Source organism: Ipomoea triloba, chromosome 15 (assembly GCF_003576645.1).
Source record: "Ipomoea triloba cultivar NCNSP0323 chromosome 15, ASM357664v1".
Classification (NCBI taxonomy): Eukaryota; Viridiplantae; Streptophyta; class Magnoliopsida; order Solanales; family Convolvulaceae; genus Ipomoea; species Ipomoea triloba.
Genome location: NC_044930.1, coordinates 6,495,987 through 6,568,075, shown reverse-complemented (window position 1 = coordinate 6,568,075; position 72,089 = coordinate 6,495,987). Strand labels below are relative to the sequence as shown.

Below are 72,089 nucleotides of genomic sequence, written 5' to 3'. Positions count from 1 at the left end.
TTCCAAATATAGCACCTCGCGAGCAGTTGGGCGCATGTTAGGGTTAACAGACAGAAGACTGGAAATCAACTGCTTCGCGGAGGAAGAAATGTTTTTCCAGGTTTTCTCATCAAAGCTGAATTCTCCCTGCAACGTAACCACGCACATCAAATTATATAACAAATTAAAGCTAGGAATATCTTATCTTAAATTAAATGAAGAAGAAAATACTTACACTTATGATCATTTGTTGCTTTTGTCGATTATTATGAGAGAAGAAAGGCGGATATCTGTAATGTTAACTTGTGTTAGATCAGAGACTATTCCTACCCTAGCTATATATGATAAAAAGGAGAGTGATATGAACATATATATATATACCCTGAAAGCATGATATAGAGGATAACACCGAGTGACCATATATCACTCTTGGCCGTGATTTTGTCCCGGGAAAGAGCCTCCGGCGAGACGTAATCAATGGAACCGAACAGTCCGACGACGGGATCGGTGAAATCCTCGACGGAGCTCAGCCCGAAATCCATGATCTTCAAGGGAGAACTTTCATCACTGCTCAAGAACAAGCAGTTCTCCGGCTTCAAATCCCTGTGAATAATGTTGGCGTTGTGTAAAGCCTCTAGCCCTTTCGCTATCTGCCCCACCACCTTTGCCGCTCTTGCCTCATTATACCTTTTCAAAAATCATTTCACATTTTCACTACTACTATATGCATCACATCATATTAAAGAGTTCTGAGTCAGACTTTTTTCCAGTATAAAACAAATACTATAAATCTAAATTTCTCTTATAATAATAAGTAATTATAGAGTTATGAACTTAAAAATTGTGCAACGCATATATATATATATATATATATATATATATATATATATATATATATATATGTATATATATATTATATATACCTCTCCTGAGCCACAATCCGATCGAAGAGTTCGCCGCCGGAGCAGAGCTCGAGTATGAGGTGGACGCCGGCGGCGTCCTCGCAGACGTCGTACAAGTGGATGACGTTGGGATGCGGTGACACGTCCTCCACGATCTTCCGCATCACCAGCAGCTCGTTGGTGAGCAACGACTCCGATACCAAGACGTGTTTGGACGACGCGTGCAGGCCGGAGAGCTTCCTCTCCGGCGGCCTGCACGGCCCGAACCGCCGCAGAGTCTTGATCGCCACCTGCTCCCCCTCGCCGTCGCCGCTCCTGCGGATTCCCCGGCGCACCACGGAGAAGCCGCCGCGGCCGAGGACATCTTTCACCTCGTACTCCTCCGTCAAGGTTGCTCTACTCTCATGTCCCATGAGATCCAGCTCAGCTAACTACCTTTCTCTTTCTCTGTTGGGGCTTTGCTAAGGTTTTGTTTTTTTATTTTGAAGGTCAACAATGGAGAAGGTGACAGGTTTATTTGCTAGTTCAAAATATAGTTTAAAATGAAGGGAATATATATGTTAGGTGTTTGAAAAGGGTAGGATGAGGTGGGTTTACACGGATTTACGTCAGCCTAATTAAGAAAATGTTGTTAGTTTAATTAATTAAGTCTACTTTGTTTAGCATAAACCGATCCGATGATTGATTAATGTATGTGTATGTGTATGCGCAGATGACAACAAGAGAATAATTGGTATTAGGAAGGAGATGAAGAGGAAGAGACAAATCATTAATTATGACTTAGTCAACTTAGCTTTGTGATTAGACTGCCAAAATGGAGCCATGGAGTTGAGCTTCATGCCATCATATGTTTGGGCCTCCTTGGACTCCTTTACACATTATTTGAAGGAAATTAAATTGTTCTTGAATTATTTTATTGGGTCTCCAAGTTCTAATAACCTTGAACCAACCCCTTTTGGATATCGGGCTTTGTTAATTAGGCCTTCAGGAACTTTCATTGGACCTCTAGGTTGTAACTTGCAATCAAGAAATGACCTTAAGAAACAATATATTACAACTCCTTTTCAAGATATTTATATTAATGGAGAGGTGTCCTTAAGTCCTTTATAAAAGTTTGCAAGGTTCCACTGTCTACCATTTTTGTTTGGTTCTAACTTACATCATCGGACTAATCTTAAGTTCGGGATCTTAAGTTCCGGAAACTTACGTCATCAGACTAATCTAAAGCTCCAGAACTACTAGTTATGTTTGATCCTAAGCTCCAGAACTACTAGTTATAACTTATGCCGCCGAACTAATTCTAAGCTCCAATTTTATTTTACGCCACCAGAATATTTCTAAGTTCCAATTTTTGTTTGATCCTAAGCTCCAGAACTACTAGTTCTAACTTGAGCCGTTGGACTAATCTTAAGCTCCGATTTTTGTTTGATATATTAGATTTCTCATTTTACATCAGACTAATCTTAAGCTCTAATTTTTGTTTGATATATTAGATTTCTCATTTTACATCAGACTAATCCGAAGCTCAAAAACTACCAGTTCCATTTTGTGTGTGAGTGTGTTGCAAAGTTCATTGGTATTGACTGACAGATTCATCACTTTAAGAAGTCGAATGACAATCTTTGCATTCCCATTCTTCTGGCTAAGATTGCAGAGTTAGGTTTTGTATACATAAATGTGACTGGTTTTATCGGAAACATCTTCTTGTTGCCATCTCTTGTACCTAACTATATCCACCATTCCTGTTTTACAATTTCACAAAATACAGCACAATATTATCAACACACATTTTTGCCACAAAATACAAAACACATTATTCAGCTTCAAAGTTACAACAAATCCAGGATTAAGCAGAGTCATCATGCATGTAAAGGCCAGTTTTTTGGCTAGTAATATACAGTCTACACGGTAAAACGATAGAGGAGCCGGGTAATGAAGACTAGGGTAAACTTGGTTTGAACCATACGGGTACAGAGAATGAAAACACCGAGAGATCGTCCTGAGCAAGCCATTGTATCTTCTGAGTCTCGAGATTGTAAACGCCCATATCGTAGCCGGTAGGGGTGTTGTGCGACACGCCTGAGTAGTCATCGGTGAAGTATATGCAATTACTTTCGCATTCCGGGTGTTCGTTGGTGCATATTGAGAAGGAGTAGTTGGTGCCTACAAAGATCGACCAGTTGCCCAACGATTCTACTACTTCGTACCATTTCCCGTTGCCTAGGTCCAGCTTGTAAACATCGAAGCGCCTCGTCCTCATGTAAGGACGGAAAGGAGTACCGGTGTTTCTTGTATCGGACATGAATCTGCAAAGAACATATACCTGCCCATCTATTTCGACGAGATATGCAGAAATGAAGTTTGTCTTCGGGACCTCGTCCACCAATGGCGTGAAAATTATGTTCTGCAAAACGCTGCCTTGGCAATCACAAATCACAATCTCGCCCAAACTGCTCACGATATACACTATCCCTCGAAAACAAATCGCATCATCAACATAACCCGGGCAGCATTCCAACGGAGTCCAAGTATGACTACCCCCCTTTAGTATCGCCATCTTCTCATTGTCAGAATAGATAGCCAGAACTACAAAATCCAAACACAACGGGCTCGACGACAAGGCTGCTTTGTACACAAAACTATTGCGAAATCTCTTCGCACCACAATCCATGTTCTTCAAATTCGGGCATTTTCGCAGGGGTGGGAGCATCAGTTGTGCCCTCGATAACGGATTCAGTAACCCCAATTGAAAATCAGAGTCAAGAGTGACAACCCAACCAAAAGGGGATCCCCAGCAGCGCTTATTATTAAGCTCTGGCAAGTAAAGATAAAAGCTCCTATGTTTATACGGATAACACACCCCGCGTAACTCTGAGTTAATCTTCTGAGATAGCATCAGCCATGGAAGAAATGAGGGTGAAGAATACCCTTTTTCAACAACAACCCTCCTCCATGGCCGACATACCATACCAAACCTCACATAATCTAAAGCAAAATGAAGCCTATCCGCAATTAACCCCAAAAGTTCAACAGGCAAATTCGACCAATCCGCTAGTATCTGAGAAACAAATTAAAAAAATAAAAATAAAAAATCACTGCCCACATTCTAGAGTCAAGAAAATTTCAGTTTTTTCCCCTTTCTTTTCTATTAATTCAAGAATTGAATGAAAGCTTACCATGTTACCCAAATGTCAATCGCGAAAAAGCTCAAGAATTCCTCAGCAAGAAGGCAAATCGAGAGTACCAACTGGGACTAATGGATTTGGGAACAAAGAAGGAGAAAATAACAAGGTAAATCATCAGCGTAGCAACTAGGAGTTAAAGATCTGTGAAAAAAAAACGAAATATTGAAGAACAAAGTGGCAACGAAATGAATTGAATTAGAGAGGTTTGGAATTTCACCTTATCGAAGCCACCGCTTGCTAAAGTTTGAAGCTTCAAGAATGAGGAGCGGTGGAGAGTAGAGGGGTTTGGGATTTTCAGAATCGCAGCAGTAGATATCAGAGGATGAGAATTTCGCTTGACCCCCCTCATATTTATAGCCGAAACACTTTAACCCACCCATTTACAGATCTTGAAAAACAATTCTCCCTATCAAAAAAAATTAAAAGGATATATTTAATATATTGATTATGTGATATATTTTTATTTTTATTTTAATAATTTTTAACTTTTGTGTAGAAAATAAGACAAATTATCTGTTGAGACCATCTTACCTGAAATAGTACAAGGTAAGTTTTTGTGCTCATCATTAAACTCAATATCATTTACCTATTAAATATTTACTAAAACTAATTAAAATATTAGTTGAAGTACTCATATTTTATCCGTCATATTTATTCCCTTAAAAGTATATATTATTTTAGGAAATTTCACAGTATAAAAAAAGGTATCATGTTTACAATTATAAATAAAAATTGAGTAGTGATATTGCAAAATAAACTATCAAACTTGAAGGGGAATATCCCTTGAGTATCGTGATGTATGGTCGGTAATTCAAGGTCCAGTAAATCGGTATTTTACTCGGCTTACACCGATCGGACATAAACTCTTCCCGACCGTATTCAATAACCGACTTTCTGAAGGACTCCAGTCTCGATAAACCCCTCCCCAAAGTATGAGCTCGACCTGGTCTCAATGCCTTAGTCTTAAATGCAACCATTTCCCTAAGAGTATAAAGTAATCTCGCGACACGTGTACGGTTATAACTCAGAATAAAACGCATTAGTGCATGTCCTCCACGTGCCCAGCATGCCAAGCACGTGGAAGCTGCTCCCCCACCTACTATATGAATACCCGCATTTAATGCGGTTAGAGGACTTTTGACCGGTTATCCTGGATTATCCTTAAGAGTTCTGATCTCTCATCATTAGTATGCTCCCCAAGCACTTGAGAACAGTTTGTGGGTCCGACAAACCTCGAACGTATCGTATTGTGATTGGTATCTATACCTGAATTAACACTATCAAAACTCTTACAAGATAACTCCCCTATGATGATAAATTCTCTTTCCTCTGCTAGAAAATTAAAATTAAAAAAAAAAACCATTTTAAGGTGAGTTGAATGCTTACATAGATAGCTTGCGCAGCACATGCCGCGTTTTTCTCTTATCATGACACGTATTAAACATAATGCACTGGTTATCTAGGCGGTGCTGACACGTGCTTCAAACCTAAGGTCTATTTTGATAGGACATATAATGATCTGGGTGGAAATCATCATCATCATATATATATATATATATATATATATATATATATATATATATATATATATATATATATATATAAATATTAACAAGGTCGATTCGCTCGAGTTAACTCGGTTAACTCTGCCGAGTTGGGCGAGTTAACTCGGCCAAATTCGATCGAGTCAGCCGCTAAGTCGGCCGAGTTAGGCGCTAGGCGGCCGCCTAGTCAACCGACCACCTAGGCGGATGCCTAGGGAGCAATTCGCCTCGGTCAAGAAGCGCCTAGCGCCTAGACGGGGAATTTTTGCAACAGTGATAATACATGTGACTGCACAGTTTTTTAGAGGAAAAAAACGTGTCGGTGTAAGATGTGTTTGGCCCAAAAACTGCACTTAGCGAGCACGTGTCTTGCACGCGCCTGCTGGGTGCGTCACCACTACTCAATAATTTTTTTTGTCTAACAATTTTTTCCCTCATTAATGTAATGTAAAAGGATATATTTAATATATTGATTATGTGATATATTTTTATTTTTATTTTAATAAGTGAATTTTAAAGTTTTAAATGGTGTTTTGAGTAATAAATTAATAAATTTTATTATATTTATAAAAATTGATATTTTTCGAGATCTTTTTATTATTTTATTATTTTATTTCATTTTATTTTATTTTAATTTTTTTAACTTTTGTGTACGAAACAAGACAAATTATCTGCTGAGACCATCTTAGTGAAACGATACTCGGTAAGTTTTTGTGTTTATAAACTCAATATCATTTATCTATTAAATATTTACTAAAACTAATTAAAATATTAGTTAAAGTATTCATAGTTTATTTGTCATATTTATTCCCATATATTATTTTAGAAATTTCACGGCATTATAAAAAGTATCATCCAATTATAAATAAATATTGGGTAGTGATGTTACAAAATAAGCTATCGAACTCTTACAAGATAATTCTCCTCTCATGATAAATTCTCTTACCTTTGATACCCCCCCCCCCCGCCCGTTTAAGGTGAGTTTAATGCTTACATAGACGGCCTGAGCAACACATGCTACATTTTCCTCCTATCATGGCACATATTACTATATTAGACATGCACTAGTTTCTAGGCAGCGCTGACACGTGCTTCAAACCTAAGGTCTATTTTGATGATCTGGGTGAAAATCAAACAAAGAAGTTTATTTTTATCGTTCACTGGAGTGTCATATCTAAACACAATAGTATGGATAGCGGTGGAAGCTAGGGAGATAACAATCAACACAAATAAATATTCAAAATAACAAAGAAGGACTTGGGATGAGGATATATAAGACATGAATCAAATGTCATGCATAAAGATTAAGGAGAGACAAACTCAATGTTGGGTTCTAAGATTACCAATCGCTAATTTGGGGGCTAACATGTCACTTTTGTGATTTATGCAAGACATACTTGAATGAGACCATTTATTAATTTACTATTTTATTTTATTTTTAAAATTTTTTAACTTTTGTGTAGAAAACAAGACAAATTTATCTATTGAGACCATATTACGTGAAATGGTATCAGACAAATTTTTGTGTTCATTTTTAAACTCAATATCATTTATCTATTAAATATTTACTAAAACTAATTAAAATATTAATTAAAGTATTCATATTTTATTTGTCATTTTTTTTTATTTGTCATATTGATTCCCTTAAAACTATATATTATTTTAGGAAATTCCGCAGGATCAAAAAAGGTATCATGCTTACAATTATAAATAAAAATTGGGTAGTAATGCTGCAAAATAGGCTATTGAACTCTTGCAAGATAACTCTCATCTCATGATAAATTATCTTTCCTCTGATAAAAAAACGAATCCCCCTTTTAAGGTGAGTTTAATGCTTGCATAGACACCCTATGCAACACATGCCGTGCTTTCCTCTTTCATGGCACGTATTAAACATGCAATGGGTTATCTAGGCGGTGCTGACACGTGGTTCAAACCCAAGGTGTATTTTGATAGGACAGATAATGATCTGGGTGGAAAACAAATAAAGAAATTTATTTTTATCGTTCATTGGGATGCCGTTTAGACATGATCCTAAAAAGTATCTAGACACAAGAGTAGGGATACCGGTGGAAGCTAGGGAGATAACAATCAACACAAATAAATATTCAAAATAACAAAGAAAGACTTGGGATGAAGATATATAACACATGATTCAAATGCCATGCACAAAGATTAAGGGGTGACAAATTCAGTGTTGGGTTCTAAAAATTGCCAACCACCAATTCAGGGGTTAACATGTTACTTTTGTGATTGAGTCATTTCCATTTTTGGTTCTACTGTTATTGGGGCACTGCCAATTTTAGTCCACTTCATTAACTTTTGCCACAATTTGGCCAGTCTTATTTAGTCCTTGCCACTTTTAGTCCACCGTTAAAATTTTCGTTAAATGATCATCCAAAACAGGGGTAATTTTGGTCTTTTCATGCTTTGGTCATCTCCTTAACCATTTGCAGTTGTTTTCCTTACACATTTTCATCCAATGAAGAGGTCCAGCGAAAGCCATGTGAGCCACATTACAAAGCCATGGTTTTCGCCGGACCTCTTCATTGGATGAAAATGTGTAAGGAAAACCATTGCAAATGGTGAAGGATATGATTAAAGCATGAAAAGACCAAAATACTCCTGTTTTGGACGGTTATTTGACAAAAATGTTAACGGTGGACTAAAAGTGACAAGGACTAAATAAGACTGGCCGCAATGTGACAAAAGTTAATGAAGTGGACTAAAATTGGCAATGCCCCAATAACAATAGGACCAAAAATGAAAATGATTTATGTAAGACTGTTTTGTGATTTATGTAAGACCGAATTGAATGACGTAGTCTTCCATTAAAATTTGCCTATTTCTCTGGTTGTAATGTTTTTTTTGAAAACCAACCAAGCAGCAATATATTATATCAAAGAAGCAATAGAGTCGGGTGGGATAGAATCCCAAAACAAAGAGTTAGCCTGAGCAAGGGCCAACGTAGCAAGCGAGTGAGCGGCTAGATTCGCAGACCTAGGAACCGTCCTCACCGAACAATGTTCAAAAGTTGAGATAATTGCCTTTGAGGCACTAACAGAGAATGCAACATAAGAATAAAGAGATGTATGATCCGTTGAGAGCAGACGTTGCAGGCTGACGCAATCCGTGTAAAAGACGACCGACACCAACCCCCGATCCTTAATCTAAGAAAGCACCTCCTTACATGCGACTGATTCAGCCATTAATGGGGAGAAACAGTCCTGTAATGGAGCATTGAAGGCCGCCACAAAATCACCTCCAGGAGAAAACAACACTGCGCCCACCGTGGCCTTCCTTGTCGACGGTAGAAACCCGACGTCAAAAAAGCAATAGTGATGAGGTTCGGCCTGGTGTGCTGATGCAGTAGACAAGGCGGCACCTCCGTGTACAGCAGCTGCATGGTCGACCAGCTGATGCATGTGCACCTGCTGCCACGCTTGAATCGCTGAAGCTGCCGCCCTCCAAGTACTCCGCGGCGAAGGCATGCACCGATCCCAAACCGCCATGTTGCGGGCCCTCCAAATGAAATTTATAACCGCCACAGCTGCAATGAGCTGCTCAGCCGTTAGACCAGACATGATATTAGTGAACCAGACGCCAAAGTTGTCATCCAACAAGTTAGATATTGGAATAGAAGACACATGCCAAACCACCTTTGAGAAATCACACAAAATAAATGTGTGCATTAAGCTCTCATGTTCAAGACCACACATTGGACATGTTGGGTCTACATCTACTCTCTTTAAAATCAAGTTTGGGGTGATGGGTAGGACATCAGTGAGGGCTCTCCAAAGGAGAGATTTCCATTTGGGAGGTACTTTAATTTTCCACAAAGATAACCACTTATTAAAAGGTCCCGGGGCAGCATCACATCCGCCCCTAATGTGTCTATATCCTTCTTTGACAGTGTAACATCCTCTGGGGTCCCCGGCCCAAAACCACGAATCCTCATACTCTGGGCTTACGTGGACACTCAGAATGCGGTCAACATCAGTGGAGTCAAACAAATCCCGTAGAATATCCTGATCCCACATGTTAGTAGTAGGATCAATTAATCCTGAAACCAACGAACCATTAAGAGCTTGGGGCATCCCAGTCTGAATGAGAGGCCCAGGATCATCCGGTAGCCAAGGGTGACCCCAAATTAGTGTGGAATTCGCATTCCCTATCCTTCTCCTTGCTCTAGAACAAACTAACTCATGGGCCGCCATTATACTTCGCCAACAAAAGCTGGGGCAACCTCCAATAGTAGCATCAAAGAAAGAGGTCCTGGGGAAATAGCTGGCCTTGTACAAACGAGAAACTAGGCTGTGCGGATTAGACAGGAATCGCCAAGCTTGTTTGCCTAACATTGCCAGGTTAAAAGCCTTAAGGTCCTTAAAACCCAAACCACCAAATTTCTTAGGAACGCATAGTCGGTCCCAAGCCTTCCAATGAATCCCCTTATCTCCTCTAGAGCCCCACCAGTACCGATTCATGGCTCTCTCAATAGACATACAAACAGAATCAGGAAGTAAAAAGACACTCATTGAAAAGGTGGGCATTGACTGAGCCACACTCTTCAAGAGAACCTCCTTACCAGTCCGTGATATTAACCTCTTGTTCCATGAACCAATCCTGTGTCTGATCTTATCCTCAATGTACGTGAAGACCGCCCTCTTGTTCCTCCCAATAAAGGAAGGCAAACCTAGGTATTTTCTAAAATTAGGCGCCTGAGACACACCTAATATCGCTGCCACCATCTCCCTTTCCGCCGGTGCTGTGTTCCTACTAAAGCACACACTTGGTTGTAATGTTTTAGTTGCGCAGCATTTCATTTATCCATGCTATCTTGTTTATGTTTTTTTAATTTTTAAATTTTTCAATTAGCAAACGCATTCTTAAAGCATGTTTATCGGTGAGATTTTTTTCTGTTGAGGCAATTCATTTTTTATTTTTATTTTTGTTGAGGCAATTCATTTACAGCACGTTTGGTTCACGGAATGAATTTGGAAGGAATAGGAATTCTATTCCATAGGGAAAGGGTAAAATAATAAATAAAAAAAAGTTTAAATAAGGGTAAAATAGTAAATAAGAAAATTTGTCTATTCCTGAGAACTCAGGAATAGGTTAATACCAAGGGGGGTCTGGTAATAGCTATTACCCTTGCAAGGGTAATAGCTCATTCCTAGGAACATTGTTCCTGGGAATAGAAAGCATTACCAAACAAAGGAATAGGCCTATTACCGAGAATACTATGCCATTCCAAGCCTATTCCGCGAACCAAACATGCCGTTAATGTGAGGGAGAAAAACAATAGAAAATAAAAAATAAACCCAAACTAATAATACATATAACTGCACGGTTTTTGAGAGAATAAAAAGGTGTCGATGTAAGTTGTGTTTGGCCCACAAACTGTACTTAGCGAGTGCTTGCATGTCTTGCACGTGCCTGCTAGGCGCGTCTTTACTTCTCAATAATTCTTTTTTCTAGGAATTTTTTTCCTCCTTTCTCTTTCCATCTAGCCCGGACAAAAAAGAAATTAAAAATTAAAAAAATTCAATTAGGGTTTAATTTTTGTGGTTGCTCTTAATTAGAGCACATCCTACAAAGAGTTTTCCCGCGAGCCCCTGTACTGCACATGCTCTCGCTAGGTAACGCTAATGCACACAACGCGCACTAAATTTGCACCTGCTTTCAATTATTTGTTATGTTTTTTTTTATGTTTGTATATAACAAGAACTATTAGAGATTTTAAAAAAAATTCTATAAAAGTTTAAACAAACTAAATGTACGTGTTAATTTTTCAGGTAATTTAATTGTTATGTTTCTAGGGTAACACCAAACATGGTAATTAATTTCTCCAGTAGAGTTATTTCCATCAAATATATTCCTTGAAAACATTTTCTCATAAAATTAATTGATGAAAAAGTACCAAACACACTCTTAACTATAAAACAAGTTATAAATAATTATGTATATATGTATATTTAAGATTTTAAAACATACCCGATGTTCCTTACATTTATGCGTTTTGTTTTGTTTTTTTTTTGTTTTTGTTTTTTTTTTTAGCATCGCTTTTCCCTACTTTGAAGTTTAAAGTAATATATATCTCATCTTTATCAAATTTTTTAAGGAGAAAAGGTCAAATACACGCTAAACTTTATATGAAAAATTAATTAGATATTCAAACTTTTAAAAGTTACAGTTAAACACATTAACATGTCATTTTACCATATTGGAGCTCCAAAACTAATGATAATGCATTAAAGTTCAAAAACCGGTGATAACATGTCGTTAGGGTTCAAATGATGCTTCGACTACCTACGAGAAAAAAATCGACGACCGTCGAACAGTCGTCAGTCGCCAATAATATGTTACAGTTACCGGTTTCTTTTTGGTTATATGAATTTTATTAATAAGTAATATATTTATGATTTTTTTTCTATAATACTGCTAGGGGGTTCTCCCTAACTTTGTATATGTAACACATGAAAAATATAATGATAATACTCTTTCTCTTTTCTTTATCACCTTTAATTGTGATAGATTTTGCTATAAAACCCCCCAAATTAAACCCAAAGACCAAACTCCATTATCTCTCCCTTTTCTCCCCTCAAGATCACAAAAAGAAAATGCAAAACTCCACACCTTTCTTTCTCTTTCTTCTTTCTCTCTTAATTTTCTCCACATCAGCTCAGCCTGCAGGAATCTCAACTGCATGCAAATCCACCCTTTACCCCAAATTCTGCCACTCCCTTCTCTCCTCTTTCCGCCTCTCCCCGCCGGATTCCGCCGCCTACGCCGCCTTCTCCGTCCACCAATGCATCAACCACGCCACCGCCCTCACCCGCTTCCTCCGCCGTCGTCACCCAATGCTCGTCACCGCCGGAGAGATTAGCGCGCTCGACGACTGCGCCCACCTCGCCGACCTCACCGTCGACTACCTCCGGGCCGCGGCGGCGGAGCTGAGGGCCTCCGACGACGATCGGCCGGCGACGGGGAGGGTGGAGGCGCTGCTGAGCGCGGTGGTGACTAATCAGCAGACGTGCCTCGACGGCCTCGCCGGCGCCGGCAGTGAAATCGTGGATGCTTTCAGTAACGCGTCGGAGCTTTACAGCGTGTCGTTGGGGCTGGTTAGGCCCGCGCTGGGAGTGGGACGGCGGCGGAATGTTGCCGCCGCCGCGTTTGAGTGGGCGCGAAGCCCGAGCTTTGTGGCCACCAAGGTATGTATGTAAACCTCATTATCATATTTTTTAATTTCTTTTTAATTTACGGAGTATATTGTAACGGATAGGAATCATAGGATAGTGTTGAGAAACGTACAGGAATATATTATTAATATATTAGCTTAACATTAAGCGGAGAATACCAAACATTTTGTACTTGCATAAAGTTTGGAATTTTGCGCCTTTTCCCCCCATAAAAAGTATTGTGGTTAAATATGGACTAGAAATAGTTACCTTCTTGTTATTTGGTGATTTGCCTTATGTAGTTATATTCGTCCTTTATTATTTATTTATACTTTAAAAAATAACTAATAAACTCTTAATGAAAAAATATATATATTTATTATATCAATACAATATATAATGTCTACAAATATTATTATCATTAAAGAATATAAGAAAAAATATAGTGGATGCATGTACATGGTAAAGTTAATGGAAAAGATAACAGAAGTTATAACGGGTAAGGGTATTTTTGTCCAAAAAACTGTGTAGTACAACTCTAAAAACACAATGTACACAATAGTTAGCACTAAAAACATGTATATAAATTACGGATATAACTTTAATTAAGACTTATTATGTTTTTAGATTAGATATATATTTGTTGTAGATTATAATTAAGTTAATACCAAAAATAATGGCCTTACAATTATTTGAAAAGTAAATGAACAACATGCATTTTGTAAAGCAGGTGTTAGAGTCAAGTGAAAGGGAAGGAAGAATGGTTGAAGAGATGGAGTGGTGGGAAAAGCTGGGGGTTAAGGTGAGGGGAGTGGTGAGGGTTAGTGGTGATGGAGGCTTCAACTTCACCACAATCGGAGAGGCCATTGCACATGCACCCAACAAAACCAACATCGAAGACGGCTATTTTGTGATCTACGCAAAGGAAGGCTACTATGAAGAGAACGTTGTGGTGGGGAAGCACAAGAAGAATATAATGCTCGTCGGCGATGGAATCAACCGCACTGTCATCGTCGGAAACCGCAGTGTGGCCGATGGCTGGACAACCTACAAATCTGCCACTTTTGGTTGGCACTTCCCACTAATTTAATTCTCAACCCAATTTAGTCCTTGATTATACTGATTTTTCTCAATTTATTCCTAAACAATATTCTTTTTGTGCTTAATTAGGTCATCGACCAAGTTAATTTTCGACTGTAGTGATTTTATCAACTCTAAAAAATAAAAATATTTGTTTGGCATATATGCAGCCGTTTATGGGGAGCGGTTCCTGGCCATAGACGTGACGTTCAGGAACATAGCGGGTTCGGCAAAGCACCAGGCGGTGGCGCTTCGAAACAACGCCGATCTCTCCGCCTTCTACCGCTGCAGCTTCGAAGGCTATCAGGACACGCTATACACCCACTCCCTCCGCCAATTCTACCGTGACTGCGACATCTACGGCACAGTAGACTTTGTGTTTGGCAACGCCGCCGCCATTCTCCAGAACTGCAACCTCTATGCTCGCAGACCCCTACCCAACCAAAAGAACATCTTCACAGCCCAAGGCCGAACTGATCCCAACCAGAGCACTGGGATTTCCATTCATAACTGCACCATCCAGGCCGCTGAGGGATTGAACTCGACGCTCAGTTTTCTAGGGCGACCGTGGAAGTTGTATTCTCGGACGGTTTTTATGCAGTCTTATATCGGAGATTTGATCGATCCTGCAGGGTGGTTGGCGTGGGATGGGACGGAGGGATTGGATACGGTTTATTATGGGGAGTTTGAGAACTATGGCGGCGGGGCTAATACTAGCATGAGAGTGCAGTGGCCCGGGTATAGTGTGATGAACGCTTCACAGGCTGTGAATTTCACTGTGTACAATTTTACAATGGGGGATACTTGGCTCAACTATACTAATATACCTTTCTCTCAAGGCTTATTGTAGGCCGGGAAGGGACAAAATGTTTTAGTGCAAATTGTAATCTAATTCTAATGTATACAACTCCTTTGATTTTTATTCAAATTCTAATCAAAGTTCAAAACTTAAGGTATACTATCACAATGACAATTATTTTGCTAACAGAGTATTTTACACAACCATTTTCTGGCAAACTAAGGAACGAGGCAAGAGTAATTGTTTACGAGGGTACTCCAAGTTTTACAAGAGCATGACTTGCTACCAAATTTCTAAACTCGATCTTAAGTAGATAATGTCAAGCTGAGAAACGAAAACCACATTTACATGTCTACCCTCCAACTAAGTACAAAACAATGCTCCCTAAATATGATGATAGGGAAGGATAATATTGGGAACTTGTTGATACATCTACTAGTACTAGCAATGAACACCTAGGAAGATTACAAACATAAATAGGACAAAGCACAAAGGGATGCCAACAGCCACCAAGTAACGATAGTGTCATGACTCCATTGGCATCATTGACACAGAGTTGGGTTCACTTCCGTGTACCCTCAATCTGTAGATGCATGTATGCAAAGGGTTCCCGTGATTAGATCCAAAATCTAACCTGATTGTGTCGACAACACTCGAGGCTGCAGACTCCAGCACGTTGAAAGTTTGAGCACTGGTCTTCTCAAGATCGTATGTAAATTCTGTCAAAAGAAACATCTTCTCACCATCAACTGCTGCATCGGTCATATCTTGCCGTTGGAGCCATCCAGAGACCCTGCAGTCCTTGGGAGCGCTGGACCTATCATAAGCAACACTCTGTTCCCCACACACACCCAAACACACAAATGACAGAATGAAGTATCAGTAGTCAAGATCTTCAAAGATTTTTTCTCTAAAACCAAATAGGAAATACAAACATGCCACACAAATCCACTACTATCGTAACCAAAATTCATCACAAAGCCCTGAAAACTTCATTTGAAACAACCCAGCTTTAGTGGAAAATAGTTTTCACCTGTATATTAATCTAACAATGAAACTTGAAAGTTGGTAGCTGCTACAAAAATAGTAAAACTTGATAAATTGTAATTTTCCAAACCCCATACACCCCAGAATACAAACACAACCACTAACCCTGCCCCAATTAATTAGATTGCCATTATACTCATTAAAAAGAACAATCAAAGGTTGTCAATATGCTCACTAAAACAACAATCATGAAAACTCTTTTATCCCTTTTATCATACGTATCAATGGACAATGGGTGTAAAATAATTTGCAAATATAGCTGGCTGAAAACTAACTTCTGTCAAGTACTTAATATGAGCCAAGTAACTTTAATAAGATTGAAATTTCAGTCCCTGATTACCCTTTGTCAAGGAAAATATGCATAATTATGTTATCAACAAAAGAAAAAAAATAGAAAGAGGAAAAAATTGCAGTTAGATTCTGTTCAATCTTTGAAAAGATAAAACAAAATGAAAGCAAACGTATCGACAGAGTAAGCAGTAACAAGTGCAGTTAACATCATAGAACTAGAAACTCTGTATAGCCAAGGGAGGAGGGGGGGGGGGGGAAGAGGCTGAAAAGTCCCAAAAACTAGCATATTAGGAATACAAGAGGGACGGTTAATGAGTTGGAAAGTTAAACAGAACACAGGAAACAAGGGGACAAAAAACCCATCATAGTTGATATATGTGAAGGCATTTATTTAAGTATTTCAACAGCAATCTGCATACAAAAACCTTTTTCCAAGTCATGACAGGGTGTCACAACTCAACTTTGCTGTTTCAACTTTCATTATTAATTGCTAGTAGAAGTTTATTATGACCATAGAGGGTATCATGTCTCAAGACACTACAATCATGACTTCCCACCAATCAGTCATAGCCATTTTAAAGATAGTCATACACCATTTTTACTGTCATAATAAAACATTTCTTTCCTTTTTTACAAGATAAAGAATATTATACGTAGCAAACATCATTGATAACATCTTATAACTATTTTAGATGAGAACATGTGATGATAATGCAATCCCTAGATATAACAAGAAACATTCATTCTTTCCAAAAAGACCAAAACAGTCCAGCAAAACCATGCAAAGATACTGAAAATGTTCTATAAGAAAGCATTAAAAGCCAGTGAAAGTTCTTTCCAAGTAAAATAGGGAAGAGGAGAAAGCAATCGTGTGTCTATAACTCACTACACAAAAAGAATTCAACCTGACATCCAGTTCAGAACTGAATTACAGTACAACCCAAAGTAATCAAGTTCAATTGAAGCTAGAAGCCTAGAACTCAATGAGGAAACATATATAAAATCCCATAGAATAACAAAAAGCAGCAGATGCTATTATGCAAAGAAGCTTATGATTGGAAATTGTTATAAAGATTACTATGGTATTATAGAAAAGGGAATCACCTTAGCAACATGTTCCAGTGTCACAGCCTCTGGAATAATGGCTGTTCGTAGCCTGATCTGGACAAATCCACTGTTTCCTTTGAGTGGAAAGCATTGCCCAGGTTCTCCAAAACTTGGTGTCAGCATCTTCACGGCATCTGAATGAACTCTATACCGATTAGTCAAAGAAATCCAAGTGCTACTCCCTCCCTTTGCAACAAAGGGCTCTGAGTGTTTCACCACCATTGCCCCACCAGAAGCCAAGGCAAAGTCCACCCTCCCTAGCCCATCTGCGGCGTGTTTCTCAATCTCCCTCTCAACTATATCCCTAGCATAAGCCCTTACCTCATCCAAACTCACATCGCTGATCTCAACACCTTTCTTCTCCTTGAACTCATCCAGAAATTTATCAAACTCTTCTTTAGACACCCAATTCTTGGTTTCCATTTCGATCACCAACTTCTTCAAATTCTCACTCCTCCCATCCAATTCCTTAAATTTTGCATCCAATTCTGCACCTTTTTCCTCAAGCTTCTCACTAAATTCATTTCTCACGGTTTTAATTTCACTCTCGATCTTTTTGTCGATGACATCTACTTGGACTTGCATCATCTTAGTAGTTTTCTTCAAAAAATTCTCCAGTTCCGCAACTTTGCCCTCGAAATCGTCAGAGATCACGGTGAGTCCGTCAGTATTTCGACTTCCCGAATCGACAAAAATTCTCCGAACCATCTGAATTAAACCTACTATGATTAACAAAAGACATAAATTCTTAGTGAATATACTAACAACCGTGAGCCAGCGCGGTTTCTCGGGCTTGGAAGATTTCTTCGTGGTCCCCGCACGGCGAGACGAAGGCGAGGCGCCGTTTGAGTTGGGCAAGGGCTTCCTGACGGCTTGAATTGGATCTCTAGTTTCCGTTCGGATTGAATGTTGACTTAGATCTTTGATAGCAGCGTCGCCTGCGGCGTGTTTATCGTTGCCTGTGGATGGAGACGCGACGGCGGCTGCAGCGGCCGCGGCCGCTAAGTTGGATTCGGCAATGTCCAAAGCGGCGGGCTGCCTTTTCTCGACGGCGGTTCGCCGCCGGGTGGCGACGGAGGACGGATTGGCGGTGATGGACACTGTGGAAGCAGACATTGATTAAATCCTTTCTAAAGAAACTTTTTCTTGAAAAAAATTCCTAAAATTAACTTCGCAATAATTATTGAGAAATCAAAAAAACCCTAAGCTAGGACAATAAGAAGAAGAAGGAGAAGGCGAAATCGAATTGGGGAGGAGCGTGAAGAAACGACAGGGACAAAAGTTGTGAATAGATATAGCGGTTTGATGATTTGAATTAAAGTTTCCACTCAAATCGATTGGTGCCGGTGATCAGATTTGGAGTTGATTTTACTTACCATTTTAAATTTATTTTAGTACAGGACGTCCTAAAAAATTTATAATTAGGTTATTCGCATGCAATTTTTTCTTACTTTTAAAATATCACATAAATTTTTTTTTAATTTTTTAATATTTACGCTTCATCCATGAAATTCTATCTTTTCTATAAAAAATAACCACAATATCACATCAATTTATTAAAAAATCTATGTTTATCAATAAGGTACTAATAATAATAAAAGTGATATGGTATATACAGGATCGTACAGTCAAAATACGATCAAATGTACATTATTGATTATCAACTGGATACAAGAGTATTATATCCTAAGTGTCTAGCTTCAATAGGTCAGAGGTTTTCGAGCTATTTAGCTATTTGTGAGAGAAAAATGACCAAAAGTCATCCGTCCAGCATTAAATGTGATATTTATAGGGTGTCAGGGGACATTTGCCGGTCTTACAACATGGACGCCACTTGGAAGTCATGCATGGGGCCAGGCGCAGACCCATTGTCCTTTAGCCAAGTGCTCGGCGCTTATGGGCCACGGTGAAGGAAGTACTCTAAGGCAAGAAGGTCGGACCGATCAAGCCCGATAGACTATTACAAATCGTGCTCTGTGTGCCCCCTAGGGCGGGTGGTCGGAGGCTATTGGTCTGATAGACCGGTTAACGCACAATTCGGTCTTGTCGTGCTCTACGGTTTAGGGACTGACCATCGTACGGTCGCGATACCCGGGAGTAATCCCCATAAAAAGTAATAATAAAAAATTGTAAAACCTGCTAGAATTGTAATTGCAATTCTAATAGTCAAATTGTAACAAATGCAAATTGATCTATGAGAGTTGCTACACATAATTAGGGGTGTTAATGAGGGCCAACTCGTCTCACCGTGAGCTTTTTTTCCGAGTCCCTCCGCAGGCTAGAAAGTATACAACCCTAACTCGCCCCGTGCGACTCACGAGCCCTACCAGCCTAACATCAAAAATAAAAAGAAAATCATATTATTATTATTATTATTTATTGAAATAATTTAACCTAAATAATATCAAATTTTTTTATGTTTAAAAATTAAATTTTTTTACATTTTTTAAAATTTTGATGTTCAGGCCAACCCGCGAGGCTCATATTTTTTGCGAGCCAAAATTTCTAGGTCCTATCCCGCAGGGCGGTTTAGGGTTAGTCCGTGTGTTTCAACCTACCTTGACACTTCTACACACAATGTCTAAAAAAAAAAAAAAAAAAGAATGCCATATTAGCTTTGCAAATAAAAAAATTTAAAAACATATTAAAAATCAAAATGATAAATCAGGTGATGAAAAAGAAGATGAATTACTGGTGATGCATACTGAAAGGGAAGACACAAAAAAACATACTTTATCAATACATGTGCAATGACTTATAAAAAAAAGACTACCGCTTTATTTAAATCTTATTAGGACTCTATGTATCTGAGTCATGTTAGGTCTATCTATCCTACTCTATCTGAGACTCTCCCTGTATATATATCACTTGTCATCTATCATTGTACTGTGGAATTCTAATACACATAATATTCAGTTCTCATCTGGTATCAGCTAGCCTAGGTTTCTTTCCTTATGGCCGAAGGATCTGTTAATTCTTCTGAACGGACTGTTTCCGATGCCGCTTTATCGTCTGTGGTTCCTCCGGCTTTTATACCTTTGTCAGCTGCTCATCACTTTGTGAGCATTAAGTTGACTACTACGAATTTTTTATTTTGGAGGACGCAAGTTGTTCCGTTTCTTCGTGGTCACGAATTAATGGGCTTCGTTGATGGCACGAATCCGTGCCCTACTCCGTTTCTTCCTCCTGCTGCCCGTGTATCCGCCGATGCAACGCCGCCTCCCGCTCAGCCTAATCCTTTGTATGCTCCGTGGGTTCGTCATGATCAAGCAGTCCTCAGCATGTTGATCTCATCCTTGTCGCCGGAAGTCATGTATCTCGCCATTGGATGTGGTACGTCGCGTGCTCTTTGGATAGCTCTTGAACGTGCGCTTGCGTCGTCCAGCCGAGCACGTACCATGCGATTGCTTGGTCAGTTCCACAATATTCAGCAAGGAGACATGTCGATTGTTGATTATATTGCGAAGGCACAGGTGGTGGTTCAGGATCTAGCTCTTGCCGATCAGCCCGTGTCGTTGGAGGAGCAAAACATGTATGTGTTTCGGGGCTTGCGACCGGAGTATCATTCTCTTACGGCTTCTCTGAACATTCGCGGCGAACCTGTAAGTCTCCCTGAACTCGCTGATCTTCTCGGCTCGTATGAGTTTATCACCGGCGACGGCGTTCACGGCGGTTCCGCGCCTCAGCCTACGGCGTTTACTGCCCAACGCGGTGGTCGACAGCAGCGCTCCTGGAGAGGCGGGCAGCATCGTGGTGGTGGTTCTCAGTCGCACGGCAGCGGCGTGTCCAGTGCGTCGCATGGTGGCGCGGCGAGCGGTGGCATGCAGCGTGGGAGAGGAAACCGTTCACGCTTTGGTCATGGCTCACGGAATTCCAATTGGTGGCACCATTGGTCACGCTGCACCTGCTTGCTATTCATATCTCAATCTACGACCCCAGGCCAATTTAACGTATTCAGAAGGTCTTCGCGCTCACGGAATTCCAATTGGTGGCACCATTGGTCACGCTGCACCTGCTTGCTATTCATATTGGCCAATTTAACGTATTCAGAAGGTCTTCTGATTCGCATCTCTGGATTCTTGGGGGTCTTCTGATTCGCATCTCTGGATTCCTGACACTGGGGCAACGAACCACGCCACCCCTGACATTGCTGCGCTATCCACTTCCGAGGAGTACACGGGTGACGATACTCTTCGTGTTGGTGACGGTAAAGGTTTACTTATTAGTCATACTGGTCATGCTTCTCTTTCTACTCCGCACGTTGAGATTGACTACCACTTCGTTAAAGACAGAGTTGCCAGTGGAGACATTCAGGTGAATTTTATTTCAACAAAGGATCAACTCGCTGACATATTTACAAAGGCTTTGCCCAGTCCTAGATTTATATTTACAAAGGCTTTGCCCAGTCCTAGATTTTCTTTTCTTCGAGACAAGTTTCAGGTCACCAGCTTGCCCTGAGCTTGCGGGGGAGTATTAGGACTCTATGTATCTGAGTCATGTTAGGTCTATCTATCCTACTCTATCTGAGACTCTCCCTATATATATATCACTTGTCATCTATCATTGTACTATGGAATTCTAATACACATAATATTCAGTTCTCATCAATCTCACTTATTACGTTAACATTAGTTTCATAAGAATATACTAGTAATTAGTCTTTATACTCCACTTCAATTCAATATCCCAAAATATTTCTATCATTTGGTTGTTTATCATAAATATTATTTTTACACTGATATAAACATAAAGAATGTAAACTCTAATCTAACTAACCCAACAAATTTTGCCAACTGGCACACTACATGATTCATGAATCATAACCAATTATATCCGCATTGCATTGTAAAACCTAAGCCAAAAATTTTGTGTATACAATTAAAATATAATGTATTTTCAATTAATAAACTACATTAATTCATTACTAATTGTCATTGTTGATATGGAAGAAGGTCCCAAAAAAAGAGATTACAGCCATTGATACTATGCTTCTGAAGTTCTAATATCATCTATTTTCATGTTGCAGATTATCTTGCCATCACATAATAATAAGTCACAGGACTACAGACTCTAAATAAAAATTTAAGTCTACAAAAGTACTAACTAGTAAGTAGAAACCATGGCAAGGATATGGTAGGACTCCAACAATTCTTCTTCAGCAGAAGAACATGGAGCTTTTAACTCTGTCATGTAAGACAGGCAATTCAGGGACTGGGGCTCCTCCATGGCTAGAGGATGACTCTGAGAAATCATCAAACTTCATGAACTGCCCAACCTGAGCAGCGGCCAAGTGGGCATAACATACGGGAGCAACTGCATATACACCAGACCAGATTAAACAAATGTGTGTCGGATATAGAGATTTCTTTAGAAATGTCAGATATATTGGAGATGAGCATCGTTTTAAAGTTCAGAATTCAGAAAATCAAGAAATTTTGGAGTAAACTCACCTAGAGAAATAGCTGAAGTACTCCTTTGATACCTGCAAAGTCATAAATCAAGAAAGTTAGGCGGAAAAAACATTGTTTAAAAATCAAAAGAGTGAATAGAAACAAACTGTTTCACTTACACATAAGACAAGGAATGCACAAGTTCTTGCAGTGCATCTGGTGAAAAACCGACCTCATCGTGCAAAACTTGGTAGTGTGTAGGTCGTGTTGTTCCCTGTTTATTACAATTATTACAGTAATGTAACATTTTATACAACTCTTAAATCTTGTAAAACGCAATAAACTATAGGAGCTGAGGACTTACAATCATCCCAGCATGTGCACACAGATAGAAGTCATTGTTCTTGGGGTGACAGATCCCATTATCGATAACAGTCCCTGCATATGAAAATGCAGTATGAATGTAACCCGTTTGCACACATATTAGCATTCTAACAATGGAGAGAAGAGTTACAAACCTGGGGGAACATTTTCGGGAGAATTGCTCTGGAAGAATTTAGTGTGGTGATTCTTTTGTGCAACAATCATCGTGAACTTAGGAGACCAATTTTCATCAAGAAATTTACATGCCTACAAAGAATATCATATGTTTAATGATGACCAAAAGGGTCAAGAGATGATGTATGTTATAGCAAGTTATTATAAGGACAAACCTCAATGATCTGTTCCAACTCAATATTCAACACTTGGTTGAACTGGGATTCACTCACTCCATCCCTACACATTAAAATGAATGAAGTTAATACTATGCTCACATATGCAAACACTATAGAAATCATTTTCTTTTTATTTCACCTTAATTTTTTTAAAGAGGACCTCACATTTTTATTTATTAGTACATCCTCAAACATATGATGGTGAAAAATAATACCTAAATATTATAATTTGATCAGGTTTCCTCTGCCCGGAACTGGAATAGAAGTCAATCAAGGCCTCCCTGAAAGAAATTATAGAGAAGAATATTTTAGCCAAAGAAAGAGAGTGACATCAGCTAAGCAACACAGATCACAAACCTGAAAATGCCATCATCTTTAGTATCTGAGACTTTCTTATGAAGAGAATCAATCATCTCAAGTTTTGGTGACTGAGTACGAACAACAGCTCTGTAACGAGAAATACGCGGCCATTCTCTGGAGCTCACTACCTAATGGTTTCAACAAGAACATGTCATTGATAATTTGAGAAGAGTTTTGAAAGAAGATGAAATACTACAGCAAATCATAATACCGCAGCAATTGAGGGCACATCTGCACGTCCAGGTGAGCCATGAGAAACATCCATTCCAATTATAAGTGTGGGAACTTTAGACACCATAGGAATCGATGGAGTATACTCCACCGCTAGCAAGGAATTCATACCACCAAGCTGCAATAAATCAGGGAAATATTTGTGAGTAATGAAGTTATTGTTATCATTTCTTTTCTTTTCTTTTTTTTTTTTGCATCACACTCTTGAATTATATGTGGATGGAATACCTTGGCATTGATTTTCAGTAGCACATTTGTCAAATACTGATCATTCACTCTTGTTGGTGCAATGCACTGTGTAATAACTCCAAGTTCAGTAAGATTCCTTTTCTTCCATGGCCCTAGCATGGGAAGATTTCATTAGTCTTTCATAGATACTAAAGTGAAAAGAATATTCAGTCAAGCACAAACATATGTACCATAAAGATCAGAATTCTTTCTTTCTGGTAGAATACAAAGAAGAAACTGAGGGGGGCTGGGAAGTTTTGATTTCAACATCTCTATCATCTTCTCCACTCTCACTGGAGCAGGGGCACGCCTAAATTGTTGATTTTCCTCAAATACATCAAAAGGAGGATTGATCACAATTCCTTTATTTTGTCCACAGGTGTGTAGATCTTTACAGAGTTTGCGCACATCACAGCGAGCAGAAAAATTCACAGCAGCCCATCTCTCAATTTTGACAGGTTCAGCCAATTTCTGGGAGATGATTAGGAGTTAATGATGACCAGTCTTGAAATATCTTGGTAACAAAAAGCCATTGAAACATTCTTTACCTTTTGATTGAAATTCCACTTTCCATTGCGCGGGAAAAAATCCTCCCCATTGCCTGCAGTTAACTGAAACACAAGATAGATTCAATTAGCTCTCTTTAAAAACAAGGTTTAGAGTTACCTTTCTAGCCAAAGGAAAGAATACACCTCACATGCAACTAGAACTTCATAACAATGGTTACCTTTGGTGCTTGCAAAACACGGCCTTCTACTCGAGTGAATTGATCACCGATGGCAACTCCAGAAGATCTAAGTAGAGGGTCAGTATTGTAAGCACTGCGGCTCAGTGCCTGAAGAAGATTAAGATTGTGATGATTCAATATACTAGGAAGTGATAAAAGTATTTAAGCAGTTGTGCATTTAAGAACAAAATCTCACATCAGTCAAGACTCTCATGCGCTCAGGTGGCTTTTGTCGAGATTGTTCTACAAGCGAAGCCCTCTGAAGATTGGACAGTGACTTGGTGTATCGTTGCAGTGAAACCAGGGAGCAAAGCTTTAATGGCAGCCCATACAACATGTTCATCAGTGACTTCAGTGAACTTAGTTCTATATACAGATAACTAAAACTTTATGGCACATTAGGTACCTCTACAGGAATGAATGTTGGCCGTTTGGGCTTCCCAATATTAATGCACGGCAAACTTCCAGAAATTTTCAAAGGAATCCGTCTGTGATTGACAAAATAATCATAAACCGTCATCTCAACACTGCTCTCATCCTTACCATTCCTCTGCTTCAATAGAAACCTGAGAAGATTTTTTTTTTCAGAAAACATATTAAAGATCTGGTTTAAGCAATAGATAAAAACCACTTGAAAGAGTAGCATACGTTTGCTCTGCACAAGCCATATCACTCAAGCCAGTAATTTTACTTTCCCTATTACTGGGACTAGCAACAATTCTAAGACCCTTGAGCACCTTCTTAGCCTGTTTAACCAAACAGAACATCAATATCATATAGCTCTTGTCATACGAAGTTAGATAATCAATAAAAGATCAGCTACCCTTATCCAATCAATCTCACGATGATCTCTGACATTTTGATTTGCAACCAAGAATTCAATTACTGGACCAGGCCTCACAATCATTGTAGTTGAAACATCTATAAAGAACTCATAAGTTTAGAAGATTTATTTTGTAAAGGGAGGAAAAAAAAAGAGGAGAATAATATGTTAAATGATCGAAGAGAGTTACCCATGTTCAATGACAGGCCTCCCTGAGTAGCACGAAAGCTTGAATGAAAGCCACGACATCCAAAAACACCACCACGTAGGTCAATGAAGTTCTTTGGCTCATTGTGGAAAAAAGATTGGCGAACAAGAAGGCAGCCCCTGCAGATGAAAGACAGTGAATAAGCTAGCAACAAAACAACTACATCCAGACAATGTCTTAAATTCATTGAACAAAAACAGACAAAGGATCAATCGAAATGATTTTATTCCAGGTCACGGATGGTATTTGATGAAGATGAATAAAGAGACATGTGATTATGAAAGATTTCAGCCTCAATTGATGCAGTTTCCAGTTCCCACATATCTAAATGACCAAAACAAATAACAGTACACAACGAAATCCATACTGTTTAGCAGCATGCTGGCGAAGTATAACATCCAACACTCTCACTGCCTCCTGGAAGTTTTCAGACTCCCTCCCATGAAGCACATCCGCAATGGCTTGCATTGGGATTTTTGTTGCATAGCTTATAACCACTAAGTATGTCTTGGACCTAGGTTGCCTCTTTGATCTCTTCCTGTCACCCTTATCTGGGCTACCGTCTGGGCTTCCATCTCCGGCGTTTCTATCAACAATTATTAGTTTAGGGAAGTAAGAAAAAAACATACAACTCACTCGCTATTCCATGAATATCAAAGGCAATATGACATTGTATACCTATTAGATGTGACCTCATCCAATACAACAGTAAACTCCAATGTGTTACTTGGTAATGCACCAAGCGTGAACAATGTCTTCTCACCATCATAGGCAAAATACCTACCTGCAAGCTCAGATCTATAAGTTTCATACACTTGATCCATAATTCTCCTTCCAATACCCTTTGCTTCAGCAGGGCTTCGATCTTCATACATTAAGGAAACCTGAGAACCACAGAAACCATATGACCTATCAAATCAAATGCAATGCACTAGAAAGATACACAAATGCTTGATATCTGATAACTGAGAAAGCCAAAAAGGGACTTACACTGTACTGGAAGAAGCATCCATCAGTGTTTGCCAAGCTCACCCTGAAGTGATTCGTGACAAGCTGAATCTTCTGGCCCTTTGTACCAAAACCACGACGCTCCATTACAGCACGTTTACCCATTGAAACTACTTTTGGTGTAACATTTGGTGGTATAGGTGGTGGTGGAGGCAGAGACAGTGGAGGCTCCATTTCTAGTGAATATCTAAATAACCAACACAAAGGGAAAGTTGAGACTTTTAACTCACAGGAAAAAAATCAACACAAAAAACAGATCAAAAACAAATTTGAGAATTGGAGCTTAGTTAGATGTAAAATGAAACAAAGATGCATAAATGCATGAAACAAGTAATGCAGTTGATTGTTAGCTCAGTTTCCAGTATAACAACATTGGCCATACATACATCTCATCATATTTGCAGTTGAAATGGGACTGTTACAATTTGAAAAAATGAATTTTACTTGCAATTACTAAGAAACCCACATGAAACATATTTTTTCTAGAACATAAGACAGAGTATAATACACAATGACATGCAATATACGATAAGTGTAAAAATTAAAATTTGCTTAAGAATTGGGGAATTTTTGAAATAGGTGAAAGCTGCACATAATTTTTTTTTTAAATGTATTTTTTTCAATTTTTAAAATTAACAATTTTACAAAGTTCAATATTTATGTGCATCATAACATACATCAACGAATATATATTCATTCAATTAAAAATATGATACTAAAAATAAACTTTATTAAAATGTTTATAAATATTAAAAAATGATCTAACTGCAGTGTCCAAAAACCAAAAGGAGCAATAATAAACTGTATCATAGAAATAATAATGTAAATAATAATAACAACAATAATAATAAAGTAACCTTCGGTGTAAACCACTAAACTGCCCTAGCCAAGCGTTATTTTCAAACATAAGGCAGACAAAATTTGTAAAAATAAAAAAACAAACTCTATTTCAAATCGTTTGCCCAAAGAATAAAGATCACTGTAGAAAATTAAATAATTAATTAATAAACCATCATCAACACAAAAGGTACACTTTCATCCATACTAGAAACACCAAAAGATGAATAAAAGATGAGATTCTGATTTATGCATACATATCTGACATATGTATATCCCCCTACGGCCCCACACACATATAATATACATACATGATACGCGATATAAAACCCCAGATCATCCATAGAAACATCAGAAGAGAAATAAAAGAGAAAACCAGATGAAGAATACTTACAAAAATCATATCTATTCACACACACACACACACACACACACATATACAACCATAGAAACACCAGAAGAGCAATGAGAGAAGAGATCTGATGAAGAATACTTACAAAAATCATATCTACTCATACATACATACATACACACACACATATACATACATAACATAAAACACACACATATATGCATACGTGACATAAAAAATGAAAAACAAAAACAAAAACAAAACAAATAAAACCATAGAAACACCAGAAGAGCAATGAGAGAAGAGATCAGATGAAGAATACTTACAAAAATCATATATACATTCAAACATACACGATATAAACACATATACATACACAAATATCCATAAACACCACCAAAAAAAGGAAAAACAAAAAACAATCTATGCTTAAAGAGGAGAGGGGAACGAACCTAGCGCTGAAAAATGGTGTATGATGAATGAGTGAGAGTGTGTGATGAAAGAAAACCCTAAGCTGCCATTTATATACAGGCTGCTATTACATACCTTCCCTTAAATCGTATCAGTGTCCTAACAGGATTCTGGGTTCTTGGCGGGTTGTTTTGCTACTGCAACTATACGCTGTACCGGCTTGGGAGACTTTAATGTCACGTGAGATTCTTACTCTCCACTTTCCCTCCAAATTACTCGCTTGACGATATTTAACTCAAGATACATAAAATTTAATTTATTTATTTTTGTAATATTTAGTTTACTGTTAATATATATCATTTGCCTCCTCTTGTATGGAAAAATAGATCTGACCAACACTTTGTCTCTTAATTGTGCTGGTTTAGTGTGAACGGGAATTAGTCTGAATATGATATGGGCTCAAAGGTGTCTCTTCCAATTAGAGTATGTTTATGACACCTCGTGGCTTGAACAAAATATATCATTTATATATTCAAAAATTGAGAAAAATAATAATGCTCGCTAGATAAACTTAACCCGTCTAGGTTGTCATAGCTATCCAGCTCAAACCTAAAGGGCCAGTAGGTTGTCCCTACTGGTCAAATGTCGGGAAGATTTGATTACAATTGTCTTTATTTATAATTTAATTTTTCATAGTATTTCATGTTAAAGTACTATTCCATATTTAATATCAAAAAAATTACAAATTATAAGAAAACAAGCAAAAGAGATAGAGTTTTTTTTTTTTTTACCAGTGAATAATATATTTGGAGTATTAAATTTAATATATGTCAAATTTAGAAATTATAAAAATGTTAAGAATTTAAAGAAGCATTAGTTTAATGAATGAATCATTGAATCGTAAACAATAATGGTGAAAATTATAAAATTACCTTACAAAGAATGGTGTAATATAGTTGTAATTAATATTTCTAAAGTAAAACTTAATTCCTAAATGGTTTATTGACTATTGACATTTATCATTTTTTTTTTATCACCGAGTTTTAATTGAACCATAAATGGTCTATTAATTATTGACATTTATTAATTTTTATCATTGACTTTTAATTTGACCATAAATGGTCCATTCACTCTTGATTTTGTTCCAATTTTGATCCTCCATTTAAATATCTATTTACTAAATATTAAAACTAAAGTTAATAATGTAAATTTTTAATTATTTACATTCTCACTAGTGATGAACCAAATGTATTAAGTTTATGAACTCAATATTTGTCCATCTCAACAACAAGCTAATTTTTACATTATTACCTTTAAATTTAATTTGTGTTAAATAAATATTTGATAGAATGCTTAATATTATAACAAAATCAATAGTCGGTGGACCATTCATGGTTAAATTCAAAATCGATAATGAAAATTGATAAATGTTATAATCAATTAACCATTTAAGTCCAATTAAAAGTCAACTATCAAATTGATAAAGGAAAAATGACAGTTTTAGTCTATTAATTATACATACTGTAGACTCATGAATTATTACCATATACATATTCCCCCTTTAATAATGTATAAAGTATCCGTTTTAATCAATTACTAATAAATTCTATTAAAATTAATGTTGCACTTCAAATTCTCAAATTATTGAAGGACATATTAGTCAATTTATAGAGTTTTCTTTAATTTCTTCAACCAAACCTTCATATATACTGATTATCTTCATTCGTAATAAAGAATTGTTATTTTTCTAAGATTTATAAATATATATATATAGTTATCTTTAGCTTTGTTAAATGTTAATTTACTGGTTATAAAATGAATGTATCTTTCTAAATAATCAAGGTGATATTTATATGATTGGTTTCATATATTCCTATAGTAGTGTAGTATATTATTTGTAATGTTTTTATTTTTGACATAAATTCTTGAACAACATTTAAGTAAAATGGATGCTCAAATAACAGACATTGATTAACATTTCTTTATGTGAGCAAGCTATTTCATAACAAGCTTTTTTATAAATATCTTTCAATAATATTAGTTGTTTATCTTTTGTGATGTCTTGTTACAAATGAAAAATTGAAAATGCAACTGTGGTATAATCAATGATTTTGTTATAAAGAAAATGTAAATGACATATGAAATTAAGGCAAAAACTTGTGTGAGACTGTCTCGCCATGAGACGGGTCGGATCAATATGCAATTGTAACACTTATATGCACAAATGTCATACTTATATGCTCAAATATAATACTAATCAGGAATAAAATTTGTGTTACTTATAAGGGTAAATGTAATATTTTAAGGGAAAATACAATACTTTTACATTTCAATTTCAAAGTATTACTTTTTTCCTCAAAAGTATTATATTTGCCATTATAAGTAAGGGGCACTTGTCAACATTACTTATTATGAAAAATGTATTACTTTTTCTCTTATAAGTAACAAAAATTGTATTCTTGATTAGTGTTATATTTGACCATATAAGTATGATATTTGCACATATAAGTATGACATTTGCATGGTACTTTGACCCGACTCGACCCGTCTCACGAATAAGGATCCGTGAGACGATCTCACACTAGTGTGACCCATGAATTAAAAGTGCTTATAGATTAAAGACTCCCTCAAACTTATTGACATGAAAATAACAAAGTACTTAAATTCTTAATATTTATTTCAACACGTATTATTTAGTAAATTTAGAAATCAAAACCATTTTGAAGTTTTAACTACATTATTGAAAATAAAAATGCCCCTCAACTTCAACGATACTTAATTATTTAATATAAAATGATATAAATAAAAAAAATGACTAAAGTGTCATTTATTAATATGAAATTTTAAAATATATTATTATTATTATTAACATAATTGGTTAATGGTAAACTAAAACTATCACTTTACACATACTTAAAGGAAAAATTCTGTGTGTGATAATAATAATAAATGAATTGAGTCTACAATATGAATATAATTAATAAACTAAAACAATTATTTTCCCATTAATAACATGGCGATTGGTTGGAATGAAGGGATTAGGAAAGAAGAAATTATAATTCGGTGAGAAAAGAATAATGTGATAATAAAGTATGAATTCAAATTACATTGTTTGATAAAGATTAATAAAATTATTGGGAATGAGAATGGAAGAAGTCGTATAAATACTAAAATGTTCGTGTGTAATAATAATACTAATAATAATTAAAGGTAAAATGATTTTTTTCTTCCTTTATCCATTTCTCTTCCCCGTTGAATTGCACTTCATATAGGGAGAATATAAATTGCATTTCAACTAAATAAAAAAAAATTTGTAATTTAATGGAATTATAATTCTCACTAATCAAACAATATAATTTAAATAATCAAAAAATTGTGTTATAATTAAATTACAATTGTATCCAACTAAACAACTCATTAACCGATTGTTTCAAAAAAAAAAAAAAAAAAAAAAAAAAAAAAAAAAAAAGAACTCATTAACCGATGGATCATTCACCCGCCGAGCGTGCAAGTCATAGCCACGTGACTCTTTATCTCTTTTAAATTTTTGACAAAAACCCTTGATTAGCCACCCCCTCTCTCTCTCTCAAGTCTCAACTCTCAAGTATCCTCTATTTATATCTTTAAATGAAGTGTATTAATTGTCCCAGATATGATGATCCTAGGGTCTTGGGTGGGTGGCTGAGAGGGGGATGGGAAATGGGAGGGTGTGCACTGTGCAGTGCAGCTGCAAGACTGCAAAGATATGGTACAGTGCTGCTGCACAACAAATCAACATTGTACCACCGCAACTTTCACTACTTGGGTCACAAATCCCCTCGTACACATAGGTGCATGTAATGCAGGTTACCATATTTGCCAATTGTTATCAGTTATGCAGACCGGTCAAAATATATACTGAACATTGTTTAGTGGCATCTAATTTACACTCCTATATGGAAGAGAGTGGGTTCGAGCTTCAGTGGAAGCGACTGTTGACTCTTTGTGCTTTAGTATGTTAAGAAAGTAACTATGAACAGATACTACATTGTAAGACTCTTTGTGCTTCAGTATGTTAAGAAAGTAACTATGAACAGATACTACATTGTAAGCGAATCAGTAGTACTCAAAAAAAAAAAATTGTGAACATTCAGTAGGTAAATTATGAACATTCAGTATATAAATTGTGTATTTTTAAACTCAATAAGATGAACCCGTGTCCACAAAATAATTTTCCATATCATAGCCAAATGTCATTTTATATTTTGGACCTTAGTCCAAAACTATATTTAATTAATAAATTATGCATTTATTACAATTAACTTATTATGTACATTCATTTAACATATTATATACCTTCAATTTATTTATAGGGACACAATATGTTAGTTGCAGACACATAATATGTTAATTGCATGCATATAATTTAAATGTCATGTTGAATTAAAATGCACAATGCAAGGTTAATATTGGTCCATGGTATAATCTATCCACATTTGTATGATCTTTTTAAAAAATGCATACTTTGTGTTTTGCCCAAAAAAACATAAAGATAATTTTGGCCAATGTTGTTGTTGCTGTTGTTTTCAAAAAGAAATTAAATTATTATTATTATTATTGTTTTTTTTTTTGAGAATAAAACATAACATTAATTCAAGTCCGAAAACAAAGCATTACAAAGAAAAGGTGGCGAAACAGAAAGCCACTCGGAGCAACCAGTACTAGAAACGGCTTGCCTAGCTATAGCATGAGCAACACCGTTCGCTGATCGCTTTACAAAAGATAAAAACACATGCGAAAAGTCGCACAACACGTTTTTAATGTCATTTAGAATTACATGAAATGATGATTCTCTTAGAAACGAATTGAGACTGTTAACAACCTGTAGAGAAGACTTTATCAAGGCTTAAACTTTTAATCCAACTTAATGCCTCCCTTATAGCAGTAGCTTCGGCTTCTCTGAGTGAGAACACACCATTCCACTGGATTCCTCTTGCTGCCACGAACTTGCCATGCTCATCCCTGATCACGCAGCCAAAACCCATCTTGTCGTTGGTAGAATCGATAGATGCATCTACATTTAGCTTGAGGAAAGTTTTTCAAGTTTTTATTGTTATTGTTATTATTAAAGTTTTTCAAAACTCAACACTAAATTATACTTCTATACACAAAGGAGTCTAACACAAATTTAAACTCCTAATGTTCAAATTTATCACAAAAAAATAAGTTTTAAGTGAGATTTCTCATCTACTAGATTAATGCCTTAATGAATACTTATTTGTTCATACTTTTTTCTAACCAAATCGATATTGTCAAAATACAATTTCTTTTTTTCCCCATTTTAGAAAGAAACATTGAAAAATTTAAGGGTGAACGCGGAGTGGATTGGAGCGGATTTGGAGTGAAGTCACATTCAATCCGTTAAAGAAATATCGATTTGAAAAATCTCATCCACACCCACGTCCGTTAGGGGTATGGATCCAGTATGATCTGATCCACTAATGACGGATTTGGTGGATTGGATGCATATAGGATTACATATTTTAAGTTAAAAAAAAAAACACAAACAAAACAAAATAAAAAACTCATGAATAGGTTTGGCTCTTGAGGATTATAGGTTTGGTGCTTGCTATGAAATGAGAGTCCTTGTTAATCACAACTATGTTGTTTGCTTTGGTTCTTCATTCATCTTCAACGCAGTGTTGAACTTGTGATTATAACGCCATGAAGAAGAACAAATTAGACATGAAGAATGAAGTTGGTGGAAAGTTGAAAATAGTCATTGAGAAAGAGGGGCCTAAAACCCTATGCTAAATGTAGAAAAATTACAAATTTAAATTGAATTATGAATAAGTTTGGCTCTTGAGGACAATAGTTTAATTTGGCGCTTCTTGGGAAATGAGAGTTATTGTTAACCACAAGTAGGTTGTTTTGTTTGGTTCTTCATTCATTCTCAACTCTTCATTTGTCTTCAACGTAGTGTTGAACATGTGATTATGATGTTGTGAAGAAGAACAAACCAAACTTGAAGAATGAAGATAACAAAAAGTCAAAATAATGGGGTGTTTGGTAGTATGGAATTGCAATCACATTCCTACCAAACTCCATTGAATTGCAATTCCATTATTTGGTTGAAGTATTGAATTGCAAGTAATGGGGTTCCCCTATGAATTGTAACTCCACACCGTGGAATTGGAATTCTATTGTAATTTACAATTTTGCTCTTATTAATTATTACTATTATTATTATTATTATTATACAAGGATATTTTAGTCTTTATTTACTTATTCTCTTTCAATTCTTACTCAGTTTATTCTTGCATACCAAACAATGTAATTTAAATTCTGACTTTATTCTTTTTTCTATGAAATTACAATTCATTTTCCTCTTAATTCTCTAATTCCAACTAAACGGCCTATAATAATTTATAAATAGGGGTCTAAAACCATTTGCTAAATACAAAAATATTAAAAATTATAATTAAATTATAATTTAAGATTTACACTACCACCTATTGTAGTAGCAAAACACCTCCTATTGGAGCAAACAAAACATCTCCTAGGTTTATAGTAATGCCAAGAGCAATAGTATTTATGTTACCAGCTAAATGCAAGGGAGATCAATCGACAGTCATGTGCGATAAATGCAATATTACCAAGCCTGTCTGTATTTCGATTTTTGAGTTTCCGAATATCGATCACTCTTTCTGTATCTATAAAAGAATTTAAGCATACCATCATTATTATGTTATGATTGTTAATTAGAAATCATAAATGCAGATTTATTATTTTAGAATATTGGTATCCTTAGATATTTTATTTATAAAAAAAAAGGTATACTTTTAAATTAAACTAGAAGTTTAGTATCGGGTAGTACTTCGATAATATCTTATATTATTTGTTATGAAATTTTTGAATAAGATATTCATTATAATTAGGTTATTACATTCAAAATTAATGCTTATTTTGTCTTATTTTATGTGTTTCATTCGATTAATAAAACTTGACTATCCTAAAAAAATAATAATAATAATAATAATAATAAAATTTGATTGAAGTTATATACAAATCAATTTTTCATAATATTACGTTTAGTACTAGTTTAAGGGCAGGTGGTAAACGGGTTGTTCCGACAATGGGGCAATGCTAGTTGGTGTCGGAAACAATGACTGAAAGGCGTGCTTGAAAATTAAGATTTTGAGCACGTTTAGATTACTCACTCTTGATGCAATCATATACCCACATATAATTGACATGAACAAAAACTGGTTTCTATAATAGCAAGCCAACATTCAATAGTGTTTGACCTACCTTTTGTTAGTTGATGGTAATTGCATAAGAAAGCATCGATGAAAATTGTATTCTGTTAAACTTGAACTGCAGTCTTGGGTATGATGGAGTGATAGCCATTAGCTATTAGTATATTGGTGTCAGCATTTGTCATTGCCAATATGCATGCTTCTATAACATGGTAAGCTAATTTCATTACAACCAATAGAGTACCATTGAAAATGTCAAGAGTGTGCTATATATTTCTCATTAACATCACAAATGGCCCAACCTTTAAGGTTAATGAATAATTTCAAAGTATATACGGGGTAATATTTAACGAATGATGTAAATATGTCACTCGATGTAATTTCAGTCTTTACTAAAAATCTTCAGTTGATTAATAATTGTACACAAAATTAGTATTATTATAGACAAAAAAAAAAAAAAAAAGCAATCAAAAAGTAACATTTAATTTGAAATAGTTAAATAAGATATCTTAACCAACATTGCAGAATAAAATTTAGTGTGCCAAATATTCATTCACATCAATAACGATTCTATATTGATATTAATATTTATTAATAAGACTATTACAATTTTTTTTTGTGATATTAATATTTATTAATAAGACCATTACAATTTATTTTGGATTACAAAAACTATTCCAATTCGGGTGACATGCATGTGTATTTTATTTAAATTAACACTAAAATAATTTTTTTAAGAAACCAATATAATTGCACAATTAGTTCATTGTAGTTATTTTATTACTTCATTTTTTAATTTTTATTTTTTCATTGTAAATAAACTTTAGTCATTACAAACTTTCTAGTTTCTATAACTTAATGACAATTAGCGTGAAACAGTAAAAATATTATTTTATTTTTTTGGAAAAACAAAGTTCTAATTTTTTTATGACAACATGTATAATATATAATTTTCTAACCTTATAACAAATTAGGAAAAAAAATCTATATATATACATATATATAAAGCATATCAAATAAAGTCATGTATACATAAATCAGTAATGACTTTATTTGGTAATTTTTATATATACATGTCCCGAATTTAAGATATTTACTTAAATATGATTTAATTTTGTTAAGTATTGTAATCTTGTGTTGACTTATTTTAAATTTCAAACTTTTTTTTTTCTAAAATGAGCAAGAAAATGACACTTTTGTCTCTCACACACACACACACTCTCTGTCTCTCTCTCTCTCTCTCTCTCTATATATATATATATATATATATATATATATAATTGACTAATAATTATTATGGTAATTAAGGCATTAATTGCACATATATTAAATAAATACCTATTTATTATTATGATAATTAAGCTAATAATTACACGGATAGTAATATAATAGTCTACTAATTATTATGGTAATTAAACTTATTATGGCAATTCTCATCCCTTCTTTCGTGTAATTATTAGTTTAATTGCATATAACTATTGTGGTAATTAAGAAATTAATTGTGCATCTATTAGTATAAGGAATAAGGTTCAAATTAGCCACTGAACGTAACCTGAAAGTGCAATTAGGTCACTGAACCCAAAAAAAGTGCAATTACGCCACTAAACACTTCAAATGTATGCAATTTCACTTGATAGCAGGTTTCCATGCATTTTTTCAGGTTACTTGCTTACATAGACAGTGGGTTGGCATTTTAAAATATTTTTTAATAATAAACTATTAAAATTAAAAATTAAAAAAATTAAAAAATAATAATAATAATAACACACCTGCGGCCACCCCTCCCCTCCCTTTAGTAATACCATTGCCACCTTGATAGGAAACATGTGGATGAATCAAATTTAATTAATTAATTAATTAATTAATTAATTAATTAATTATTATTATTATTATTATTATTATTATTATTATTATTATTATTATTATTATATTCGGAAACTCAACTTCTTTCACAAAACAACTTTTGCTTTATTATGGTGTGTGTGTGTGTGTGTTTTTTTTTAAAATTTTTAAATGATTTTAATTTTTTTATTTTAATAGTTTATTATTAAAAATTATTTTAAAATGTAAGCAAGTAACCTGATTAAATGGCTGGTAACATGCTATTAGGTGAAATTGCATATATTTAGAGGGTTTAGTGGCCTAATTGTATTTTTTTTGGTTCAGTGGTCTAATTGCACTTTTAAGTTACATTCAGTGGCCAATTTGAACCTTATTCCTTAGTATAATTGTCTAATAATTATTATGGTAATTATTCTGCCAATTCCCATCTCTTCTTTCCCGTAATTATTAGCTTAATTTTCTAATAATTATTATGATAATTAGTGTGTCAATTCTCATCCCTTCTTTCATGTAATTATTAGCTTAGTTGTATGGCAATCTCTCTATATATTTTTAAACATAAGGTATAATAGTATAATTACATAGATATAAGTATAATTCATTAATAATACATAAGGTCAATACTCAGAAAGTGGCACACCACCTTAAGTATTAAACATACATACCTTCAGTTATAAAAATACGCACATTAAGTTTTGACCTTATGTTTAATGCTTAAAGTGCACCACTTTTATAGTTTAAGGTGCATCAGTTTAAAACTTAAGGTGCGTTGTTTTATAGTTTAAGATGCATCACTTTTCTAGTTTAAGGTGCATCGGTTTAAACTTAAGGTGCGTTGTTTTATAAATTAAGGTGCGTTGTTTTATATCTTAAGGTGCATCGGTTTAAAACAGTTGATCATTTGTATGCATGTTGACAGGATACGCGTTTTTTTTTAATAATAATTTTCTTGATTAGAGCTGTTGATCTAGATTAGATCAACGGCTCAGATCTCACCTCATAGTCCATCTGAGTTTATTTGGCTCATTTGTAGTTATGATTTATATTTTTTTATTAAAACATCCTCATTTGATCATAGTATTATTGCGGCATGACCATTTTTAGTCCTCCATCAACAAAATCATCAAAATATCGTTAAATACAAAGCCATTTCAATCTTTTTTATACAAAGTATGTTGAACCATTATATTTTTTATGTTTTTTTTTTTTGAAAACATCCATAATTGAAGACCAAAACATCATTGAATTTAACGATATTTAAACTGTTTTGTTGATAAAGGACCAAAAATGATCATGTCACAATGATACTAGGACCAAAAGTAAATGTTCTAATGAAAAAGGACTTAAAGTGGATTGCCACCTATAAATCTAGGACAAAAAATGAAATTAACTCTTTATTTTTTCCTCTTTTTTTTTAATCATGTTACAAAATTTTTGTAGTTGGTCGTAGGGTTGTGTCATGTAACAGAGCCAGCATTTGTCAGAGGGCAATATCTCTTCTTGCTCTCATACTGTTAGTCATGATTCTTCCATGTCGAGATAGCCATAGGAAGGTTTTAATACGACTAGGGGCTTTCAAAATCCACATAGCATTCCACTTTGCTGCATCTACTGGCTCTATGTGATCAGCAGCAAGATTGTAGGCAGAACTAACTGAAAAATTTCCAGAAGATTCATTTCTCCAGCCGATGAGATCATTAGCTTCTTGGTCTTCGAATATGATGGTAGCAGCTAATTTATCTAATATAGCATCCGGGAGCAAGTGTTCAAGCTGTAACCAAATCCAGCCCGAGTCCCTATTCCAATAACTTGCAACTGATCTATGAAGCTCTGCTGGGTGCAGCTGTAATCACCAAAATATGTAGACCATTTCTGTTAAACAACAGACCACAACCCAACAAAAAATAAATTCATATCCCAAGCAATACGCTTCCACAGTTTTAATATGTTTAACAAACTCCATACGCCAAATAAAATCATATACCTTTCCACTTCTTCTGCTGTAAATTCATATTATGTCCCATCTCCATCATCATCGGTGTTATGCCCAACTGAATCCTCTCGTGGTTACTTCTTGGATTTGTTATTCTTTGCTGCAACTGCTCAATACAAAACGCGTACAAAATAAGAACAAAGAAGAGCTCACTGCTAGGAAAAAAGCTAACAATCAAAATACTCTATCCCACTTGTGCACACACAAAAAATATATTAATGTATTAAAAAATTGGTTAACTATTTCATGTTGGACACAAAAACTTATTTCAGTTGCACACAGAAACCACCCCTTACTGCACATATTACCCTTACCCCATACCACATTCAAACAACTCAATTATGTAATCTGTTAATTTCTGAAATGCACATTTTACCTAGTAATGCTCAGTAATAAAACAACAGAATGCACAAAAAACTCAGTAAATACAGCACATCTAAAATAATAACATTAAAAAACTTACTTCAAAAGTGTTTTAAGTTTTCATTACCGTTTAGAAACACACCTTAATTAGCATAATTAATTGTAGTAAGACTGGAATTGACTCCAGGCTCTGGTTTATATTTGTTTCCGGTGATAGACTGTTTGCATAGAAAATTACAGGTTATATTCCATCTTTTTCCCCAGAAAGTAAGGCAGCAAATTGCCATGGTTAGTTAAATTTTTTTAAGGAAAAGGCCCTTACAGATTATTCAACACTAGAGCCACCATTCTTGAATCATCTAAATGGTAGTGCAATTGGTATAATGACAAGGAAGTCAAATATTGTGGATTCATTGTTAATCATCTATATTTCGCTTATATTTGTTGCACAACAACCACACTCATTCCAGCACAAATTAACCCATCCCAGATGCACAACACAATAAGGTAACATGCTCAATATCACAACAACAAAATGCACAATATGTTCATTCAGCGTTTCATACATTTTTAACCAATTAGAATGTTAAAAAAAAAAAAACACTTAGAATTTCTTTTAACACATTTGAAGACCATACACTCCATCCAGTGATTCCCTATCTGCAGTCACACTTTAAATGTAATTAAATAATTTGTTGTACCAAACATACATACTCTTTTGCTCATAAATTTTGCCATAAATTGAATTATACAAATGTTGCATTACCAAATTATTTTAACTTACACAAATACTACAAATAACTCCATTATTTCTTGTTTACAAAGTACTAAACTTTGAGCTAATTAATTAAAGTGTGTCTGCAGACTGCCCAAACACATATAATTGTACAGCTAGCCAATGGATGCACATTATAATCATTAGAAAATGCACGAAGTATATAAGCACAAAAGCACACTAACTACTTCAAAAACAAGGCCTACTAATGCACTCTATAAACAAACACAAATGCACATGTCCTAAAATAAAAAAAATGCACATGAACCCCTTTCAAATGCATTGTATAGATGCACATGGTCAACATGTAGGTCTGCACACACGCACCATACAGGATCACACATATTCAAACATTCTTTGGTTACACAGGTTCATAGATAGCAATAGTAAGCATTCATGTATACAATTTAATGACTGGATTTATAAAAATTTTCCAGTCAGTGTGACGTAGAATCATAGAATCCAGTTCTGTTCTGAAGCTATTCTTATAGAGTTATAGAAGCACTACAACAACGCAAGTATGTAATTAAACAACTCTTCTCATATCATTGTAGAGAACTGATAGCTATATCATATATGTATGTAATTAATTCTGACCATAAGTTACAGGATATCATTAAATTTCCCCCAAAAAAAGAAGAAAGAAAATAATCAAAATTATGAAATTAGCAAAGATTTGGATGAAGAAATACCTAGTCTTTTACTTCGTCGTCGGCAGGGGAGCACGGCAGTGTCGGCTTCTATTTCTGCTTCTGCTTGCTTCGTCGACGGCAATGGAGGACACGTCGCAAAATTACAGGGGAGGCGGCGTCGGCTTCTACTTCGTCGACGGCTGGGTCAGCTTTGGAGGAGAGCTGCGGCGTCTACAGCCTCGACGGTTGGAAGACTGGTGATTTTAGGTTTAAATTTAGGATTTAAGATTTTAGTATTTTAGGGATTAAGGAGTTTTAAGTTTAAATTTAAACATTCTTCAGTGGTAATAAGACGGATGCACTTGGAATTCACTTTTGGGAGGACAAGCTCTTCGTATGAACATAGGTTAAGCCGTAAAGGTAGTCTATGGAGAAGAAGAAGGTTAAGGTAGTACAGATTACAGATGAGTAACCAAGGCAACTGAAGGTAATTAATGAAGGGATTCTCGTGCATTCCATCGAGAGGGCCTGCACGATGGTCTGGTTTTTATATTTCTACCCTCATGCGCAATCACAACCGTTGATCTTCATTTTTGCAAAGTTGAGATATATAATTATTCACTAATTCCTTAGACTAAACATATTGTAAACTTAATCTTTAGATTGTTCAAAAATTTTCAGAGTTAATATTCGGTAAATCACACTCTTCTCATGAGATCCTTTTAAAATAAAAGACTCACCAAACAAAATCAAATATATTCATCAAACTTAGAATAATTTTCAAAAAACACCAAAATATAATTTAATAACATGTTCAAAATTCTCAAAAATACAAAGTATACATTTTCAACAGAAACCAAGGTAACAATTCACGAATCCACCCTGATCAGCACTCCAATAGTAACATGTAAGTTGATAAGCGTAAGCCATTATTTGGGACAACCAAGCAATATCGAATGTAAAAATAAGAAATACTATACGGAATAAAAAACAGAAGATGACCGCAATTACAGGCCGGCCGGAAAGCTCAATATCCAGGACCAGAGGGACTTTGGCTCTGCTCTGCATCCATCAGTGCTCGGCGATAATGTGTGTATCTGACTGAAGCTAGGAGCCGCCGATAACCCGGACCGGGAGTACTTTCACTTGATTGAGCCTCAATTAATAGTCGACGGTCATTGAACTCGGTGGCGGTAACGTGGAACAGGGCCGCTCCGGTGGCGGTAACGTGGAACAGGGCCGCAACAGCCACGAGAATCAGAGTGACGATGATGACTGAACGGATGGTGCTGTTCCTCTTTCCTCCATGGCACTTCATGTTGATCGAATTTGTGTGCAAAGAGACAGCAGTCCAATAAAGGGGATAGTAACGACTAACAAGGACGGGCACTCCGCACTTATACAGATAAAATTAGTGCAGTAAAGGTACTTCAATTATCATCATTTATGAATTTGATCCCCGTATATTAATTTTGCCAACTCTATTTACAAGGAGGCACGGTTGACGAGTGTCGACTCCTTTTACAAGACTCCAGTCAACCAAATCAACTCCCTACTTATACCTTTTGTACACTTCTTTTATAAGAAGACACGATTGATCAAGTGACGACTCCTTTTACAAGACTCCGACCAACCAAATCGACTACTACCTTATGACTTTTCCCCACTCCTTTTACGAGGAGACACAATTGACAGAGTGCCAATTTCTTTTACAAGGAGACACGGTTAACCGAGTGCCGACTCCTTTTACAGGACTTCAGCCAACCAAACCGACTCTCTACCTACACCTTTTGCACACTACTTTTACAAGGAGACACGATTGACCGAGTGTCGACTTCTTTTACAGGACTCCGGCTAACCATACCGACTCCCTACTAACACCCATACACGAGATTCCGCGCCCTTGAATTTTGGGGAAAATGACAAGTCACCTTACATGGTTTTGTCAATGTCATTCATGCACATCACTTGTGATTTCAGGTAGAATACTTACCCTATAAATAGGGCCACACACCAGTGACTTTTCTCGAATCTCTCCTTTAGGCCTCTTTTGCAGGAATTCATAGACTTAAAGAAAGGTGGCAAAGACATGAAGTGACGCAACTTCAAGCGTTCAGCCAAACATGCTAGGCTTTAAAAGCTAAGGAGCAAGAGGGTTGCTCATGGTGGCCATGAGGTCCAATCCTTCGCCACGTGTCACCATCTGCCTAACCCCCTCATCCTATAAATACTCCACTTTCACCCCACATTTTTACTTTCACCTTTTACTGTTTTTCGGGTATTCAACGAGCTACCAGACTCTTCGAGGATCTGCCTCGCCCTGTTGAGGATCACTCCACCATCACTTCCTTCGAGTTGAATGAGCTACCAAAATCTTCTCGGTCCACTGCCGGGATATACGCTCCCGCGAGCCTTACATATGTGATCCTCCTCTTGGGGGTTACATCGAGATCCACTTTCAGTAGGTCCGCCACGAATTCCGAGTGCCTCTAAGCACTTTCACATCTATCTTTTTCCATTACTTTGGCCTCCTCCCTGGTCAAATCTTTCCCAACTCCCACTGACTCATTTCCTGCTTCCAGACCCTCTATCACGCACTCGACTTCCATCCCACCATCAAACTTTTCCTCATCAACCAAGTGAGTTATGCCTCTCTCGGATACGTCCAAGTGTCTCAAAGAGGGGGTTGTAAGATCTTCGACGGTATTCTCGAGTCAATAAAAAATTGAAAGCCAGTCTTCTTCATTGTTCGCCTCGCCCCCACTTCTCCTCGCTTCGAATGTCCTCTCAACTGGAGGCCTTCCTTCTATAAGTGTATTCAGAAACCTTCATGTGACGAGGAGACGGCGAGAATCGCGTCCATCCTCCTTGACACGAGTTGCCTCAAAGTCAAACGTTTATCTCGACTAAGAGCTATCGAGAAGGCAAACCTTCTGCTCGAGGGGGATGTCACCACAGGTGATGGGTCTCCTATATCCTTCTCCCTCTTATTTCACCTTGTGAACTAACTCATTAAATTGCAGGTAACATTGACACTGAGTCCTCTTCGGACGAAGGCGAGGATGAAAACAAAGTCGCGACCGAGGGTGAAGAAGAAGTCATCACTGACGAGCCAATTACCATCATTCCCACCTTTGCACTCAACATGGCTGACCGCCGCGCTCTCATGAAAGAACGGGTGAAGAGCAAATCCAATGTTTCTGCCGACTCTAGCTTAGCTCCCCCTCCATCCGCTTCTGCTGCCAATCTCATCGTCATTATTGGATCCCCGAATGACACCCCCGACTCATTATTGGCGGGCCGTCCTTAGTTCCTCACTCGGCTTAGAGGTTGGGGAAGATGAAGATCTCTTCAAAGATAAGTTTCGTGTTAATGACTGGTTGGATAAGGTAATCTTTTCCAAAAATGTAGCCTCCTATGAGACCACCACTGCTGAGAAGCTGTTCGAAGGTGGCTCCTACTACACCTATCGAGTAATGCCTTTTAACCTTCCGACTCTTTCTCAAAGTCAACTCTTTCCCATACTTAACAAAGTTCCCTATTTTCTTCTGACATACATTTGTTCTTCAGTCCGAGCTGCAGAAGAAGCTAAATCCCCTTATAGCGGATGTTGAAGCTTCAAGTCCATCCAAGCCGACCACCTGAAGGAGATGGACGAACTGACCCTTCGAGTGGGTCAACTGGAGTTGGCTCATCCATTTGGCTTCTCCATCCACTTGGCTAATCCATCCCGCTTCTCCATCCACCGACCCACCCGTCCGGTTTCCCCATTCGCTCGATTGATCCTCCGCCTGACTCCTACATTCGTCCGGTCCAATCATTTGCCCGCCCTCCATCCTCGGATTGCCCCCATTTCTCAATTGAGCTTACTTCTTTATTGATTGGCCTGACCACATACACTGCCTCGTATCGCCCCTGCTAGCCCCTACCTTATTCGGCCAATCCACTTCCCGACGCTCTCATTCGGTCTATCGTCTCTTTACCTCCTGTCTCTCGGCCTGGTTGCACCATGCTCCCGATCTCTGTGGCTCATATCCCATCAACATAGTTTGTACTACTATCAAGTGGAGCAACTTCTCATAATAGTACACCAATATGTCCCTTTGCTTGAAGTTTCTTCACGAACTTTGTGATTAAAATGTCTGAATTTCTGATCCAAAAACTTCAAATTTTATTCATTACAAAGCCTGTATTTATAGTCTTCAAGCATCACAAAATTAGTCTTTGTAGATCACGTATATTTCACATCCTACACTTAGTGCGTGGAGTTGAGGAAATAAACCTGATTTAATTTTAGCCACAATTTAATTAAGGCTCACACTTGTGTGAGACCGTCTCACGGATCCTTGTTCGTGAGACGGGTCGGGTCGGGTCAAAGCACCATGCAAATATCATACTTATATGTGCAAATGTCATACTTATATGCTCAAATATAACACTAATTAAGAATACACTTTTTGTTACTTATAAGAGAAAAAGTAATACATTTTTCATAATAAGTAATGTTGACAAGTGTCCCTTACTTATGAGGGCAAATATAATACTTTTGAGGACAAATGTAATACTTTAAATCGAAATGTAAAAGTATTGTATTTTCCCTTAAAAGTATTAGATTTACCCCTATAAGTAACAAAAATTTTATTCCTAATTAGTATTATATTTGAGCATATAAGTGTGAAATTTGTGCATATAAGTGTTACATTTGCATCTTGACCCGACCCGACTCGACCGTCTCATGGTGAGACGGTCTCACACAAGTTTTTGCCTTTAATTAAATATTGCATCTTTTCTCAATTCATAAAAAATAGACTCCATGATTTTTTATACTAATTTTACCCAAACAAAAATACAATGAAAGAAGCCAAAGACTTTGTGGTCTAATGGCACCTAGTTGCACCCTACATGGGAGGGGGTGGGTTCGAGAGATACGATATTGGCTCTTTGTGTTTCATTTGGTTGAGAAAGTAGCTATGAACAGATACTACATTGTAACAGAGTCAATAGTACTCAAAAAATACAATGAAAGAATATTTAATTGTTTTTTGAATACTATTGACTCTATTACAATGTAGTATATGTTCATACATACTTTCTCACCCTATTGAAGCACAAAGATTTCACTTGGGAGGGCCACAGCTATGCCGCTTGACCACAAGGTGAAAGAATATTTATAATAGACTAACATTTGCTCAACAAAATAAAACATATACTTAATTAATACATTCATATTAATTAGTTACTAACAATAAATTTTTCGAAAAAAAAAAGTTACTAACAATAACTATAAATTTATAGAATACAATGAAAGAATTATTTATAATAGACTAACATTTGCCCAACAAAATAAAACATATATTTATAATAGACTAACATTTGCCCAACAAAATAAAACATATACTTAATTAATACTAACATTTGCCCAACAAAATAAAACATATACTTAATTAATACATTCATATTAATTACGGAGTAGTTACTAACAATAAATTTTTCGAAAAAAAAAAAAAAAGTTACTAACAATAACTATAAATTTATAGAATACAATGAAAGAATTATTTATAATAGACTAACATTTGCCCAACAAAATAAAACATATATTTATAATAGACTAACATTTGCCCAACAAAATAAAACATATACTTAATTAATACTAACATTTGCCCAACAAAATAAAACATATACTTAATTAATAATACATTCATATTAATTAGTTACTAACAATAACTATACATTTATAATTAAAATACTAGAATATGATTTTAAAATTATATTGGGAGATCGCTAACCATGGTAGCGGTCGGCCGGGGCGTCATCCTTCATTTGCTATCGGCTTTGTCCGTTGACTGGTTAGATATTTCCAGTCGGCACAGTCGTACTTGGCGGCGGGCAACAGCATAATTGTGGAGATAGGATAGAAGTGCTCTTCTTAGTTTGTAACTCGATTATATTGTTGCAAGCGAAGCGAATATAATGGCAGAGAATGAAGTTATCCTTCAGTTTCCGGGATGTTTATGTGTTTCTAGGTGGTTTCCGTCATATTGGTGGGCATATACGCAACAATTGTCAATGGTATGGCCCGCATGTTTTGACTACTACATACGCTCCGCGCTGCAACGTAACTTCACCGGCGACCAACTTCTTCAAATCTCCGTAATTAGCGTTCGTTATAGACGGCCGTATCTGTCGGCATGCAACAATTGTCAATGGTTAGGCGCAGCCTGCAAAAATTGTCAATGGTCACCGATCGCTGCAACTTCAACGGTGGGCCAACTTCTTAAAAATTTTAACATCTATGATTTATACCTATAGAATGGTTTTCTGAAAGTTTGATTTAAATTTTGTAGTTGTATGAAGTAAACAGTTGAGATATATAGTGTGTTGAAAATGACTTTATGATTTCATTTTTTAAGAATTAATTTCATGTACTTTTGATCCCACGACTTTTGAGTTTCATCAGTTTTAGTGTACAATTTTAAAAATTTTTAATTTTAGTGCATAACTTTGTTATTTTTATCAATTTTGGTCCTTTTTGTCAAATTGATGGTGAAATGTTGTTGAATTTTTATATTTTTAACTAAAATCATCATCTCAAACAAACATCTTCAATATCTAAATAAAATCACTGTAAAATCATATTTATATGTGTTTGATCAATGCAAATAATGGGGAAGACAAGTATAAACTAGATAGAGATCTATGGGATTTATAGCATCGATGATTGACAACCCCTTATTTCTTAATATGATTTTTTTGTTTAGATATTGAAGATCTTTCTTGGGAATGATGATTTTGCCCTTAAAATATATAATTCAGCAACATTTCGCCGTCAATTTGGTCGTAAGGACTAAAATTGATAAAAATAACAAAGTTAGGCACAAAAAGTGAAAATTTTAAAGTTGTGCATCAAAAGTGATAAGACTTCAAAAGTCGTGGGACCAAACGTCGTGTCTCAAGTCTCATCAACCCAACAAAAGTTTTATTGTATTGGACTTTTGGTTGGGATGGATACTGGCCAATCGTTAGATCGTGGACCAGGGTCCACAGTGCACTGTGGACCCTGGTCCGAAACGACGTCGTTTTGATGTTAGTGGATACGGACGCGGACGCGAATGACTCCAGGAAATTCATTATTTATAATACACAGAATTATTATCTAGAATACACAGAATGTTTGCCTAAAATACACAGAATATTGACAAAAAGTACACATAACTCATCCTCCTAACATTCGAATGCACAAACACATCACAACCTGTGTTAATAATATGAATACACAGGATATTGACACAAACTACACAGAATTCTCGAGAAGCAAATGATCCTATTTGACCACTGTACATTGCTAACATCAGGAAGAGAATCGCGAGTAACTGGCCGGGCCGCTAAAGTAAAGTGGTTATAAATCATGTCAATAAAATAGCGCCTATAGAAAGTCCATCTATTCCCAATCTCCAATGGCAATCAAAAAAATTGATCCATTTATAAGTCTATCTCCTCTAGTTGGATTAATGGATGAAATGAAAAAAAATTGCATAAGTCTAAACATTCGAATGCACAAACACATCACAACACGTGTTACTAACATGAATACACAGAATGGTTGCCTATAATACACATAATAATTGCCTAGAATACACAGAACGATTACTTAGAATACACAGAACCCATCTCCTAACATTTTAGTACGGGGTGCACAATGCACTGTGCACCCTGTTTCACAATATAAATTGCCAAGTAGGGGGTGGGGTGAACTGGCCTGACGGGCAAAGCTCCCAAATTAAAACCTTTAATATTGAGAGTAAGGATCGTTCCCATGATGAGCAATTAGTTTAACTTATTTGTTAAGCAACGAAGGGGTTTGGTATGAAATTAACATTCAAAGTAAATAAATGAATAAGAATAAGAAAAGATAAGAACAAAATAGACGTTTACTAATGAAATCAAATGAATTTTCAACACTTGGTATAAGAAAAACATTTCCTACCGGATCTTAGTAATTATTGATCGTAGATTCAAGGTTAATTCATAACAATTGAGCATTCGTTGTGGAATTAATTTTCGATTTTCCTTTCATAGGTAATCAAACGCAAACGGTAACTACCCCTAACTATCAAATAACACAAGACAAATGTTTATATTTAACTTAATAGCAGCATTAAAACAAGAAAAACCAAAAAAACTGAATAACATAAACAAAGCGGTTATGTTAAATTCATATTAATATTCTTTCTATGACTAAATTAACACTAAAGTCGTGATAGAATTAATCATAGTTGCTACTTAGAAAAGAAAATTACAAAAATCACTTCTTAATCTAACTATGAATTGAATCAAATAATTAAACTAGCAGGCTTTCTAGCAATCAAATGAAACAATTAATGCCAAGGACGGCAAATTATTGCATGGACCATGGTCCATTATTTTTGTACTGAAAGTACATTATTTTTATACTGTAGGTACATTATTTTAGGGTACATTATAATAATGTACCTTAGTACAAAAATAATGTACCCTAAAATAATGTACCTACAATACAAAAATAATGTACCTTCAGTACAAAAATAATGTACTTTTTATTTTTGGTCCATACAGCTGTGTAGACCATGGTCCATGCAATAATGATTGGCCAAGGACCTTGTGGTCCAGTGGCATCAAACCCTTCTCTTTATACAGGGGTTCGAGCCTCAGTGGAGTAAATACTGACTCTTGTGCTTGAATAGGTTGAGAAAGTAGTTATGAACAGATACTTTGAGAATATCAATTACCCAAATAAATATAAATTCAGCATTACGAACTAATCCAATCTCACAGTACAAATGGATCCAAGGTAGTAATCTTGACCAGTTCTGAACCAGAAAACAACTATAAAATAAAGCAGATAGTTTGATTCCCCCTAACAAGAAAAATCCACTGCTATTTATACCTTTCTAGTCTCAGCAAAATCTCTTAAACTTATAAGGAAATATAATTCATCCAAAAATTAATCTCCACCTCTCTAAAATAGACCTTGTAAACAAGAAAATGTGAAAAGTATATATATTTAAATTTCAAAATGCGCGGGTACAAAATCTCTATCAATAAAATCCTTTGATTCTCCATTTAGTTGACTTGATTTGAAACTTTGGCTGAAGTGTCTCCGGAATGTGGCTTGTTCTTCAAAGAAGGGCTCCGGGATGCGGCTTGTTCTTCAAAGAAGGGCTGATTTGTTGCTTGATTTTCGTTGAAGGGCCTCCGATCTTTAATTGGCTTGATCTTCAGTCCACTTTAGCTTGACTTGATCACTTGAATTGTTTGATCTTCAATCCACTTTTGTCGAGCTTGGACTTCTGAAGTCTTTACTCTAGAGAGAAATGTTGTGGAGCTTCAAGTAATGCTTGAGAATGAAATGAATGCCTCTATTTATAGGGGTAAGAATGTGAGACTCCCACTTCATCTAAAACTCTTTGATATTATCTCAAAATTAATAAATAAATATTTGAGATAATATAAAGAGTTATCCAAAATGTATTTAGTCACCATAATATCTAAGTTCATGATCCTATCACAACTATAATATCTTAAACAATAATATATAATTTGACTAAATCTTTATCAAATAATTAAATTAATTAGGCAAATAACATAACCCAAATTAATTTAATTAATTGATGTACAAGTTCAAATAATATGCGGTCCAATATTAATAACCAATTTATTTCCATCAAAATTTCCATGTCTACGGACCTAAAATTTTGAAATTATCTTTACCATCCAATTTTTTGTTGCCGTTGTGACGGACGAAATCTTCTCGGATTTACACAAGCTTGTCGTCGAAATCTTTGCTGCAGTTTTGACGAAGTATTTCGCTGCTGCTGCCGTATGTTCTGTACGTAATGAAGAAAACAAATAAATTCTGTTGTTTATTTAACAAAATGGATAGATTATGTACTTTGGGATAAACTAATTAAACAAATAAATAATTGGGCTTATTAAACAACACTAAGAGGACAACTAAAATGTAACTTTTATTTGGGCCTAAAACTAAAACTAAAATCTAAACCTTAATCATACCCAATTTATTATAAAATATTTATTCTAACTAATCAACTCTTAAATTCTAAAAATGTTAAAATAAAATAAAATAGCAAATAATATATATAAATATACTATAAAGCCTACGTAAATTAGAGTGTAAAACATGTTCATCAAACGGTTGTCGTCACAATTTAACGGAGCTGTGTAAATGAAATTATAGTTTATCTCAAATGATACTACCTCACATTTGTTTTTATATTATCAAATGAAACTGTAATTATATCGAAATAAAACTGTAGTTGTGTTGAAAGGAAATTGTAATGTATAAAAAATGAAACTGAATAACAATTTCAAATAGTTAAGTGTATAATGTTGAATGAAACTATAGTTATATCGAAATGATATTGTAGTTGTGTTGAAAGGAAACTGCAGTGTATATAAAATGAAATTGAATAACATTTTCACATATTTGAATGTATAATGTTGAACGAAACTGTAGTTATATCGAAAAGAAACTGTAGTTGTGTTAAAAGAAAACCGTAGTGTATATAAAATGTAACTAAATATGTTACACTAATATAGAACCACTTTATTCCTAACCGTGCGGACGAATGCAGTTTCTTTTCATTAAAAGAAACGACACCGTTTTGGGTCATGGTCCACAATGCTCTATGAATCATGGTCCACAGTATAATTTGTCCTAGAACGCTATTGTGTGAATCAATATAATGAGTGAACAATTTAAGCCAAACACATTGTGCTTAGATAGCATGTAGTGACTCTCTCATATGGGAGGTCATGAGATCGAGTCTCAGTGGAGCACTCTTTGTGCTTCAATAGGTTGACATAGGGTAAAATGGTAAATAGCCATGGAAAATGTTTTCTCCCCTCATAAATTTCACTTCCAATATTTTCCCTCATGATGTGATTTCATTGGTTGGTCACGCCATGAGGAATGAATTGGACGGAAAAAATATTAGGGGTCTCTAGCATGAAAAATTATACCATGGACCCTTGCAAGGTAGATCTTGGTCCAAAAATATCATGTATCTGTATTTGACACATTTTGTACCTGTAGTTGACAGTTTCTGTAATTGTAGCTATCATATTATGTGCCAGTAATTATCAAGTTATTTATTGACATGTACAGAAACTATTAATTATAGGTACCAAATGTCTTAACTGAAGGTACATAATTTTTATATCAGAGTTCACAGTGCAATATGAACATTGATCCGTGGTATAACAATTGCTCTAGCATTACTCTAAAAATAAAGACAAATTTAAAACATAAGAATGTTCATTTTGGCCCATAACAAACATAATAGATGGACTTTGATTCTAAAATATTAACTATGTACAAATTATGGGCCAATAACCTCTCCAAGCTACTATACAAAACTCTTTGTTTATATTCAAATGCATTCAATCCATAAACATGTACAAAAGCCTATGAAGATAAGAGTTTATTGGATCTTAACTTAATTGGTATAACATGTTATGGACCACTTAATAGGGCTCTTGGGATTTGGCCAATCCACACCATCAACATCATCAACTTCACCGTTTCCTCCATTGTGAATATTACTATTTTTGTTGAGCAAATTTTACTTTTTGTTGTTGATTATTGTGACATTAATATATTTATTTACTTATACTGTTTAAATTTAACATCATTTCATCATCAAATTTAATATGTTTATCACAATTAAATAATTCAACTAGTTAATAAAGACAGACTAACTCATTCAAGCTTATTGTCTTGACATGTAATTTTTCTCACTTTCTCGTAAATTCTCTCAATTTCTCAAAGCATTCACCGTCACAAAATGTATTTTAATTTTAATAATTCAATTATAATAATGACATTTCAATTTATAGTAATGTATTTTGATTTTTTTAAGAAAAAAGTTTTAAAATTCAAAAAATAACTCATTTATTTTTACATATTAGACATTTATTTTACGTATCACAGATACAAAATTAATCTTTCAATAGAAGGTAATGGAAGCTAAGGATAAGTTGATTCTAATTTTGAAATACTAAAAATAATAAACAAATGCTTTTATAATTACTTTTAATTTTGATTCCCCCCCACCCCCCAACAAAACAAAACGACAAACCAAACACTCCATTAGACTCACCAAAACACAGGAAGCAAAATAAAACAGAATTTGACTTCTTCTTCTTTTTTTTTTTGAAAAAAAATTTAATAAAACAACAATACAATTAGGAGGGTTTAAAACCCAAGAACTCCGGACAGACAAATAATCAGTTGCCCTTGCAAGAACATGAGCCACATGATTCACTGACCGCTTGATCATAGAACCAACATACGAGAAATCTATAGTACGAGAATGAAAAGTTAAACAAAAATTTAAACAATCCGTCTCAATAATAACGTTTTTATGCCCAAGATCTTTAAGCCAAGCCAACGCTTCCTTGATCGCCATAGACTTTGCAAGCAAAGGATCACGAACATGACCGATGGTGTCACTTTTGGCCGCCACAAAGAGTCCCAAATGATCACGAATCACTGCACCATATCCTGCCTCATTAGCAAAAACCGCGGCATCAATATTACATTTGAGCATGCCTTGGGGAAGATATGTCCAACCAGGAGGAATACAGTTATTAGCTAAAGAGTTTGAGACCCCATAAGCCTCCTTCCAACTGTCAACAAAACCATGCACTTGCCTACGTAGGACCTTAATCATCCAAACCCCATTTCTTCATACGCTGTCATTCAGAACATGTTGATCCGCTAAAATACTCCTCCAAATATAGCTCGGATTACAGCCGAGTTGTGCCTCTAAGAAACCACAACGAGAAAAGTACATTGCTTTCAGTAACTTACCAACCAAAGAATCCGGGTTGATCAGCAAACGCCAACCCTGGTTAGCTAGGAGAGCAATGTTAAAATCATGAATACGTTTAAAGCCCATACCCTCATATTTCTTTGGCTTGCATAGCCGTGACCAGCTCAACCAATGAATGTCCTTTCGTCGAACCCCACCACTACTCCACCAATACCTATTTAGTAATTTCTCAATAGTATCACAAAGGATTGGGAGAACTTGAGCATTGCTTTTGATCAAAACTTCCTTGCCCGCCTTCGAAATGATTTTATGTTGCCAACTACCAATCCTCTCTTGAATTCTCTGCTCAATAAATAGTTCATTGGCTATTAATTTTGTTTCAAATTTATGATCAAATTGAAAGTCAATAATGAAAATTGTTAAATGTCACTAGTCAATGGACCATTTATAATCTAATTAAAAATTAAGGATAAAAAGTTGGTAAATGTCAATAGTCAAATGACCATTCATGGAATTAACTCTTTAGATATACTATAAATTAAAATATCTGAATCATAAATTAATCGAATTTCATGAGCACATAAGACATGGCCCGGTGGTGCACAAGCAAAATCTTCAAGTTAAGTTTTAACCGAGTTGGTATAAGTGATAATGGAAACTCTCAGTCAATACCAAATGGTGCACTGAATATACCCTATACCCTAATCGGCTAATTTCTACTGAGAATCACACTTGTAACTTTGTGATTATTAAGTTAATGGTCTGACCAATTTAGTTGAATTGCCATCATGAGTCGGTATAAAGTGAAAAATGGCCACAAAGTAATAACAGTTGCAAGTAATCCAAATAACATAGCAATAAGTATATTCAAGTTAGAATCAACTTGCCCTTACTATATCTAAATCTAGACACATAATAAGTCTCGATTCAAGGTATATCATTGATTTATGTTCCATTTTTGTATGCTAATAAAGGTATACATTTTATTTTAAATGTTGTACACTCTAATTTTATTAGACAAAATAATCACTACTACATTCTTGTTAGACAAAACTACTCTTACACGATTATAACTCCATTACTATTTAATTCTAACATTGATGACTCCATCATGATTACCATACAATTATATTTATATATCCTTTTCATATTATTTAACTATCATTTTATAAGTAATTTAATTGTTTTTTTTTTTGAAAACAAGTAATTTAATTGTTGATTATATTCTAATTAAATTTCTATGAATGATAAATTATGTATGTAATATTATTTGTGTATATATAACTTTAAATTATAATTTGTAATTATTTATATTTATTAATATTTTAATATTAAGCATGAATTTTCACACATTGAGTTTATAAAAGACTAAGAATATAATACATAGTACAATAATCAATAATGCGTACATATTCTTCAAAGCAATAATTATAGATTAAAACGACATACGAGTGCATGACACTCCGACACTTTACCCCATCATCCCCATCATTTAGTAGCAACGTTGACTTGAGTTCCCGTCAGATCGTCAAATTTCACAACCGACACTAATTACCCCTACGTACTACATACGTACCACATTCGAAACAATTAATTTTCTTAACTAACTCTATTGCCGCTTCAATTCCTTGTTCTTTTACATGAGTGCATTAAATTTGTAAAAGAAGAAGAAGAATTACTGTTGTTCTCAAAAAAAATAAAATTACTGTTAGTGTATGCTCAATTCACAAATTTCGAAAGAAAATAAATAAATAAAGTAACATCATATCAATAACATATAGAAAATGATAAATATTTAAAACACTTATCACGTCTCATTTTAAAAAAAAAAATGACATTTTTCTCATTGAATTATAATTTTAACGGTGCTTTTTTGCGTCATGTATCCATATTTGCACGGCCGGAGCCACCCCTTGGGTTAGGGTGGCCTTGGCCCCCACCCCATTTTTTAGTAGGTATATATGTCATGTATAGATTATTATAATATTAAAATTTTATACTTTTGGCCCCTCCTATTGTTTTTTTAAAAATTTATTATGTATATATCAAATGACCTCAAAATACGTATATATTAAAGCCTAAATTCATTAAATAAATAAATAAATAAAATAAAATAATCAAATAAACCATTTTTATTTATTAATTAGATTATTTCTTTTCTTAAAGATTTTAATGATGGAAGACATTAAGTATATAATTTAACTTCATTACTCTCTAACTTTTTGAGGTATATATATTTTTAGTTTTATTAATTGATTAATTAATTGATAACTTATTGTGTGTTTTTATTATTTATTTACACTTTTAGGATGTAAATTTGCTAGGTTAAATTATGAGTTTTGAAATTTACAAAAATTAATAATGATTCTTTATTTCGAAATCTTGATTTTCGTCTTCATCCCTTAAACTTTGAAATATATATTTAATTAATCAGTAGAACAATATCAATTTATTATCAAAAAAGTTATAGTTGACCAAACAATTGACAACTTTTCATTTGATAAAAGAGTGACAATGCATATTTAAATAAATGTAAATATTTTTTAGAGAAAATTACAATTTTCGTTTCTAAGTTGATCGTCGTGCTCACTTTTCGTCCCTAAATTATAATTGGTGTCGCAAATTTCGTCCTTTTAATAACAGGTTGTACTCACCCTTCGTTCTTAGCTATACAAACATTACAAATTTCGTCCCTTGTGTCATAGTGACGAAAAGTGAGCACGACCAACAATTAGAAACGAATTCTATAATTACCTATAACTTAGGGATGAAAAGTGTAATTTTCCTATTTTTTGTCATTGTATATATTTTGTGTTATGTGAAAATTTTGAAAGTAATGTTTGATAACTTTAACGATTATACTCATATAATTATATATTCATATATTATACTATTGCACATAGTATAATTAAAAATAATTATCAATAATAATTTACACAATCATGTATGGTGTATATAATGATATTGTATGATCGATATTAATGCCAACTAAATTTGGCCCCCCAACCCAGACTTTATGGCTCAACCCCTGCATATTTGTCCACTCAAATATTTTGAAAGTGGTCATTTCTCCCATCTCCATTAAATGAGAGTTTAGATGGTTAAAAATAAGGGTATGTATTTAATTTATGTTTCTTCTCTAACAAATCATTACTTGTATGTGAGAATCATAATAAACGTTAAAAATAAGGATATGTATTTAATTTATGTTTCTTCTCTAACAAATCATTACTTGTATGTGAGAATCATAATAAACGTGAAAAAATAACAAATACCATTTGTAAATATTATAATTTAAAACTAATGCTAATAACATAATTGAGACTTAAATACAAATAATTCACTATTATTAAATGTATGTTCAAGTCTTTTTTTTTTTTTTGAATTCTACTGACTCTATTACAAAGCAGTATATGTTCACCCACCACCTCCCATATAAAGGGAAGGGTTTGATGCCACTGGACCACCAGGTCTTTGGCGTATGTTCAAGTCTTAATTCTATTATAAATTAAACTTTAACTTAAAACTATAATTATAATATTTTTAAATAGTGTTTGTTCTTTTGTATATTTATTCTGAATATCACATATAAGTAATAATTTATTGGAGAATGAAAGTGACTTGAAATTATTAATATTGCCCATATTACAATTGAGTCTTGCTCCATCACTCCATGAGTAGGGTGGGGAGTCCTTGGACAATTATGCTATGGACCCGGGTCCACCTTGCGATATGGACCCGAGTCTATATTTTAGAACTCTATATTCTTAATTTTAAATATCAATATACAAAATTACATTACTCAATATTCACAATTTTTTAACTTTATATTCACAATTTTGTTATATAGATTCAAAAATTGTGTTATATACGATTAAATATAGAGTTATGAAATTGCGGATATAGAGTTCATTGTGAATATATATAATTCTATAACTGTGAATATAAAGTTCTAAAATTATGAACATGGATTCGGAGTTCACATTACAAGATCGACCTGATTGCATAACAATCGACTATTCCAGCATCATTGGCAGGTTCCCCAAAAAAAAAAAAAAAAAAAAAAAAAAAAGAAGAGCAAGTTGCAGGGTTGCTTACCTGTTCTCTGCGTCACTGGGGAGACTGATGTTCAGTCTGATGGTAGTCCATATGCCCATCGCTGTCATGTTCTGTCATTTTCCAGGGCTCATATTAATATGCATTATTATAACACTATTTCGGAAACCAGTCGGCGCAAATTAGGGATTTTCTGATTTTATGTTTTTTTTATAAATATTTTTGAGATATTGTTATTTTGTTGTGATTTTTTTTAATTATAAATGAATGGTTTATAACAATTGTGATATTATTATGGCGATTATTTTGTGTTTATGGATTGTATAAATGGATAATAATTAATTTTATGTTCATTTTCCTGTTCATTTTTTAAAAATGAATCAAACACACAAACACAGTTTTTAGTTCTGCAGCCAAACACAAGAAAGGAAAATGATTTCTGAAAAATAACTCATTTTCCAGAAATTATTTTCCGAAAACCATTTTCCTACTTTCCAAACACACCCTAAAATGCATCTCAATTATGTCACAAAACTGGACAACAATAAATAAATAATTACTCCGTATATTGCTTGTTTCAAGATCTATCGTAACATTAAAAAAAGATATACGGAGTATATACTAATTTTATGCACCTGGCCTACTTAATGTGGTGTCTGCTATCACTTCGATTTTGTGGCAGAATAGCATCTTAAATGGGTTAAGAAGATGAAATATATATATATATATATATATATATATATATATATATAAATGTATTTTTTGAAGGATATTATAATTTTATTGGAAGAAAAGAAAAGAAAAGAGTGAAATTTGTAATTAATTAATTTTTAATGTATCAAAACATGTTATGTGAGTAGAGAGAAAAATAAAATAAAAGAATAATTAAAAATACATGTAGAATTATTTAATAATTTGAGTCTTTATAATTTAGAGATTTTAAATATGATTTTAACTGAGACATTTTTTAAATTTTTTTTTTTTTACATTATTTCATATATGTATGTATTCAGGTTTTGTGTTTTAATACACCTGACTGTTGATAATATGATTTTTTTATGGGCAACGAGAGAAACTCATAGTCACTACTTGAGGTGTACAATATGTAAGCTTTGCTCTTTTGTAATAGCGCACAAATCACATAGAAAGAGTAAACTGCATTAGGAAGACTCCATACAGCAGGCTCGACGAAGATGATGTTGGCAAGTATCGAACACGTGACCTTTAGGTAGAGTTGTCAAAACGGGCTGGTAGCCAAAATTATTATTTTTTTCCTTGTTCTTAAGTTGTTAGTTTGTTGTTTTGTTAAGTTTTACCATTTGTACATTATGAAAATAATTAAAATAACTTGTTACATAAATATTAATTTAAATATAAATATAAATATATAAAAGCCTTATGGGTTGGCGGGCTTAGGTAGGGCGGGTTAAAAAGCCCACTCCTTGGTGTGCCTCTATTTTCAAAACTAACCCTTTACCTAAGTAGGGGGGCGGAATGGACTGGCCTGACGGGCAAAACTCGTTTTGACAGCTCTAACTTTAGATAGGAGAATTTTATAATCTCTTATGCTTTGCAAAATTGTACTTTATTCTTTGTAAGTTGTAAGAATTATAACTTGTGTAGAGAAAATAACTTGTGTAGAGAATGAGAAATAAAACCAGTTATCTAGATAAATAGTTAATCAATTCTAGTATATGCAGTGATAATTTATAATTTTTCGTAACTAAAAGCACACTTTTATCACATAAAAGTGCACTATTAAAGAAAAAATAGCATGGTTTACAATATAAAATACTGAGTGTATACGTAAAGTGCACATTTCACATTTTCATACTGAATCTCACATCCTACACACGTTTATATACATGCCACCAAAATTTTGTAAAATAATAATATTAATAATGTAATCCAATTCATAAACCATATCAAACATCCAAATTAATAATCCTATAAATAAAACCCTCCAAAAAAGTAAAATAACTTTTAACTTGTTAAATTTTGCACAAGTCTAAATATGAAAGACAAGACTAAGAAATACAAATGAGATGATGGTACCAATTATGTGGTGTAGCAATGGACTTAATGACCAATTTAGTCCTTGACTATAACGAAATTATCGATTTGGTCATCGACTATCAATCTTACTAAATTAAGTTATCAATTTTGAAAATCTTACCCAATTTCGTCCTTTATTATCATCTTACGATTCAAATTGGCTCTGAGTAAGATTTTTAAAGTTAAGGCCTTAATTTAATAAGAATGATAGTTAAGAATCAGATTGATAATTTCGCTATAATTAAGTGAACAAATCCATCGTTATCTCTGTAACAATATTAAAATTGAAACTTTTTTTTTTGTTTTTGTTTTTGCATGATAATAAAAAGTGGGAGCAGTTGCATCCATAATGATTAAGTGATTAATTAAAGCATATGGAAGTGTGGTATGTCTGGAGTGTGGATCACCATTCTCAAGAAAAAACACCATGTGGAAGCTCTGAATTCCATCCTTTCCAGGTAAGTGGATACTCTTTCTTTTATATATGCTTTCTACCTAGTTTTGGTATCCCTTCTCACATTTATTCAAAGTTTTTCTTTAAAAAAAATTAAAAAGAAATTCATAATATTTTATTACTCGATTAAAGTGTATCCGTCTTAACGTACGTTTATAGATTTTGAGTGCATTAACACTATTATAAATCGTCAGATACATTTTAAAACTTTGCTCAATGCACATATCAAATTTATAATATTTATAAAATTATCATCACATTTTTTGTTAGTTTTGAAATATTGATCATTCTAAATAGACATATTAAATTATTTTACATTTTTTATAGAAAAATAAAAATAGAGACAGCCACTATGAGCCTTCCCAGAATTAATCAAAGAATAAAAATGGAGGTATTAATAAGTAATAATTGGAAGATTGAATCCAACATATCGCATAATTAGAAGATTAAAAATGACACTAATAACTTTATGGTTTAGTGAGGCGAAGCGACTTTTTCATATACTACGTTGTAACCGAGTCAAAAGAAAAAAAATTAAAAGCGACATTTTCTTTTTCTTTCCTTTTTTGTTGTTATCTTATTTCACTTTTGTAAGATAAAATAAATTGACTTTAAACAAAGTTTCCAATACATATTTTGCTGAGTGCATGTTTTTGTTATTTAGTTAAGTACATTTTGTCATTTAATCTCTTATTTAGAATAATCTCTAACTAATACTGAAATATTAAATTCATTGGTATAATACTATAATCAAATCAAAGTTTAATCAAGTTAATGAAAAGTACAATGGAGAAGACAGGGTTAATTGGGACAGGGAGTCTGAGACAAAGACACATGAAGCAAAGAACTTGCCATTAGGATGACATAAAGCAAAAATAAAAGAACTACTCAGAATCTCATTCTCCATAAAGAAAGGGTAGATATGATATGATATTCATGCTTAGCAGAGGATCTTTGTCCAGCAGAACCCAGGTTTCAAGATAATTGGCCTTTGCAAAAGTTTTGTTTTTGAACTGTGCATTTAGATTCTGTTTTTTTGTATATGCTTTGCTTCTGACAATTGATTTCCAGCACTGAGAAGTGTACAATTGTGTTTCCATCTTTTCTGATTGATTTAACACCCATTAGATATGAATTGAGTGTGGGGAGTGTGATGGAGTGGTGCAATAGCTATAAGGTGTTTGTGTTTTTGTCCCTGTGGGGGAGTTTCTTGATCTTGGGTACCCATCAGCTGCAACACACCCAAACCCAGATGCTTTTGCAGCTTAGGAAGCAGTTGGAATACCCAACCCCCCTAGAGATTTGGTTCAACAATAATGGCACAGATTTGTGCTTTGTGTCATCCCCACAGGCAAATATATCATGCCAAGACAACCTTGTGACTGAGATAAGAGTTTATGGTGATAAGAGAGATAGGCCAAGCAGTTTCAATGGCTATGCTGTGGGTCCTTATCAAACCCTGTCACAGAATTTCTTTGTGGACTCTCTTGTGGTCACCTTGGCCAGACTGACCAGCTTGAGGTCACTCACTCTTGTGTCTTTGGGCATCTGGGGTCAAATTCCTGATATAATTCATAGATTGTCTTCACTTGAGAACTTGGATCTGGGTTGGAATTTTTTGTATGGGTCTATCCCTGCTTCAGTTTCAAGAATGGTGAGCCTTCAGGGTTTGAATTTGGATGGGAATTTCATTAATGGCAGCATTCCTGAAGGGTTTGATAAGTTGTCAAATCTGTCGAGTTTGAGCATAAGGAACAATAGGGTGACTGGGGAATTGCCTTCTTCCATGGGAGGGGTGACAAGTTTAACATATATTGGATTTTCGAAGAACGAAATTTCTGGGAAATTGTTTGATCTTAGAAGATTAACTAGGCTTCAGGTTTTGGATTTGAGCGATAACAGATTTGAGTCTGAACTTCCTGCTCTTCCAAAGGGGCTGATTATGGCTTTCTTCAGGAACAACTCATTTTCTAATGAAATTCCTCAAGAATATGGCCTCCTGCTACAGCTCCAGCAGCTCGATTTGTCTTTCAACTCACTCCAAGGAATGCCGCCTGCTAAGCTCTTCTCTTTGCCTAAAATTGCAAACTTAAATTTGGCATCCAATATGCTGACTGGATCTTTACCATCCAAATTGAGCTGTGGAAACGAGCTTGGATTAGTTGATATCTCAAATAATCGATTCACAGGCACATTGCCTTCATGTTTGCACTCTGCATCAGACACTAGAAAGGTTTTGTATGAAGGGAACTGTTTATCAAGTGGTCTAAAGAATCAGCATCCAGCGACATATTGCACAAGTGAAGCTAAAAACATTGTTGCGAAAACTAATGGGTCTAAAGGAAAGAACATAGGAATCCTAATTGGTGTTATCGGAGGAATTTGTGTTCTATTGTCTTTTCTGGCAGCCGGCTTTCTTTTTATGTGCCGTAGATACTGCCCTCGTGGGAATTCAGAGCAGCATTTACTGCACAAGCCCGTACAAGAAAATTCCGTTGCAGGGTACTCTTCAGAACTTTTGCTGAATGCAAGTATGCCTTCTGAACTGGGAAATTTTTAAAAAACGCAACCTATTCCATACTTCAGTTTAGCAACATTTCAATGAATCCCGATTTCTTATTTTTTCAGGATTTATATCCGAGGCATCAAAACTAGGCACGCAAGGTACTCCAACGCACAGGTTATTTTCCTTTGATGAGATCAAGGAAGCAACAAATGACTTCGACACGACAAACCTAATGGGTGCAGGTTTGATAGGAAAGGTAAATACTTGCTTTGCTACAATACTGTATTTGTATTTTATTCAGAGATACTTTTCGCAGTCAATTTTTTTTATTCCGAGATGATATTTGGCCGTTATAAGTTCATCCACATATTTGCCTCAGATATATAAAGGTAGAGTGGAAAGTGGGGCTCAGGTGGCTATAAGGTGCTTGACAATTTCAAAGAAATACACAATTCGCAATCTAAAACTTAGGGTCGATTTGCTTGCAAAGCTTCGGCACCCTCATCTGGTTTGTCTTCTGGGACACTGCATTGCTAATAATGACAACAATGATGACCCCGATTCACTCCAAGTCTATCTTATTTACGAATATGTGGCAAATGGGAACTATCGTACTCATCTTTCTGGTAAGTGCAGAGAGCATAATCAAATTGTTGATACTGATATTACTGCAAGTTCAAATTATCATATGAAGTGCATACTGATATGCATTTTCATTGTTGCATTGACCTTATATTTGTAGAAAATAGTCCACAGAAGGTCCTTAATTGGTCTGATAGACTCGGGATACTCATTAATGTTGCAAAGGCTGTGCACTTTCTACACACCGGAGTTATCCCTGGGTTCTTCAGTAATCGACTGAAAGCAACTAATATACTGTTGAACGAGCATCGAGTTGCCAAGCTCAGTGACTATGGGCTATCGATTGTGGCAGAAGAGGTTGATAAACAGCAGGTATGAATTCTGGAAATATTTTCTAATTAATCAAGTTCTGTGCTTTTTCCCTAAACTTTTATTTGCGATTCTTCATCCACAGGCAAAAGGCGAAGGCTTTGCATCATGGTGAGACTACCCCTCGAGACTATCAATCTCGATAAATTGAACTTGTTCGTTCTGTTTCAATCTTCTGTTGTTGCGCAAGAAGATACCAAAGTTTCAATAACCATTTTGCAGGCAAATGAAAAGCCTGGAGGACGATGTGTATGGATTTGGACTTATCATGCTCGAGTCACTCGTCGGGCCTTCTTATCTCGTGAGGCAAGAGACGTTTCTACTAAATGAACTGGTACTCACTCCATAACACACCATCTAAATTTCCATGGCTTTCATATTCCAAGTTGATAGAAAAAATATGTTCTGTCTTAACTAAAAGTTTAAACCAGTAATCGAACTATTCAAATCAATCTTGCATTATATTTCACAGGCCTCATTGGGAAGTCAGGATGGCCAAAAGCACGTAGTTGATCCGGTTGTGCTCAATTCCTGCTCGCAAGAATCCTTGTCCGTGATCGTATCCATAACAAGCAAATGCATTTCAACCGACTCCTCAATGCGCCCATCCTTCGAGGATGTCCTTTGGAATTTGCAGTATGCAGCCCAGATTCAGGCCGAGGCAGACGGTAGATTGGGAACCAGTCCTCGTTTGTGAATAATTTTATCAAGAAGATGCGATGTAAGTAGATCGAAAGCTCATTTTTCCCGCCATATACAGCTGCACGCATCTCTTAACTGTATTGATAGAACTAGTAATGCTTGTCCTGTCCATTCTTGACTATGAATATATATCATTGAGAGGAAGTTTGTATGGCTTCTTGAGCAGAAATACCACACATGCACAGAGTTTAGTTTTGGGTACATCGTAATAAGATCGGGATGGGATTCGAACCTAAGCCAAAGACATAGAAGCTGATGATGCCTGCCATGCTGGATGAGATCTGATCAAGTTGACATAAATTTCATGTAATTTTGAGTTTCATTTGCAGGTCCCATAATAAAGAAGCACATGTTTTGTTGCTAGCTAATAGAAGTTGTGTTGTATAATATGTTAATGTTTTCAAAAAGGAAATGCAAATCATTAGTTATGTTGGGCTCATTGTGTTAGATTTTATTTTATTAATATTGAGAAAAAGTGCCAAATTAGCATATTAAATTTAACAAATAGTGCAATTATGTCCTAATACTATATGTTGAACGAGTTACTGCTGATGTAACGCTTACTTACTAAGCTAGTAACTCGGTGCCTAGGCAGCCGGTGGGTGGGCAGTCTAGTTGATGCCTAGGCGGCCTAAGCGACGTTTAGTGGCCTAGTTGGCGGTCTAGACTCCTGATTATAGTGATACGCTAGATAGTCGATAAGCGCTTAGGCATCGATTAATCGGTGTCTATGTGAGATTTTTATTATAGTGATTTTTAATATTTTTAATTTTGTATGATTTTATGAATTTACATAAGAAAAATTTTCAGTTTGTAACAAAGAAACTTTTGTATTATTTTATTTGTTTACAACTCAAATTTCTTGTCAAATTAACCAAAACTTATAAAGTTTTTTGCTTAGTATATATTGTCACATTAAAACTATTTATACAACTATTAAAAGATATGAACCACAAGCTCATAATCCATTTTATTGTACCACCACGTAACAATGCCAAAAGAAAAGATAAGAACCACTACAATACTCCTTGGCTTTCGCTAGGAATAACTTAGACTAGTTTAACTTTTTACGATCCTTTGTTGATTAGGATCACAAAGCAATGTTTACACATTTTAAGATAATGGGAATAGTGGTTATATATTTCCCTCATCACTAAAGAAGAAGAAGAAAAAAAAAAAAAGAAAAAAGAGAGAACTAAATTGGGACTATGCAAACTGAGCTGGAAACCATAAGGTTACGATTCTGGTTTGCATTTTTAAAGAAGCTACTACTAAAATTCTAAATAATACTCCGTAATAATAACAATAATAAACTACTACTAGAATACTAGAGGCTAGGGCAAATTAGTGTGTGAACCATGATCCATATAGTGTTGTGTGAACCATAACAAAAAGTATATTTTTAATATACTAAATTTACATTATTTGTGTACTAAATATACATTTAGTACACAAATAATGTACATCTCCTGATTACAATGTACATTTTAATATAATAAAAATACATTATTTTTATACTGAATGTACATTATTTGATAATATGATCCACATAGCTGTGTGGACCAATAATTATTGAGATGCTAGCCAACTTAAAATTAATCTTGATAAAATTAAATACAAGTTTAAATTTTTATTATTTTTTGTGTAAATTAAAATTTTAAATATTTAATTTTTAAGGTAAATGAACTTTTAAAAAATAAATGTTCAATATACTAAAAATGATGCATAGGTTAGTCACCTTGTGAAGTATACTAGTATAATGTTGGGAGAAGTATTGGGCCCAATGATTTTGAAGCCCATATATTAAGTAATGGCCCAAAGTTGTCCAGGCATATCATGGAAATGAGCCTGGGCTGCCTTGGCTTATTGGGGAGGACAAATTATACTGCGCAAATATTAATGTGGACTGCGATCCACAATGGATTGTGGACCATGCATCAAAACGATGTCGTTTTGATTAATGAAAACAGACGGTTGAAACGGCATTCGTTTCGCACCATTCACTTTCAGTTCATATACACTGCAGTTATATTTCAACACAACTATAGTTTCTTTTCGATATAATTGCAGTTTCATTCGATATTATACACTCAAATATGTAAACTTGTTATTCAGTTTTCTTTCAACACAACTACATTTTCTTTTATAATCCACTGCAATTTCCTTTCAACACAACTACAATATTATTTCGATATGACTACAGTTTCATTGGACAATATACACCCAAAAATGTGAAACTGTTATTCAGTATCAGTTTATATATATTGCAGTTACATTTCAACACAACTACAGTTACATTTCGATATAAATACAGTTTCATTCGATAATATAAAAACAAAAATGTGAAACTGTTATTCAGTATCGGTTTATATACACTGCAGTTACATTTCAACACAACTACAATTACATTTTGATATAACTACATCAGTTTCATTCGATAATATAAAAACAAATGTGAGACAATATCTTTTGAGATGAACTGTAGTATCAATTACGGAGCTCCGTTACGACTTACGACCGCTGTTTCTCTCACTTACTGAAACGGCGTCGTTTTGTGACTGTGGTCCATAATGTATTTTGGACCATGGTCCATCGTATAGCGACTGATTATACCGTGGAATGGTTCTCAATTTAAATACTATATGTTTATTTTTGTGTACTATATTAAAAATAAATATTATAAAACACACAAAAAAAATGAACATTGAAGAAAAATGAATCTCCAATATTTTAAACATAAATTTGTATGTCAATTATTCATCTTTCACATGATTCACAGTATAATGGTTGACTGGGAAGATATTCATTTATTGCGTGCTTAGTCGTCATTATAAGAGTACGAGAACAAAAAAGGAAAAATTCCTTTATCTAGCAAGAAACTTAATTTTTTTTTCTTCATTTTAAAATTGTCTCATAATTTCCGATCCATCTCTTAATATGATAGTAAAAGTTAACTTGGATGGGAGTTGTAAAGGGTAACTAGCAAGGAAAAGCTACGCCTAGTGGTGTTTTATGAAATTGTAAGGGCTAATAGCTTATGCGTTGAATTGTGAAATATCTTAGCTATCTTTTAGAGCATCAATATCAGTGGATATTGAATGCATATTGGAACAGTCCAATGCCAAGTGGAGGAGAGAAGGCAACGAGAGAGATGGAAAAAGGACTCCTGCAAAGTATGAGATAATAGCACAGTAATTTTGCAGGAAAAAGGGAAGGCTTGTTGCGCCTGACCCTCTAACTTTTTTATTTATTTTTTATAAAATAAAATTTGTTTTTTTTTTTAATTTTGTTTTCATCCCCACCTACTTTCTCTTTCATAATCACACTTACAAAAATTCCTCAATAACCGCGAAAAAACTCCACTGATAAGGATGCTCTTATGCAAACTCACGGTTGAGCATATAATATATAAATATAAATGTGCAATCTACCTATCAGTTTAGGGTTTTAGTTGAGATGAAATATACGTTTCAATACCAGATCATGCATGCGTCCAAATCTATGGTCCACGTGTTGTTTCAAAAAGTAATACATAAATGTGCAATTCACTTATCAGCTTAGATTTGTAATTGAGATGGAACACATGCTTTAATTCTCGCCACAAAAAAGGATGTTAAGGCAACTGTGGCAACGTGATTGTTAAGTCAACTGTGGCAACGTGATTCATGCATCTTTCTCCAACTCATTGAAACCCACATTCTTTGGGCATACTATATACTTTAAAAAGTAAAATATTCATCAATATTATACATCATTATTAATTAACGATTTGACAATTAACTAATCACAATATACGAAGTTATAAAATATTTTTATTTTCAGAAATATTCGATCATTTTAAGTTAAAAGAATATTTTGCTTTCAAATTACACATGTTATTACTTAAGTTTATTTTTGTATCATAAAGCAACGTAACACACCAGTATTGGGTGAGTACAATTCCTTGATGTTGAAGTTTCTCTAGCTGGGCATGCAGTATGTAGGGCTACCAGTTTCCTTTGAATTACTTTAAGTTTAAAAGAATATTTTTGTTTTCAAAGTTGATTAGCTATGTTGGATGACAATTTCAAATTTACTTCTAAGACATTAAACAAAAGAAGATTAAATATAAGGAAAAAAAATTTAAAAATAAATAGGTCGCCATAATGTGTTCAAAGGGTCCACATCCCACATCAACCATTTATTCTTTTCCCATATGATTAGTATAGGACAGTTTTTGTTTTTTCCCTTCAATTATACAATTATACATCAGTAGTAATTGTATCTCCACTTTTAAATACTTACAAATATTACCCTTCACTTTGTAAGAAGGTTGCATGTTCCCTTTTATTATTATTATTATTATTATTATTATTATTATTATTATTATTACACTTTTAAAGAAATTTGAGTGTTTATTTGATCAATATCTTCTTCTTCTTCTTCTTCTTTCTATTACAAATATATATCTTCTGCTATTTTCTAAGGACCCTGTGGTCTAGAGGCACGAAGTTACTTTTTTATATGAGATATTATGGACTCGAACTTTAGCGGAGGCTATATTGACTATTTGTGCTTCTCTATTACCTTCACTTAATTTTTCACTCATTTTTCTTCTTTATGAAAATACCCACCTCACTTTCCGCTAGTCCAAAATGTACATTTTTAACATCGAAAAAGGTGACTGATTAAGTGAAACATGATTCTCATATGAGAGGGCACGAGTTCAATAAAACTTGGAAGGTAAGAATGGATCACTCTTTGAATGACAATTTCAAATTTGTTTCTAATACATTAAACAAGAGAAGAAATATAGTAATAAATAAATAAAAAATTGGCTAGCTAAGTTGCTATATCAAACAAAACTAAATGTAACAAAAAGAATTAAATACACCATATGACCATGTTTAATTTACAAGGTCCACATCAACCAATCAACCATTACTTTTTGCCACATGATTAGTATGGGACAACGTTTTTTTTTTTTTTTTTTTTTAATTTTTTTTCTTTCTTTCCTTCCTTCAATTATATATTAATACATCACTAGTACGTCATGCATCCCACTTTTAACACTTACAAATATACTGTTAATTTTATAAGAAGGTTACATGTAATGCTAAATAAATAAATAAATAAATAAATATATATATATATATATATATATATATATATATATATATATATATATATAATGATTTTACATTATATATGAGTATTTAGGTAATTTTGTTTTTAGTGATACAACACCTTAGCCGCATTTAGAGGGTTTCATATTTTAGGAGCCAAAACCACAACATTTTCGCAAAGTTTATTGGAAGAACATGAAAGTCTTTTTCCATTAAATTATTTTGTACAATATTATGGTTAGTATGTATTTAGTAAATGAATTGAATGGACAACCACCCAATATAGAGCCGTGTACATACACCCATCCGACATGTATGTTTTTTCTCAATCATATATAGTTACGTGTGTTAACCAGCTAGCACAATCCCAATTGCCCTGCTATGTATGCTTTTTCTTCAAAAAAAAAAAAAAAAACTTATAACAGTAACCTCGAAAATGGTAACTAAGTGGGTGAATTATACTTGGACTATCACAAGTTTTATTATTGTTAATACTGTCTCATCAATTGAACTCGTCGCATGGAGTCTTCTTAGTGTGGTTTATTATCTCACAATAATTTATGAAAGAAATAAGGTAAATACTAACTAAATAGTTTGGAATGGTATGTAAACGAGGTGCTAATACAATTGCAAAGCATTCAATAATTTGGAATGGTTGATAAACGCGTTGCTAATATAATAATAATATTAGATGATCAACTCTTGTATGTGTATGAGTCAAACTCTACAAAAGTCGTGACACCCTATGTTTTATGTGGAGAAAAAAGTTATAAGATAATATGATTAGAAAGTAATTTCTTATTATTTAATTAACAAGTTATTGACAAAAATAATCATCGAGACCCTAATTGCAATTTTGTAGAGGCTATATGAAAACTTTTCAAATGAGATTGGATGTGCACAATGGCGGATTTGCCATGCGGGCAACTGCCCGCCTGCCCCCACTGTCAAAATTTATGCAGTCCTAAAACGACGCAGTTTTAGAGCTATGTATAAATGGTAGGGTTTGAATTTCTTCCATGGGAGCGAAATTGCGAAAAGCTTTGTAAATTTGTTTATTTGGATTTTTTGGATTGAAGGGACTGTTTTTTTAGTCTATTTTGGAAAATCCTCAAGTGTTCGTTTCTAGGTTTTATTTTTAAGCTTGTATACATAATACACCCAATTGCATAATGTGAACAACAGTAAAATTTGAAATGGGTAAGCGTAAGGGAGGCTCTAGATTCAATTTATGGCAAGTCCGCAAATCATGACCTTTCTTACTCAGAGTGGCGTGATGAATGCTCTCTTTGAGAAGTCCTAAAAGCCAGCTTGATGGTGTATGAATATTGAACAATGTGCTTTATAGTCCAAAACGATGTCGTTGAAATTTATGAGTTATAATAATGTACATTATGAGTTAGAATATAATGTACTTTATGTGTTAGAATAATGAAATTTTGGAGTTAAGATAATGTACTTTATGAGTTAGAATAAAATGCATTATACTTTAAATAATGGACATTATGCCTTTGAATAATTTATATTATGAGTTATAAAAATGTATGTTACAGTGGGTATCGTAAAAAAATTTGTGCAAAACGACGTCGTTTTTGGACGTGTTCCACACAATAACTATTGTGAACAATGGGATGATATTACTGTGTATATTGACATATTTTCTCTGTAATTAGTATAATATTGTCTTTGTGTATTAGTGCTATTTTTTTAGAATGGCAGACTGCTAATTTTCTTCTCTACTTATTAGAGAATATGACTGCTAATTTTATTGGTGTTTGATATTTTGTCATTGATATTTTTGAATTTATTTTAACTTCACATCTTCATTCACACTCAAATAAAATTCTGGATCTACCTCTCTGGATGTGCATGATGAAACATATTCATACACTAGCTAGAAATCATTATTCCTATATTTTTGCTTGCATATGTTTGATACTCTATTAGAGGGAAGTAAGTACCTACTTTTTAAAAAAATTTATTTCTTATATAACCTTGTTGCCTTTGTTTATTAATTTGGTTGAAATGTTTGTAATTTTATTGTTGTTTATTCCCTCTTGTAACTAGGGACATAGCTATCTAATTAGCTATACTTATATTTTGCCAAGGACCTTGTGGTCTAGTGGCATCAAATCCTTCTCTTTATATGGGAGATGGTGGGTTCGAGTTTCAATGGAGTCA

At 34.6% G+C, this 72,089-nt stretch overlaps 6 protein-coding genes and 1 long non-coding RNA gene across 13 annotated transcripts in view; 2 read left to right on the top strand and 5 right to left on the bottom strand.

The window, feature by feature from the left end:
- The window catches only part of LOC116006249 (calcium and calcium/calmodulin-dependent serine/threonine-protein kinase-like), a 2,600-nt gene extending 1,210 nt beyond the window's left edge, over window positions 1-1,390 (bottom strand). Inside the window, exons 1-4 of the mRNA XM_031246550.1 lie at window positions 903-1,390; window positions 361-666; window positions 215-269; window positions 16-126 (exon numbers count right to left, since the gene is read on the bottom strand). Coding sequence (XP_031102410.1) covers window positions 16-126; window positions 215-269; window positions 361-666; window positions 903-1,294 — 864 coding nt within the window. The 5' untranslated portion in view covers window positions 1,295-1,390. The remainder of the gene's footprint in view (window positions 1-15; window positions 127-214; window positions 270-360; window positions 667-902) is intronic.
- Window positions 1,391-2,601: 1,211 nt separating this feature from the next.
- Window positions 2,602-4,401, bottom strand: LOC116005991 (putative F-box protein At1g65770). 3 transcript variants are annotated; one of them, XM_031246234.1, is made up of 3 exons: window positions 4,284-4,401; window positions 4,058-4,098; window positions 2,602-3,939 (listed from the first exon to the last, which is right to left on the bottom strand). In XM_031246234.1, exons 2-3 carry the CDS (start codon window positions 4,058-4,060, stop codon window positions 2,821-2,823), a joined length of 1,122 nt encoding a protein of 373 aa, XP_031102094.1. In that variant the 5' UTR covers window positions 4,061-4,098; window positions 4,284-4,401; the 3' UTR covers window positions 2,602-2,820. The 3 variants fall into 3 exon arrangements, with proteins under 3 accessions (XP_031102094.1, XP_031102096.1, XP_031102095.1); XM_031246236.1 differs by having other exon boundaries at window positions 4,058-4,134; window positions 4,284-4,373; XM_031246235.1 differs by having other exon boundaries at window positions 4,058-4,207; window positions 4,284-4,372.
- A 7,801-nt stretch (window positions 4,402-12,202) lies between these two features.
- Window positions 12,203-14,781, top strand: LOC116006723 (pectinesterase-like). The gene is made up of 3 exons (XM_031247210.1): window positions 12,203-12,821; window positions 13,519-13,855; window positions 14,039-14,781. The coding sequence occupies exons 1-3, from the start codon at window positions 12,231-12,233 to the stop codon at window positions 14,716-14,718; spliced, it is 1,608 nt and encodes a 535-aa protein (XP_031103070.1). The 5' UTR covers window positions 12,203-12,230; the 3' UTR covers window positions 14,719-14,781.
- An 18-nt stretch (window positions 14,782-14,799) lies between these two features.
- Window positions 14,800-18,462, bottom strand: LOC116006724 (SUN domain-containing protein 1-like). The gene is made up of 2 exons (XM_031247211.1): window positions 17,110-18,462; window positions 14,800-15,501 (listed from the first exon to the last, which is right to left on the bottom strand). The coding sequence occupies exons 1-2, from the start codon at window positions 18,226-18,228 to the stop codon at window positions 15,193-15,195; spliced, it is 1,428 nt and encodes a 475-aa protein (XP_031103071.1). The 5' UTR covers window positions 18,229-18,462; the 3' UTR covers window positions 14,800-15,192.
- Window positions 18,463-22,267: 3,805 nt separating this feature from the next.
- Window positions 22,268-28,453, bottom strand: LOC116007383 (protein argonaute 4A-like). Its single transcript, XM_031248044.1, has 22 exons — window positions 28,445-28,453; window positions 26,786-26,990; window positions 26,474-26,679; window positions 26,163-26,381; window positions 25,778-25,914; window positions 25,588-25,685; window positions 25,413-25,510; window positions 25,171-25,330; window positions 24,961-25,077; window positions 24,765-24,872; window positions 24,586-24,648; window positions 24,229-24,508; window positions 24,038-24,150; window positions 23,790-23,927; window positions 23,576-23,706; window positions 23,434-23,499; window positions 23,216-23,279; window positions 23,021-23,132; window positions 22,867-22,940; window positions 22,682-22,776; window positions 22,563-22,594; window positions 22,268-22,425 (listed from the first exon to the last, which is right to left on the bottom strand). The coding sequence occupies exons 2-22, from the start codon at window positions 26,975-26,977 to the stop codon at window positions 22,268-22,270; spliced, it is 2,661 nt and encodes an 886-aa protein (XP_031103904.1). The 5' UTR covers window positions 26,978-26,990; window positions 28,445-28,453.
- A 10,276-nt stretch (window positions 28,454-38,729) lies between these two features.
- Window positions 38,730-47,363, bottom strand: LOC116007243. 5 transcript variants are annotated; one of them, XR_004095225.1, is made up of 4 exons: window positions 47,033-47,363; window positions 41,307-45,446; window positions 39,468-39,582; window positions 38,730-39,355 (listed from the first exon to the last, which is right to left on the bottom strand). It is a non-coding gene; the product is annotated as an uncharacterized LOC116007243 (long non-coding RNA). The 5 variants fall into 5 exon arrangements; XR_004095220.1 differs by having other exon boundaries at window positions 38,730-39,326; XR_004095221.1 differs by having other exon boundaries at window positions 38,730-39,326; window positions 41,307-45,433; window positions 47,033-47,362.
- Window positions 47,364-61,464: 14,101 nt separating this feature from the next.
- Window positions 61,465-65,242, top strand: LOC116007359 (probable inactive leucine-rich repeat receptor-like protein kinase At3g03770). The gene is made up of 8 exons (XM_031248021.1): window positions 61,465-63,175; window positions 63,273-63,406; window positions 63,530-63,776; window positions 63,893-64,104; window positions 64,187-64,212; window positions 64,324-64,435; window positions 64,574-64,822; window positions 64,970-65,242. The coding sequence occupies exons 1-7, from the start codon at window positions 61,798-61,800 to the stop codon at window positions 64,796-64,798; spliced, it is 2,334 nt and encodes a 777-aa protein (XP_031103881.1). The 5' UTR covers window positions 61,465-61,797; the 3' UTR covers window positions 64,799-64,822; window positions 64,970-65,242.
- Window positions 65,243-72,089: the final 6,847 nt, after the last annotated feature.

Coding starts and splice junctions, on each gene's coding strand:
- LOC116006724 (XM_031247211.1), bottom strand. CDS start 18,228: ATGTCTGCTTCCACAGTGTCCATCACCGCCAATCCGTCCTCCGTCGCC. Junction 15,502..17,109: donor CACTGGAACATGTTGCTAAG/GTGATTCCCTTT, acceptor TGTGGGGAACAG/AGTGTTGCTTATGATAGGTC.
- LOC116006723 (XM_031247210.1), top strand. CDS start 12,231: ATGCAAAACTCCACACCTTTCTTTCTCTTTCTTCTTTCTCTCTTAATT. Junction 12,822..13,518: donor CGAGCTTTGTGGCCACCAAG/GTATGTATGTAA, acceptor TTTGTAAAGCAG/GTGTTAGAGTCAAGTGAAAG. Junction 13,856..14,038: donor CTACAAATCTGCCACTTTTG/GTTGGCACTTCC, acceptor GCATATATGCAG/CCGTTTATGGGGAGCGGTTC.
- LOC116007359 (XM_031248021.1), top strand. CDS start 61,798: ATGGAGTGGTGCAATAGCTATAAGGTGTTTGTGTTTTTGTCCCTGTGG. Junction 63,176..63,272: donor AGAACTTTTGCTGAATGCAA/GTATGCCTTCTG, acceptor TTATTTTTTCAG/GATTTATATCCGAGGCATCA. Junction 63,777..63,892: donor CTATCGTACTCATCTTTCTG/GTAAGTGCAGAG, acceptor TTATATTTGTAG/AAAATAGTCCACAGAAGGTC.
- LOC116007383 (XM_031248044.1), bottom strand. CDS start 26,977: ATGGAGCCTCCACTGTCTCTGCCTCCACCACCACCTATACCACCAAAT. Junction 25,915..26,162: donor CGCCAGCATGCTGCTAAACA/GTATGGATTTCG, acceptor TTTCATCTGCAG/GGGCTGCCTTCTTGTTCGCC. Junction 22,426..22,562: donor TACTTCAGCTATTTCTCTAG/GTGAGTTTACTC, acceptor GTGTATATGCAG/TTGCTCCCGTATGTTATGCC.